The following is a 72,089-nucleotide window of genomic DNA, read 5'->3' on the forward strand; positions in this document are numbered from 1 at the left end:
TGTATAAATATGTTTTATATTATGAGACTTTTTCCCATAGCGGGTGCCGTGCTCCCCTCCCACCTGCCTGCAAGTTCCTGATGCTACACATCCCCCATCACTGAGCAATGAAAATATTTTCAGCTTTCATAGAGAAGTATTGCCCGATTGAAGGGTGTGATACAATGAAAAGAGAACAACGCTTTAATGGAGGTGCTGGACAAATCATCCTTTCCACTAAAACAGGCCAATCTCATTTCAAACCTTTCCCTGCAACAGATAAACCTTTTGAGAAGGTGCCCCGTGGATATAAAGGGTCTGTATATACAGGGCTTTTATTTTAGTGGGAACTTGGGGGAACGCAGTTCCGGCACCTCTAGTACTGAATATATGTAATGTCAATTCTCTCAAAGGGACACATTCACACAAAAAAGATGGAGTTTCAGCAATTCCTTACTTCATTATCCTTTTGGCATTGGCCGCATGCAAATATGCGGCCTCTCGGCAGGTGGGCCTTGGCACCAAACGGCTGCATACTTGCGTGCAGTATCGCAAAAACAGAAAGCTCCCTATCGCTGCTTGCGATCTGGAGCTTTCCGATCATGTGACAGTCAATCACTTCGGTCATGCAATTATTAACCCTGCCCCGCCTCCCGGCATACACAACTGCTTAAAGGACCGGGAGGCTCCAAGGGGTTAAAAACTGAAAAGAAAGAATATACTTTAAGGCCCGGTTCACATTGGTGTGACATACGCTCCGACTTTGGGAGCATGACGTGTATAAATCAATGGCTTCCTATAAGAGCTGTCTTAACTGGTCCGACACAAGTCGGGCCGACGTTGAAAAAGGTTCCTGCACTACTTTGGTCTGACTTAGGCAGGATTTTAGTCCATTGATTTGAATGTAAGTCGCATCCAAGTCGGATCATCGTCTTAACTGATCCGACTTGTGACATTCGATTTGTACTCTGAGGATCTTAAAGGGGAACCCCACATCAAAATGTAAAAAAAGAAACCCAGTGCCCCCCCCCCCCTAACCATACCAGACCCTTCGGATATGGAAGGGGAACCCCCACACCAAAATAAAAATAAAACAGCGTGGAGTCCCCCCCAAAGATCCATCCCACACCCTTATCCAAGCACGCAGCCCGGCAGGTCAGAAAAAAGGGGGTTGAGCGAGCGCCCCCCTCCTGAACCATACCAGGCCACATGACCTCAACATGGGGGAGTGGGTACTTTGGGGCAGGGGGGGCTTTGCGCTCCCCCACCCTAGAGCACCTTGTCCCCATGTTGATATTACTTTTGGTAATATAGTGTATATGTAAAGCACTGCATTACATATAGTTATATAAGTACCTGTATCAAAAAATTAAAATCTATCTCAGCCATTCATTTGTCCTCCAAGCAGGATAAAGGCTACAGACATATAACCATTCTTTAACCTAGCCCATAAATTTTGGTATAGGGTGAATGTTTTTTATGTCTATACTGCACCCTAAATGTTTGTGTCAGAAAGGATAATGAAACCCCCTTAAATCTAATTAGTTGCTCTCAACAGCACAGACACAGCTTATTATCCCCGAGTGTGTACAGAATTGCCTTTCCATAAGCAGCAATGGGAAGGAGGGACGTCCGGGCATGTCCCGGGATCGCAAAGCGTACTAAATTGCTGGCTGCTCCTGTGAACAGTGCCCGCTTGTTCTCATCCATGAGGTGTCTAGGATGTACTGCATCAACTGTACTAATTGATTGTTTGACACCTCTGTGAAAAAGCAACAGCAGGAAACGTGACAAGTCAATCAATGAAATGTGAGGCATTGCAGATGTGTGCAACTTCAGAAAATCCACTTCATTGTGTGCGGGTGCACGGTCATGCATCCCAATTGACAGAAGTAGAACTGCATGCATGTGGATGTACTAAACACCTGTGCCACCGCATGTGGATGTACTAAACACCTGTGCCACCGCATGTGGATGTACTAAACACCTGTGCCACCGCATATGGATGTACTAAACACCTGTGCCACCGCATGTGGATGTACTAAACACCTGTGCCACCCCTATGAGGGTAAAAATGGCCCTCCACTGGGGTACGCTTTTCTATGCCCCATGTGAACGAGGCCTGAAATTGAGCTGTTTTATCATCCATTGCAGTCCAATTCAGTAAACATTTCACAGTGTTTTTCTCTTCTATAGTGAAATCCCCATCTCATATTCATATGTGTGTTGGTTATCAGGGGCGTAGCTACCGCAAGACAAACAAGGCGTTTGCCTCAGGCGCCATTTTTCTGGGGCATGGCACTGCCCCCAGGCAGAGGGACACTACAAGGACTGCAGCGAAGCAGTGGCAACGCTACGGGGGTGTGTGGGGGTATGGACTGCACCCGTGTGACACCCTCCAGAGGGGTGACACCAGGACAGGCCCCTGGACTGACTGTTCGGTAACAGGGGAACAAAGCAGAATGACAGGGGTTATTTAGGGGGAAGGAGCAGAGTCCTTCAGCAGCATAGAGCATTTCAGGAGATGATGAGGGTTATGTAGTGGAAGGAGAAGTTTGCTCCAGCAACATAGAGCATTTCAGGAGATGAGGGTTATTTAGGGGGAAGGAGCAGAGTCCTTCAGCAGCATAGAGCATTTCAGGAGATGATGAGGGTTATGTAGTGGAAGGAGAAGTTTGCTCCAGCAACATAGAGCATTTCAGGAGATGAGGGTTATATAGTGGAAGAAGAAGAGTCCTCCAGCAGCACAGAGCATTTCAGGAGATGAGGGTTATATAGTGGAAAGAGAAGAGTCCCCCAGCAGCATAGAGCATTTCAGGAGATGAGGGTTATATAGTGGAAAGAGAAGAGTCCCCCAGCAGCATAGAGCATTTCAGGAGATGAGGGTTATATAGGGGAAGGAGTAGAGTCCTCCAGCAGCATAGAGCATTTCAGGAGATGAGGGTTATATAGGGGAAAGAGAAGAGTCCCCCAGCAGCATAGAGCATTTCAGGAGATGAGGGTTATATAGGGGAAGGAGTAGAGTCCTCCAGCAGCATAGAGCATTTCAGGAGATGAGGGTTATATAGGGGAAAGAGAAGAGTCCCCCAGCAGCATAGAGCATTTCAGGAGATGATGAGGGTTATATAGGGGAAGGAGTAGAGTCCTCCAGCAACATAGAGCATTTCAGGAGATGAGGGTTATATAGGGGAAGGAGTAGAGTCCTCCAGCAGCATAGAGCATTTCAGGAGATTAGGGTTACAGTATCTCACAAAAGTGAGTACACCCCTCACATTTTTTATTACCGTATTTATCGGGGTATTGCGCGCTCCAGCGTATAGCGCGCACCCCTAAAGTGGACCGGCATTCCTGTAAAAAAAAAGATTTTAGTACTTACAGTTTTGTTGTCTTGCGCGGCGTCCATCGTCGGCCTCGTCGGGTCCGACGTCCGTCTGCTGCTTCGATGGTGTCCTCCTCGTCGGGTCCGGCGTCCTTCTGCGGTGTCCTCCCCGCTTGATCCCCGCTTCCCGCGCTGAGTTTGAACTACTGCGCCGGCATATACCGGCATATACCGAGCGCAGTACACTTGTGTATAGTCGGGCAGGCTCGGCTTCTCTCGCGGTCTTGTCCTGTACGTCCAGGAAGTGACTGCGAGAGAACCCTGCGCGGGAAGCGGGTATCGGCGTATATCGCGCACCCACGATTTTGCCCTGAATTTCAGGGCAAAAAAGTGTGCGGTATACGCCGATAAATATCTTTTCATGCGACAACACTGAAGAAATTAAACTTTGCTACAATGTAGAGTAGTGAGTGTAAAGCTTGTATAACAGTGTAAATTTGCTGTCCCCACAAAATAACTCAACACAAAGTCATAAATGTGTAAACCGCTGGCACATGAAAAGATATAATAAAATATTTTCAAAAATGTGAGGGGTGTACTTAGTTTTGTGAGATACTGAAGATCAGCCCAAAATGAGGGACAAATGAGGAGGAAAGCGGGACAGAGGGACTAAATCATGGACAGTCCCTTGAAATCAGGGGCAGTTGGAAGCACAGTCCTCCAACAACATAGAGAATTTCAGATGATGAAACACACATATTGCAGGTGTTGGCTGGGAAAACTGCTGTTTTTTGCTACAGGCAGGTTATACGGTGGGAAATGGATGCCCCTGGGTTGCTCCCTGCTCCTGAGTACAGAGGAGGGGCCCCATCTTTCATCTCTGTTCCAGGTGCTGTAAAGTGGATGTAGAAATGAGGTGTTTGCAGATCGTGTCACTGCGTGTAGCAGGACAGTGGCATGTGAAGAGCCTGACGTGACCTGCGATTGGTGCACCTGCCAGCGATACCGTCGCAGCTGACAGCAGGGTGTAAATGATGGCGCTGTCAATGAGAAGCAGAGAAAGGTTACACTAGACAAGAACATACATGTCCACCGTCATAGGTTCACTGAAGAGCAATTAAAGCAAAGTCAAAATACCCTTTTCAGCATTTCCTGGATAAACTGTCTACTTGTTCCTGTGGCCCAACTGTTGGCATACCATTAGTTCCAGCACTGCTGTTTTTGCCCTCTTCTACTGTTTGCAGCCATTTCTGCTGTTTGCAGCCATTTCTGCTGTTTGCAGCCATTTCTGCTGTTTGCAGCTATTTCTGCTGCTACAAATTACATTTAAAACAATGGGCCGGATTCAGAAAGAAGATACGACGGCGTATCTCCTGATACGCCGTCGTATCTCTGAGTCCGGCTGTCGTATCTATGCGCCTGATTCATAAAATCAGGTTACGCATAGATATGCCTAAGATCCGACAGGTGTAAGTGACTTACACCGTCGGATCTTAGGCTGCAATTCCAGGCCGGCCGCTAGGTGGCGCTTCCATATCTTTTACGCGTCGGATATGCAAATGAGCATTTACGCCGATTCAGAAACGAACGACCGCCCGGCGCTTTTTTTTACGTTTGTTTGCGTTTGGCTTTTTCCGGCGGAAAGTTACCCCTGCTATAGCAGGGGTAAGTGCGGCGTATCCTATGTTAAGTATGGCCGTCGTTCCCGTGCCGAGTTTTGAATTTTTTACGTTGTTTGCGTAAGTCATTTGTGAATACGGCCGGACGTAATTTACGTTAACGTCGAAACCAATGACGTCCTTGCAATGTCATTTGGAGCAATGCACGCTGGGTAAATTTGCGGATGGCGCATGCGCTGTTCGATCGGCGCGGGGACGCGCCTGATTTAAATAGTACATGCCCCCTAGCCACGGAATTTGAATTCCGCCGGGGGATTTATGATACGCCGCCGCAAATTTAGAGGCAAGTGCTTTCTGAATAAAGCACTTGCTTAAAAAAATAGCGGCGGCGTAACGTAAATCAGATAGGTTACGCGGATCTAAAGATCCGCTAACCTATCTGAATCTAGCCCGATATGTTTAAAATATGTATTCATGATTTTTTATTTTTTTTTGCAGCTTCAAGAAAATATTGACCACGTCTTTTATTTTTGGGAAAGGTATGAGCGGCCTGCTCTTAGTCTATTACTGAAATCTACACATAGATTTACTAAAATTGGTGCGTAGACTAGTAACCAATCGGCTTCTAATTTAATCTTGTTCAATTAAAGCGGGGTTCCGGGCATATTTTTTTTTTTTTTTGCAAGCTAAAATGAATCACATTAAATAGTCCCTAAAACATATTAATAGCTCCCCAATCGTTCCAGAAATCATTGCAAACACTTGCCTTTTATCCTCCAGCTCATGTAGTGGCCGTATCCATCATATGTGTGGGCATGTGAAGCACAGTTCCTTTTTCTTCCTGGTTTTCAGGGAGATGGGCGATATTTAGGCACAGTAATTCCCAGAGACTCCTGGGAATTGAGTGTCATCATTTCCCAGGAGGCAATGGGGTCTTAGGACAGGAAGTTGAACCACCTAGGACCAGGAACTAGGCAGATTACGAAATCTGCTTAGTAACAGCCATATAGAAGCGAGTAAAAACATTTTTTTTTAAACTATTTTTTTTTACATTAAAGGCAAGCTGTTAATAGTTAGTTCATTTTTAGGGTGGAACTCCGCTTTTAGTTTTGACGATAAAACCTGGAAGCTGATTGGTTGGTATGCATTCTGTGTGTACCAGTTTTAGTAAATCTCCCTCCAGTAGACCTTCTCATTTTAAGTATGCTAGGTGTAATTGTCAGTATCCTTCCTATTCTGTATGCATGGATACTGCACAGCGGCACTTTTCCTTTAATATAATTCTCAGTATTGGATTTCATCAGTAAAAGTTGTTGGGTTCACAGACTTCAAGAGGAACTGGATACAAGTATGTCAATGATTAGAGACCGGTCTTCTCTAGTCTTGAGTGATCACTGTGTACATATAAACACACAAACTGTTAAAATAGTTTAGCTTGTCCTCATGATTGTTTTGTGATTAAATACAAGCTCAACAACTTTCTCTTCATAAATGGAACAAAGGGAGTGTTTAGACTTGCGGCTGGGGGGAGCTGTACACACGATCGGTTCATCCGATGAAAACGGTCTGATGGATTTTTTCATCAGATATCCGATGAAGCTGACTTTCATCAGTCTTGCCTAGACACCATCGGTTAAAAAACCGATCGCTTCAGAACGCAGTGATGTAAAACACAACGACGTGCTGAGAAAAAGTGCTTCCGAGCATGCGTCGACTTGATTCTGAGCATGCGTGGATTTTTAACTGATGGACGTGCCCACAGACGATCGTTTTTTTTGGTTAGTTAACCATCAGATAATTTTAAAACAAGTTCCTAGTTTTTTAACCGATGGATAGAAAAAACGATGGGGCCCACACACGATCGGTTAGTCTGATGAAAACGGTCCATCAGACCGTTTTCATCAGACAAACCGATCGTGTGTACGCGGCATTAGCCACCCAATCCTTATAATAACGAATCTGCACTTTGACTGTTAGTATGGAAATAAATAGACACATTAACACTTTGCCAGGGTTATAATTATAAATACATACACTGACTGGATGCTCACACTGTAAAGAATCCACCATATTACTACTCTCACAGTAAATAATCCACCATATTACTACTCTCACAGTAAAGAATCCACCACATTACTACTCTCACAGTAAAGAATCCACCACATGACTACTCTCAGGCCTCGTACACACGACCAGTTTCCTCGGCAGAATTCAGCTTCCGACCGAGTTTCTGGCTGAATTCTGCCGAGAAACCCGGCCGTGTGTACACTTTCGGCCGAGGAAGCCGACGAGGACCTCGGCGAGGAAATAGTGAACATGTTCTCTATTTCCTCGTTGTTCTATGGGAGCTCTCGTCCCGCCGAGCTCCTCGGCGGCTTCAGGGCTGAACTGGCCGAGGAACTCGATGTGTTTGGCACGTCGAGTTCCTCGGCCGTGTGTACGAGGCCTTACAGTAAAGAATCCACCATATTACTAGTCCCATAGTAAAGAATCCACCATATTACTACTCTCACAGTAAAGAATCCACCACAGTTCTACTCTCACAGTAAAGAATCCACCATATTACTACTCTCACAGTAAAGAATCCACCACATGACTACTCTCACAGTAAAGAATCCACCATATTACCCAGATAGCAAGGATAACTTGCCACACAATTGTGGTAGTGTTGAACTGAATGTCTGTTAACTTGCTGCACAATTTCACTGACAAGTTATACACTTGCAGAGCACTTGAAGCACAAGTTCTAGTTGACACTTCCAATTTGAAGCAAATTTGCGTGCCAAGTCTCTAGAAAGAGCAAAGTTGCAGTGGTGAGTCCACGGGAAGAGCTCTGCAAGTCTACAGCATGACCCCTGTGGTGGGATGACTATTGCACAACATAACTGAACCCGAACTTGCAGCAGACTCGCAGAATGTTTGCAAAGAAAGGTGATCTGGAGTCATGCAATGCAGACTTGCTGCAATGGTGTAACAAACTTGTGAAGCCTGGCAAGTCTAGCAATAGCTTAGCAAGTCATTTTCAAACTTGCTCGCTATCTGAGGACTACTCTCACAGTAAAGAATCCATTTTGTAGTTTCACCTGGCTTGTCCTAATAAAACTGAGATCAAAGAAATATGGTATCTGAAGTTTATGGGATAAGAAGGTTTAGCTGTCTGCCCTAGAGACAGAACAGTAACTTCTCTAAACTTTTAACAATTTTCCAAAAATTGACAACCTTTGGAGGAAACAATCCATTCTCTGACTACCGTACTTCTACAACTTTCAAGCAATATGTCCACGCTTAGCCCACTTTCTGATCCTCCTTACAATAAAGGTAAATTGTCTGACAGTGTAAAGAGTTCCCAGTGTGTCGTACAGTAAAGAACCAATAATTTATCTACTCCACAGTCTGATAGCAACCAGCCACATTTCATCATTATTCTTGTGGGAAAACAAATTACTCTGACAAATAGAGTTGATGTTTCAATCTATGGGACCCAGTTTAATGTCTTAATGAATTTACATTTAAATGTTCCTGTTGACTGTACACTTACAATAGAGAATCCACAGTCTTCCCATCAGGGATCTGAGGTCTGATTGCCTTTACAGTAACAAATATCCAAATGATCTGTTCTCTTTTTTTTGTAAAGTGTTTTGTTATTTCATACTGATAGAGTCCACTATGTGACCAAACCGCCCCCAGATACCACCCTTATCGCGCTGCCCAGTAACTGACCCACACTATCTCCGGATTTTTGCTGAATATAAAACCACTTGACCAGTGAAGAGGATGCTGAAGTCACACAACGAATCTAATTATATTCTCAGCCTGACCTTACGTTCATTCCTCTAAAAACGCAGCCCCCCCCCCCTTTTTTTCCGTGGGAAAAATCACAGAGCTAGAGAAAAACTTCAGCACTTTTCCAGTTTTCTACATCTTAAAACAAGTTATGAAGAAGCTGTCAGCGTGTTTGGTGCGCTCAGTATAGCCTTAGCAGCATATTTTAGGAAAGTACGGCCTATAAACATGAGCACATTTCTGACATTTATCTCCCAGTGACAGGTTGGATTCCAATGCAGGTCGGCGCGGTGAGATGAAGATTCGTGAGTCCTCGGGGCGCTCTCACCAAACCGACGAGCTGTGTGATTATAAAATGATCAACTTTCCCAGCAAAGTGGAGATAATTATCAGTGTTTGTTGAAGTAGAACTCCAGCCAAAAAAAGGTTGCTTTTTTCTTTCTTTTATTTTTTTATTTTTTAAGTTTTGGATGGATCAGGGAAGGGACAGATTTTCTCTCAGGTTTACATTGCTACAGTATATGTTCACCCATTAAAGAGATTTATTGTCCCTTTCTGTGTGGTCACCTGGACAAGCACAGAAGAAATAGAGGGCAGCAAGCAAAAACCTGACAGCCGTTCTAACCCTTTCCTACAAAATTTTAAATAACAAATAAAACATTTGGGCCACTTTAGTTCAGCTGACATGTTCTGTACATAGCGCTTACACTCTAATGTCTCTAACACAGTTACATGCTGCTATTTTTATTATTATTACTTCATAATACATTTATATAGCCTGAAATATTTCACTGTGTTTACAGAGAACACTGAGACATATACACCAGCCTCTGAACCAGGGGAGCTTACACTCTAATATCCCTACCATAGTTACTATTATTATGATGATTTTGAGGATGATGAGGATTATTATACATTTATATAGCCGGACAGATTTCCCTGTGCTGTACAGAGAACACTTATGCCGCGTACACACCATCACTTTATGTGATGAAAAAAAATGACGTTTTTAAAAACGTCACTTTAATTGACTGTGTGTGGGGGATGTCGTTTTTCAAAAGTGCACTTTTTACTTCACAGAAATTGACCGTGTGTAGCAAAAAACATCGTTTTGTAAGACGTTTTTTCATCCACGCATGCCCAGAAGCTACTTCAATGGAAAAACGTGGTGAACGTAACCTCACTTTGCAAGAACATTGTGAGAAAAACGATGGTGTGTAGGCAACTTCGTCTTTGAAAATTGAAGTTTCAAAAACGTCATTTTTTACTTCACAGAAAGTGTCGTTTTTTTTCATCACATAAAGTGATGGTGTGTACGGGGCATTAGGCCTCGTACACACGAGAAACTTGCTGGGTTTTTTTTTGCTGAGGAAACCGGTCGTGTGTACATTTTTCGTTGAGGAAACTGTCGAGGATCCCGTCGAGCCAAAAAGAGAGCATGTCTTCTTTTTCCTCAACGGGAATGGAGAAACTTGCCTTGTCGAGTTCCTCGACAGCCTAACAAGGAACTCAATGAGGAAAACGATGTGTTTCGCCCGTCGAGTTCCTCGGTCGTGTGTACGAGGCTTCAGTCTCTGAACCAGAGGGGCTTACACTCTAATATCCCTACCACAGTTACGCACTACACCCTTTTTCCCATAATAACTCTTATGCCCTTTACACACGATTGGAATTTCCGATGAGATAAAATCCGATGGAATTTTGCGTCGGAATTCCATCCAAGCTGTCTTACATACACACTGTTAGACCAAATTCTGACCCTCCAAAACGTGGTGACGTAAAACGCTACGGCGAGCCGAGAAAACATGCGTCGACTTGATTCTGTACATGCGTGTTTTTTTCTTCGTCAGAGTTCCACACAGACGTTCAGAATTTCCCATAGGAGTTTTTTCCATCGGAAAAAAAATAAAACATGTTCTATTTCTAAACTCCGACGAAAAAAGTCAGATGGGGGCCCACACACAGTCGGAATATCCGGTGAAAAAATTCCGTCTGCCTATTTACATTGGAAATTCCGATTGTGCGTACAAGGCATTATAGGAGTGAATTTCCCTTCCTAGGGGTAGATTTCCTCTCACTTCCTGTTGTCTCCCTCCGTTTGTAAGTAGGAATCGTTTGTAAGTCGGATGTTTGTAACCCGGGGAGCGCCTGTATTATCATTATGAGCATTCATGGATAAAACATGTTTACATATTACCTTTGTGTGTTACTGATAATGTCTTTGGCTAAAAATGTTATTCTCAAAAAGTTGAATCACTGGGTCCTTGTGTAGGGTCATATTTGACCTTTTTCCATACCTAGAAACAATTTAGCCTAAGTTCCCACCTGTGCGTGTGCATTTGAGATATATATATATATATATATATATATATATATATATATATATATATATATATATATATATATACCATATATAGATATATCTATACATAGAGAGAGATATATATATATATTGGTTTTTTTTTTTTCATTTTTCATGCATTTTCATTCGCATTTTTGATGCGTTTTCATGCACTTTTCTTTGTAGGAGGAGGCTGGTTGTTAATCACAAAACCCTGCCAAAAACACTCTTTCAATTTTCAAACAATTACATGAAAGTGCATTTTTGATGTGCTTCCATTAAATTCTATGGTCCCAAAAAATGCACTGTCCTGCATGTAAAGTCCCTGCACCTTTCTTCAGTTCAGCAAATGCACAAAAAAAAAAAAAAAAAATATATGACATTCGCCTAACGTCCACTAAATTACATAATTACATCAAAAAATTTCTGTAAATTTTCCCAAGGCTGGCCAAATTAAACTCTCACCCAGATAAGAGATAAAAATCATACTAAAGAGAACGCCTTGATCTCATCTCAAACAGCAGGGGCTTGAAATGAAACCCCACACACCAAAAAAAAAAAAGATATTGATTATTCTTTTCACATACGACTAGAAAAAAAAAAAAACAATTACATTAAGCGATTTGCTGTGAATGAGATACAGGCAAATACCAAAAATATTTGACAGTCACAATGAAGAGATCTTCTGGACTGTCAGAAAGAAAAGAAAAATGTGCGGTATGATATAGAAGTTGTATCTAAAGTCTAAACAAAAATTGCAATTATTATAATTTTGCAAAACTATCATAATATTTGTTTGCCCCCCTCCATGCTAAAGACTTCATTAATATTATTGATTCTAAACTATACCACATGTTTTGTCTTTATCTTTAAAAGTATATATAAATAATTTAAAATATAGAAGAAAAAAAGTGCAATTATTACAGAAAAAAACATTTGATAGGTGTATATATATATAGATAGATAGATAGATAGATAGATAGATAGATAGATAGATAGATAGATAGATAGATAGATATATTTATCTATTTATTTATATATATATATATATATATATATATATATATATATATATATATATATATATATATATATATATATATATATATATATATTTATGGAGTAACTATATATATAAATATATATATAAAAAAATATATATTGGAGAAAAAAAGTAATTATATATATATATATATATATATATATATATATATATATATATATATATATATATATATATATATATATATATATATATATATATATAGAAGTTGTATCTAAAGTCTAAACAAAAATTGCAACTATTATAATTTTGCAAAACTATTATAATATTTGTTTGCCCCCCCCCCCCCATGCTAAAGACTTCATTAATATTATTGATTCCAAACTATACCACATGTTTTGTCTTTATCTTTAAAAGTATATATAAATAATTAAAAATATAGGAGAAAAAAAAGTGCAAATACTACAGAAAAAAAACATTTGATAGGTATATATATATATATATATATATATATATATATATATATAGAGATAGATAGATAGATATCATAAATATATATATATATATATATATAATTATGGAGCAACTATATATATATATATATATATATATATATATATATATATATATGAGAAAAAAGTAATTATATATATATATATATATATATATAGATATATGAATACTGCAGAAAAAAAAATGTTCTTTGAAGAAAATCAACCTTTTATACTCAAGATGGCTAGAATCCCAAACGTTCTTTGTTCTTCCCTATTGAATGATGAGATAAAGCAGTCCATTAAGTGCAAAAAGTCATAAACAAACAAAACAGTAAGAAAAAAGTTTAAATAAAAAAGAAATGAGAAAAAAAATGGTTGAAATGAATATCAATTAAAATAGTTAAAATGAGTAATTCCAAAATAGGCAAACAAAGCAGTAAAAAAAAGTTTAGCTTGTGGAGCCCCGGCTGTATTCTGTGTGGAGTTGGTAAAATAAATCCAGCAAGGTAGAGAAGTCTTCATGGTAAGAGATCCCAGGTCCCTGTCCTCAGGAGCTGCAGAGGATAACATGATATTCAGTGAGAAGTTGCTGATGGTACTGTGTCTGTCTGTGGCTGTCCTAGGGCATGCAGAGGTGTCCCAGGGATCAGGCTGTACCTGTACAGCTGGTTATAACAATGACAAATCATCCTTTGCAGACTCTCAAACTCCATCCTAAAGGTGATACAACCCACAAGTGTGTGGGCAAGTGACATGTCACTATATAGCATCTGTCAATTTTATTTACACTCCACTGGGACTTGCTAATAAACCGTTTATGATTACGCCTACCATCAAAATGTTTATGGGCCGGAGTAATAAAAAGAGTACAGTATGTATGTAGTAGGACATGAATGCACTAAAACTTTCAGTATTTTTTATCTATAAAATAGCTAATGGTGTTAGTACTGTGACATAAAAAATATGTGAACAGATAGATACAGTAAAACCTTGGATTGCGAGCATAATTTGTTCCAGAAACATGCTTGTAATCCAAAGCACTTGTATATCAAAGCATTTTTTTTTAACAAGGTATAAAAGAGAAGAGAGGCACCTCTAAGTGTAGCAATAAGTTGCTAAATGAAGACATCGCTTGTATATCAAGGCAAAATTTATTAAAACATTTTGCTTGTCTTGCAAAACGCTCTCAAACCAAGTTACTCTCAAACCAAGGTTTTACTGTATAACATATTACTAGTGAGTGCTTATTTTGAGTTTGTTTACAGTTGTTACACTAAGCTAGCCATACACTTTTAGAATTCTAACAGTTGGTTGCCCTGCCGGCTCGACAAAAGTCAATTCGAGCTGACTGTTGACCAAACTGTGCTTGCAGCCAATCAGATTCAGGCACTGTTCAGGTATTCTGACAGCTGGCACTGTAAGTACATGTAAGTACAGAGCACATAAGTGTTGATTTACTATAACTGGAGAGTGCTGAATCTACTAAAACTGGAGAGTGCAATATCACCTTCCAGATTTTAGACCCCTTTCACACTAAGGCGCTATAGCTCTAAAAATAGCGCCTGCAAAGCGCCCTCAAAGAGCCCCTGCTGTCTCTCCAGTGTGAAAGCCCTGAGGTCTTTCACACTGTAGTGGTGCGTTTGCAGGATGGTTAAAAAAGTCCTGCTAGCAGTATCTTTGGAGCGGTGTGCACATCGCTCCTGCCCATTGAAAGGAATGGGCACCGCGGCTATACCGCCGGCAAATCGCTGCTGCAGCGACGCTTTGCTGGTGGTTATAACCCTTGTTCGGCCGCTAGTGGGGGTTAAAAGCGACCCGCTAGCGGCCGAATAGTGCTGCGAAATTGACGGTAAAGCACTGCTAAAAATAGCAACGCTTTACCGCCGACGCACCCACCGCCCCAGTGTGAAAGGGGCCTTATTGTCAAAGCTTAATTGAACAAGCTGTTAGAAGTTAGAAGCTGATTGGCTACCATGCACAGGTGCACCAGATTCTAAATGCTCCACTTTTAGTAAGAGCCGATTCACACTGGGGCGGCACGACTTCGGGGGCGACTCGGCAAGGCGTCCTGAAGACGACTTCAGAGGCGACTTGCAAAATGACTTCTGTATAGAAGTCAATGCAAGTCGCCCCGAGTCGCCTCCGAAGTCGTACAAGAACCTTTTTCTAAGTTCTACTTTGGTGCAATGCACACTATTCACGGACGACTTACGCAAACGACGTAACATTTTTAAAGTTCGATGCGGGAACGACGGCCATACTTAACATTGACCAGTCCAGCTATTTGATGGAATAACTTAACGCCTGAAAACGCCTTACGTAAACGGCGTATCTTTACTGCGACGGGCGCACGTACGTTCGTGAATAGGCGTATCTAGTCATTTACATATTCTACGCCGAAATCAACGGAAGCGCCACCTAGCGGCCAGCCTAAATATTGCACCCTGCCAATGTCCGATTATAATTATTGTGTTATTCTTTGTGGAAGCGCAGTTTGGGATCTATCCCCGTATTTTCCAAACAAGAGATTGTACAGATGTATGTAGTATTTCACAGTGACCCCAACTGAAGTCAGGTTTCTACTGCTTTAGCTGCGGTAAAGGGATATCATTGGCTCTTATGGCTCCCTGAACTTGCACTGCTTTAGGTATTGGCCATAAAAAAACCCTACATAGTATGCAAGAGGGCGATAAGAACAGGCAGTTTAGCCGGTGGTTTTATCACCCCTCGGCTGCCTACCTAAACATAGAAATGTAGTCGTTTAGGACTCTATACATCCTATGGCAAATATTAAATGGCATGTCACATTCAGTAGGCACGGCAGTATTGCTGCTGAATCAGACCAATGTGACTGGAGCCACACCACAACTGCCCTGCAACAAGCAAGTCACTGGGCTAAATCTACAATCAGAATGTCATCTCCCTCTGTTACTTTCCTCCCACAATTTCTGCACTCTTCCAGCACTTTGCAGGGGTTATGGGATAACCCTCGAGGTGGCAAATTTTACCACTGCTGCTGCTTGTGTGGGCAGAATGTGTACTGCACTGATCACATGGAATGAATAGCAGAGGAGGGTCGGCAGAGATCAGAGCAGCAGACATCCCATCCACACAAGCAGCAGCATTAGTAATATGCTCCTCCTTGGGGGTTCTTCCTTAAAGCGGATTTCCACCAATATAAATGTCAGCAGCTACAAAAAGTGTAGCTGTTGACGAAAGCGAAGCCCCCCTCCTCTCCACAGCGCCGGCATTCTGACTGTGGGCGATCACTGCCCATGTGATTGGCCGGGCAATCTTCTGGGACCTGTGACGTGTCCCAGAAGATTACAGGGAGAGAGGAAAGGGAGAGGTGAACTTCCTTCCGATGCCGCAGAACCCAGGGAGGAAGTGGGTATCCGCTCCTCCCCCCAAAAAATGACATGCCAAATGTGGCATGTCAGGGGGTCACCTTCACTTAAAGCAGAAGTTCCATTTTTGGGTGGAACTCCGCTTTAACTTCTGCAAAGCTCCTGGAAGAACGTCAGAGGCTGCGGGTGGGAAGGTAGAAAGGGGAGAAATGTCATTCCGATTGTAGATTTAGCCAAGTAACAACCTGCCAGAACAGATAAGATTTGTGACCGCAGCTTCCCTGCACTGCTCTGCTTGAGGAGACCATATCTCTATTCAGGGGTGGACTGACAACTCATGGGGCCCCCGGGCAATAGAAGATTATGGGGCCCCCGGGCTTACAGATGGCCACCACGCCAGGAGGCAGTGCAGAGGCGGGGCAGATAAAATCTCTGGATTTTTACATCAAAAGCTTGTCAGTTCCGGACATATCAGGGACAGATGTAAAAAAACACAGATTTTTACATACTGTCCCTGTTTTTTTCTGAGCCTGGCAACTCTGATGGGGCCCCCTAGTGGCATGGGGATGTGCCTTCCTTCTCCCTTGTACTTTGCCCCCTGTGTACTGTGTAGGGTGACCACATTTCCGAACTACCATTCAGGGACACACTCCCCCCCCCCCCCTTCCCAAAAATCAGCTTGTGCTGTAACAAATCACAGCACAGTGATTGGACACAAGAGGAGGGATTTATGATTTCTCCAATCACAAGCAGGGGGCGGGATTGTGCTCCCCCAGGCATTCCCAGCCAGGACAAGTACTGTCAGTGAGTAAAGTGGTGATGTGGCGGCCTTTTTTGGGGGCTTAAGGTTGGCCGGGGGGTGGCTGTGTCAGTTTCATTCCGGGACACTGTATTGTCCTGGAATGAAGGTGCCCGGGACAGACCTTCAAAATGCGGGACTGTCCCGGGCAATCCGGGACACGTGGTCACCCTAGTACTGTGCCCTGCTCCCCCCCTGTACTTTTCACTCCCCGTATTGTGTCTTCCTTTCCCTCTGTACTGTGCCCTCCTTCCACACCTGTACTGTGCCCTCCCTGTACTATGCCCATCTTCTACCTTTTGCTGCGCCCTCCTGCCACCCATGTGCATCCCTGCCCCCTGTAGTGTGCCCCCCTCCGTACTGTGCCATCCTGGTCCCCCTGTACTGTGCCTCCCTTCTCCCCTGTACTTTGCCCTCTGTGTACTGTGCCCTCCTTCCTCCTAGATTGTGCCCTCCCCCCCCCCCCCCCCATACTGTGCCCTCATGCCCCCTCTGTACTGTGCCCTCCTGACCCCCCCCTACTGTGCTCTCTTGACTCAAGAATTATGCCCTCCTGACCCCCCCCCCCCCGTACTGCACTCTCCTGACTCCAGTATTGTGCCCTGCTGCCCCCTTTGTACTGTGCCCTCCTGACCCCCCATACCCTCTTGACTCAAGTATTGTGCCCTCCTGACCCCCCCCCCCCCCGTACTGTGCTCTCCTGACTCCAGTATTGTGCCCTGCTGCCCCCTCAGTACAGGGCCCACCTGACCCCACTGAAATCATTTATGGCATGTTTTCTTATTGTTTAAAATTGTATTGAAAGTAAAACTATTTATCTTTTAATTCTTGAGAGTAGGTGCTTAAATTGGGACAGGCTAGTAGGGGCCCCAGAGCATTACTTTGCCCAGGGGCCCATGAAGCTATTATGACATCCCTGTGTATGATTAGCTTTGACTAAGTTTGACAAGATGCTGCTGTGTGTTTGACAATCATTTACAGAACAGGCCAATATTCTCCGCTGAAAGATGTTCGGGGTAGGGCCAGAGAATGCCTGCGAGCGTTACTCAGTCATTTTCAACTTGGCTGAAGGACTGAACGAGACAAAAGGACTACAGAAAATAAATTCCCTCTTTTTCTTGCACTTTGCAGAACAGGTGCCGATTGTTACTAATACACGAAACCTAAAAGGCTGTGAATCACCTCGACGTGTCTCAGCATTTTCTGTTTACATGCAGATTTTTTATTTTTTTTTATGTACACGGGACCCGTGGGAACGCTCTTTCTAAAAATCATGTGCAGGTTAAAACCTGACGGAGCCTTAATCTGGTTTCTGGTGATGCAATGAAAAGTAATTACACGGGGCTTATTTACTCTTTATCGCTGACACCATTTCATCATGATAGAGCAGAAAAAGCATGAAAGGAGCTGTGACTAAGTGTTTCGCCAGCTTTCCACACCAGGTTCACCAGCAGCCAGTTTTGGTAATAGTCACCAAGAGTTTTATAAATACTAAAACCAAATCACCTAGGTGGTGATGATGGCAGTCAGACGCAATTGTTTATTTATTTGGAATATGCCCCTGAGCTTGCTAGAAAATCTGACAACTCCAGGAAGAGTCAATTCGCTAGTACTGCCCCCTCCTCCTTGCACATCATAGCCCTCTCCTCTTCTGGGAATGTCTAATTACTCTCTGTGCTGGCCCAGCTCCTCCACTCATCCCTTTACATCCATATACACTATATTGCCAAAAGTATTAGGACGCCTGCCTTTACACGCACATAAACTGGGCATCCCAGTCTTAGTCTCTAGGGTTTAATATTGAGTTTGCCCCGCCCAGGGGCGGACTGACAACTCATGGGGCCCCCGGGCAATAGAAGATTATGGGGCCCCCTGGGCTTACAAATGGCCACCATGCCAGGAGGCAGTGCAGAGGCGGGGCAGATAAAATTTCTGGATTTTCACATCAAAAGCATGTCAGTTTCGGACATATCAGGGACAGATGTAAAAAAAACACAGATTTTTACATACTGTCCCTGGTTCTACTGAGCCTGGCAACCCTGATGGGTCCCCCTAGTGGCATGGGGCCCTCGGGCAGTGCCCGAGTGACTCAATGGTCAGTCCGCCCCTGGCCCCGCCCTTTGCAGCTATAACAGCTTCAACTCTTCTGGGAAGGCTGTCCACAAGGTTTAGCCTGGCTTGCAGTCTCTGCTCTAATTCATCCCAAAGGTGATCTATCGGGTGGAGGTCAGGACTCTGTGTAGGCCAGTTAAGTTCCTCCACCCCAAACTCACTCATACATGTCTTTATGGACCTTGCTTTGTGCGCTGGTCATGTTGGAACTGGAAGGGGACATCCCCAAACTGTTCCCACAAAGTTGGAAGCATGAAATTGTTCAAAATATCTTGGTATGCTGACGTCCTAAGTGTGTCCTTCACTGGAACAGAGGGGTCAAGCCCAACTCCTGAAAAAACAACACCACACCATAATCCTTCCTCCACCAAATGATTTTGACCAGTGCAAAACATGGTCCATAAAGACATGGATGAGCGAGCTTGACGTGGAGGAGCTTGATTGGCCTCAACCCCATAGAACACCTTTGGAATGAATTAGGGCCCTTTCACACTGGTGCGTTTTTGCCGCAAAAATAGCACTATTAAAACGCTCTTAAAACGCTCCCCATGCCCCCTCCATTGAAATGAATTAAAAACCGCTGTAAAAACGCGGTAAAAACGCCTTAAAAAATGGAGCGTTAAAATCGCGGTAAAACACTGCGATTTTACAGCGTTTTTACTGCGATTTTACCGCGTTTTTAATTCATTTCAATGGAGAGGGGCACGTTTTAATAACGCTATTTTTACTGCGAAAACGCGGCAAAAACGCACCAGTGTGAAAGGGCCCTTAGAGTGGAGACTGAGCCAGGCCTTTTCATCCACATCAGTGCCTGACCTCACAAATGCGCTTCTGGAAGAATGGTCAAACACTCCCATAGACACACTCCTAAACCTTGGAGTTTGTACGTTTGTTTGTGATTGGAGAGATTTTCCCTCACCCCCTGTCCCCATGACTCCCAAATAATGAATAGGGGTAACAGTTGTCACTGGGATAGAAAGGGACAATTTTCTTAGAGAGGTTCCCCATCACTTCTACCGACAGGAAATGAGGAAAATGTCCCTAATAGAGATGCAGGCAGCAGTAAATACCTGGCAGAGGCTCAAATCCTCTAAAATAGCAATCCCTTCCCCTCCAAGGAGCTCTCAGACAGGAAGAAAGATAAATAACATGCTACTATCGAGGCTGTCAGTGATATTAAAGTGGGACTCTAGCCAACTTTTTTTTTCGGACAGAGTAGGGAAGTTATAGCGCCACCAGGAGTTCTTCATTCCTGGTCTGGCCTGCGACCACCACCTAGGTATAGGATAAGGAGATCTTTGCAACAGGTTTAATTTGAGATTGCACTTTAAATTTTGAATATGTAAGACGGGTGCAGGCTGGTGTCTGTTGTGTAGCCGCAGTGAGCGGTGGTACCAATGTCACAAAAGAAAGACATTTCATTCATTTCTATGCACTGTAGCTAAGATGCAGTGTGGTGACCAGTGGTGACATGAGGGTGAAGCATGGTGCATTGCAAACAAAATTCAGCATGCCCGCATCTTTACACCCCACATTGTACCCACCTCAAAGGCAAGTTGTGGTCTGATTAGGGTATGAACAGGGCACATACAAAATAGTTTTCTACGTGCCCTAGAATTGAGCCACGTTAATCTATACAGATCAGTGCAGCTCAGCTGTAATGGCGTGAACCAGCCATAAATCATAAAATGACAAAGGTGGATTCATTTTGCCGGTACAGGTCCACTTTAAAGGGGTTGTAAAGGTTTGTTTTTTATTTTCTAAATAGGTTCCTTTAAGCCAGGGCTTGACAAATTTGCTTGGAATCTAGGAGCTAAAAAAGTTAGGAGCCAGTAACGTGCCCTGTCCCGCCGATGTCGCACGCAGAAGCAAACGCATAGCGCCCGCATATAAAAGCGGTGTTCAAACCACACATGTGAGGTATCGCCACGATTGGTAGAGTGGGAGCAATAATTCTAGCCCTAGACCTCCTCTGTAACTCAAAACATGCAACCTGTAGAATGTTTTAAACGTCGCCAATGGAGATTTTAAAGGGTAAAAGTTTGTCACCATTCCACAAGCGGACGCAATTTTGAAGCGTAACATGTTTAGGCTAACTTTACTGGTGTCTTATTTTTTAATTTAAAAAAAAAAATCCCCAAATATTCCCAAAAAAGTGCGCTTGTAAGATCGCTGCGCAAATACGGTGTGACAGAAAGTATTGCAACGACCGCCATTTTATTCTCTAGGGTGTTAGAATAAAAAATATATATAATGTTTGGGGGTTCTAATTAGAGGGAAGGAGAAAACAGACAGGGGGAGCTCAATTAGCATTGCTGGTTGTCTTGTCCTACCAACAGCCACCACAAGATGGCGCCAGTTCACAGCAGGAAGCATAGGCCTGCAGAAGGCTGCAAAGCCGCAGCCTCAATTACCGGCGGTGCGGCCCGATGCGATCGCGCAACGGGGGTGGTGGGGGCGCACGGAGACACTGGATACCCCAGCTGTGTCACCCCAGGTTCCTAATTCTAGTCGCAATTGCGACCTGGCGCCCGGGGTTTGTCAAACCCTGCTTTAAGCTAGTGCATTGTTGGTTCACTTACCTTTTCCTTCGATTTCCCTTCTAAATGATTTTTTTTCTTTGTCTGAATTTCTCACTTCCTGTTTTTCCTCAGTAAGCTTGCCCCCATCATCCGAGCCGTTCTGGCTGGGGGTTAGTCAGCCAGAATAGCTTAATGAGGAGGAACAGGAAGTGAGAAATTCAGACAAAGAAAACAAAGAAAAAAAAAACATTTAGAAGGGAAATCAAAGGAAAAGGTAAGTGAACCAACAATGCACTAGCTGAAAGGAACCTATTTAGAAATAAAAAAAACGAACCTTATGAAGACATCAATAGTACAGCAGGATTCAGGCATTTTTCATAGTTCATGATAAGCAGCCTATCTAGAGCAAACACTGATAAGACACAGACGGCAAACAGGAGTTTTTGTTTTGTTTTTTGCATCAGGAGGCGATAGAGGAAATAGTACAATTCAGCTCATTCAGAAGATTTATGTACGTATTAAGCTTGGGAACAGAGCCTCTGCTGGATTATCGCTACTGATTGCTGGCGACATTTGGTGGAATTTAAACAAATACACTCAAACTGGGAGGTGCAAGAAACAGACACAGGGGATAGAGTCTAACTACTGTTTTTGTTACTCATCCCTACAATGATGAATACACCAAGACCTCCTCGTTTAAACTTATAAATGCACACCACTCTACAGCACCATGTGCATTACATACGGTTGCAGGGCGGTTGCGGCAGAGCCCAGTGTATGGCCCTGCTTGTGAATGACCCCCTACGCTTTTGTCCTGGTGAGCAATTTTAGTTTGTGATATAATTTTATTTGTTGACTAAAGTTGTTAGCATAGGCATGCACAGGGGGTGTGCCGGATGTGCCTGGGCACACCCTAATAACCCTGTGGGCCGCAGATACCCCCTGCTGATAATTCACTATGGTTCCCCAATGGGCATCCTAATAAAAATGTTTAAAAAAAATTGCAAAGAAATAAAACAAAAATAAAATAATAAAAATAAAAAAACTACAGGCACGTCCACTGCCCTACTAACATGTTTAAAAAAATATATGTTTTTTTTTTACATGTATTTATAAGGGTGTGTGTATATATATATATATATATATATATATATATATATATACACACACACACACTTTGGGGTGCACACCCTAACGCAATGGGCCGCGCATACCTATGGTTGTTAGTAGAAATATACTGTACATACTGCCATTGACAAATTTCTTTTGAAGACTACACATCATCTTCCCCATCCTTGCTTCAGTACTTGACAGGTCCCAAACCCAGAGTATATTAGCAGACAGTAAGCTGGAAATTGCACTCAGCGTTCCTGGTGACATGGGGATCAGGATGACCTTTAATTTCTGATGCTTTCCTGTATGAATCTTTTATATGCGATTGAGATTGGAAAATAAAAATATTATTCCCCATGAATTGCGGCGACAAATTGCGGCGTTTTGTACCGCGATTTGCGGCGACAAAACGCCGCGATTGTGAATGCAGCTTACCCCCAGGTCCACATCTCCTATGCCGAACGCCGCTTGAAAAAAAGGTCCGGGAGTTGTTTTCAGGCGGCAGGCGTTTGGCGTGGAGATGTGAACCATCTCCATAGAGGGCAATGTAAAATCATCCCTCCAGCGTCTTAGGGGCTGCTGCGGCGTCGCGCTTCAGGCGTATATACGCCTAGGTGTGAACAGAGCCTTAAACTTACAACGGCGCAGATTCCGAGTTACGTTGGTGTATCTACTGATACGCCGGCGTAACTCTTTGTGAATCCAACCCTCTGTGTCTAATTGATAACAGCAAAAAATATATGTATTGCCAGTTGATTTGATGTCTCGGGGATGATAGAGTAGAAAGTTGTGCACTGTTTTCCTCCTGATAAAAGGCAGATTCCCAGCAATACAGAAGGGGTGAGAAGGGTGATACCAGCGCCAGATTCCCATGAAATAGAAATGTTTTGGAGAAACTTGACATTCCAAGGTTTGGGTCTCCAGAGCGGGGTGACTGAGCTAAGAATAGCCCCCCATCGCTGTTTAATTTAGCCAAGGTCGAAGCCCGGATTGGGCGCATGGCTAAGAGACGGCAGAAGGAGAACAGCTGTCATCTTAGAACCTCTTCTGAAACCTTGTCTTTATACAAACTGTCTCGGCTGTGTTTATTTAAAGGGTAAATCAATATACTATTTATAAGTGGGGTTTATTTTCAAGGCATTGTTTTATAAATATTTATAAAAACACAAGAAAAAAAAATCACTGCCTATTATGGGGATGTTACTACAAAAAAAAAAAGTTTATTATAAAAGAGAGACAGCAATTACAGACAATGAAGATTGATAACTTCAGGCTTGTGTGTATAACCAGATTTCAGTGGAGATGATCAGGTCGTGGGCTAAATATGGGCATGTGTCCATATAAGGGCACTGATGTCACCAGCATCCCCTTTCTTTACACGTGCTGCACTTTATTGGGTTAGAAAACAGTGGGGTAGATTCAGTAAGCAATTGCGTCTGCGTAACCATAGTTACGCAGCGCAATTGCTTAGTTGCGCCGGCGCATCGACTGCTCCTGATTCAGGAAGCTCGATACGCCGACTGCAGCCTAAGATATGACTAGCATAAGGCTCTTATGCCGTCGTATCGTAGGCTGCATTCTTATGATGGCCGCTAGGTGGCGTTCCCGTAGTGGTCAGCGTAGAGTATGCAAATTGCATACTAACGCTGATTCACAACCCTACGCGCGCCCTGCGTACGCATTTTATGTCGTTTGCGTTCGTCGGGTTCCGCGTAAAGCTGCTATTAGCAGGGGCAGCCAATGCTAAGTATACCCGTCGTTCCCGCGTCGCGATTTTAAAAAATTACGTTGTTTGCATAAGTGAATCGTGAATGGCGGTGGACGCCATTTACGTTCACGTTAAAGCAAATGACGTCCTTGCAACGTCATTTGCCACAATGCACGTCGGGAAAGTTTCCCGACGGAGCATGCGCACTACGTTCGGCGTGGGAACACACCTAATTTAAATGACCCACGCCCCCTACGGGATCATTTAAATTACGCGCCCTTACGCCGGGCAGTTTTAAGGAGCGCCCGCGCAAATTACGTAGCTACTGCTTCATGAATGAAGCGTAGCGCAGGTAATTTACGGAGGCGCAGTGTTAAAACGGTACGCTGCGCCTCCGTAAGAGGGCGCAATTTGTAGCTGAATCTACCCCAGTGGGAAGCCCAAGTTCTGATCCCTAACTGGCAGTTCCTCAAAGTGATCAGAACAGAAAGTGATGGTAAATAGGGACACAGACCAAAACACATAATTGGCAGGGCAAGGGTTACAACTTCTGACAATATTTTTATTGCTGTTCCTTTCCAACCACACTTCTTGTTTGGGCATCACAGAGACAGAAAGCAGGGACAAATCTTCACAATAGGACAGAAATTAGATCCCCACAGAGCAGTTCTTTACAATTCTTGCAAAATTCTGGGTAGGTTCACATCTACGCAGTTGATGGGTTCTTCATAGTGTGATGTGTTTTTCTTAGTTTTATAGTAGGAAAGGTTGAATAAAGACATTAGTCTATCCAGTCCAAGTGTTTGTTCATGTCGATAATTACTTCCCATATCCCTGTATACTGGGCTCGCTAAAATGCATGTCCAAGAGTCTTTTAAAACTATCAATACTTCCCGCTGATACTACCAATTGTGGAAGAGAGTTCCACATCCTTATCGCCTGACAGTCAAATACCTCCTACGCAGGCCCGGATTTACTCCCTTTGCCGCCCCAAGGCCGGGTCCTTCAAAGCCGCCCCCCCCCCCCCCCCCCCATGTGATAGAAATGAGGTAAAAAAAATAATAATTATATTAAACCCCCTCCCACCAAAAAAAAAAAAATTACTTGTGATTTGCAGTAGTGGTGGTTGGGTGGGGATAAGATCAGTGGCAGCGGTGAGGGAAAGATGGGATGAGTGGCAGCGGTGGTGGGGGGATGGGATGAGTGGCAAGGGTGGTGGGGGGATGGGATCAGTGGCAAGGGTGGTGGTTGGGGGGCATTGGATGAAATGAGTGGCAGCAATGGTGGGAAGATGGGATCAGTGGTGAGGGTGGTGGTTGGGGAAGATGGGATGGGATCAGTGGTAGTGGTGGGGGGTGGGATCAGTGGCAGGGATGGTGGTTGCTGGATGGGATCAGTGGTGGTGGTGTTGGGGTATCAGTGGTGGTGGTGTGGGGGGTATCAGTGGTAAGGGGGGTATCAGTGGTGGGGGTGTTATCAGTGGTACTAGTGGTGGTGTGGGGGGTGTATCAGTCTCTCTAGTGGTGATGGTGGTGGTTTGGGGGGAATCAGTGGTAGTAATGGTGGTGTGGGGGGTATCAGTGACAGTAATGGTAGTGGGGGGTATCAGTGGCAGTAATGGTGGTGGGGGGTATCAGTGGCAGTAATGGTGGTGGGGGTATCAGTGGCAGTAATGGTGGTGGGGGGGTATCAGTGGCAGTAATTGTGGTGGGGGTATCAGTGGCAGTAATGGTGGTGGTGGGGGTATCAGTGGCAGTAATGGTGGTGGTGGGAGCAAGCGGAGATGATAGGTGGAGCCGCCCCTTCACCCACTGCCGCCCCGAGGCCTGGCCTCGGTGGCCTTGTCTGAAATCCGGCCCTGCTCCTACGTAGCTTAAAGTTAAACCGCTTCTCCAATCTCATTGTGAGGTCCCGTGTCTTCTCAGACTCTCTGAGATTGAAAAGATTCCTACCAACGCTGATAGGTAGGAAGCATATCTTTTCCAGGGAAGAATACATTTAGTGCTTGTAGTCGTTCCTTGTAATTGAGGGACTCCAGTCCCCTTATTCATTTTGTTGCCCTTTTTGCATTCGTTTTTTTCAATGGAAAGGCTGCTTAACAAACTGTGAATGGACAGGTTGTTAAGGAGTAGGCTGCCACTGAGTCCTTAACGACCAATGACTCATCAGCTGTCAGCAGGATTCCCTGTTGACAGCTGAATGTAAACAAAAACTGCATGCCCCCCCAATCCATGCCAGACCCTTATTGGAACATAAAGCCTGGCACACCATGAAAGGGGGGCGAGCGAACAAGACTCCCTCCTCTTGAACTATACCAGGCTACATGCCTCAACATGGGGGGATCCCCGCAAAGCACCTTGTCTCCATGTTGGAGAGAACGAGGGTCTCTTCCTAACAACCCTGGCCCGGTGGTTGTGGAGGTGCGGGGATGACTTATCGGAATCCGGAAGCTTCTTTTAACAAGGAGCCCCAGATCATGCCCCCCCCCCCCCCCCATGTGAATGAGTATGGGGTACATAGTATGTGACTAAAAACACAACAGTTTTTGACAAGTACTTTATTAAAAATAAATGAATGTCCCCCCGAAGTAGGTCCAACATCAATCACGCTGAACGCCGGCCGCCGACCTGAAGCAAAAAAGAAAAAACCTGACCCATGCAGACGCTTGGTTCCCCCACATTGACAGCTCCGCTGTCTGACAGTTCTTAAATAACTAAAGGGCAGGACCACCGGATGACATAATCAGGTGACCCTGCTCCCTTGTGACATCAGTGACCCAGCATGCCCCTGGTCAGTGATGTCACAAGGGGCGTGGTCACCTGTTTATGCCATCCAGTGGCCCTGCCCCTTAGTTATTTAAGAACTGTCAGATGACGGGAGCCTTCGTCGGGTGCAGACTTTTTTTTCAGGTTGGCGGCGGCAGGGATGTTTAGTGTGATTGACGTTGCATGTACTTCACGGAATATTGTTTTTTTTTTTACACTTTTTTAGGTGAATGCGTAGGGGTACAATGTACCCCATACTCATTCCCATGGGGGCGGGATCTGGGGACCCTCTTGTTTAAGAGGGATTCCAGACTCCAATAGGACCGCCCACAGACCCCCACAACCACTGGCTAGGGTTGTGGGAAAGAGGTCTTTGTCCCCATCAACAAAGCACCCCCAACCCCGTGTTGATGGCTTGTGGCCTGGTATGGTTCAGAAGCATTCGCTCGTCGTCGTCCCCCTCCCTTCCTGACCTGCCAGGCTTCATGCTCGGATAATGGTCTAGTATAGATTTGGGGGGCTTACACCATTTTCTTTTTATTTTGGCGTGAGGTTCCATATTAAAATTCGTATCACACCTGAAAGGCCTGGTATGGATTGGGGGACCCCACTCAGTTATGTTTTAAGTTTTTTAAAGCCTGCATTCTTTGGTTTACATTCAGCTGTCAGTGGGGAATCCTGCTGACAGCTGATAAATCATCGATAATGCAACACTTGCATTTTTTGTGCAGGTCCATTGAAGTCTATTACATGCAAAATACAATCTACTAAATTAAAAAAGTTCCTGACCTTTTCCAAAAACACAGCAGCTGAAAAAACAGATGCAAACGTATGGCATAGGAAACCATGTTACATGGACGGCAGTGCGTTTCTGCAAAACGCACAAAAAAACGCATAGGTGTGAATCTACCCGCAGAGATATAAATTAATGATGCTGATTTTCCATAATGATGCGGATTTTCCACTGCTGCTTACTCCACCATGTCAGTGGGAATGTAATAAGTCGAAGCCCTGTCCACAGTTTTTCAATATATACTACAACACTGAAGTCTTGCTCTCAAAAAACTGTCAAGCCTCATTCATACGGGCTGCTGTGGGAAGTTAAAAACATGAGGTTAATCCATGGTTTTACTGCCCGTCCCCCAATCACCCAGCTAAAAGATAGCTGAGGGTTGTAGACATTGGTGTGCGCAGCCTATAGCATTAGGGCGTGCACCCCAAAGCTCAAACACATATGCGTGTGTGTGTGCATGTGTATGTATACTAACAGTGTTAGTAGAGCAATGGACAGTGTCAGTAGGGCATAGATTGGTGTCTGTAGGGCAGTGGACAGTGTAAGTAGGTTTTATTTGTATTATTAAATTTTTTATAATTTTGTATATTTTTTTATATATTTTTTTTTATATATTTTTTATTATTATTATTAGTATTATAATTTTTTTTAGGAGACCCTTTGGGGGCTTTGTTGAAATATCAGGGGTCCAAACCGAGGCAATCTTCCCCATATGGGGTGATTAGGGTGTGCCCAGCCACACCTGGCACACCCTGTGCGCACGCCTATGGTTGTAGACATGCCTCAGGCTTGATGCTTTGTATAGGGCCACAGTGCGAGACAAATGCTTGGCCTGTGGTTTCAGCAGGGCCATCTTAATAGCATCATGGGCCCCTGGGCAAAGTAATGCTCTGGGGTCCCTACAATGATGACATTGCAGGTAAACAGACATTAAGGCCCCTTTCACACGTGCGGACCGTATGTCCGCTTTTTCATCCATCCGTTTGCGGATGAAAAAGGGACATACATTGGTCCCTATGTGATTTCTGACACCCGTAATCGTCCGCCTCCGCAAACATCCGATTTTGCAGACGGAAGAAGATCCTATTTTTTCTTCCGTCTGCGGACCGGATGAACACGGACATACGGTCCGTGTTCATCCCCTCCCCCCCCCCCATAGGGGAGAGCGGAGAAAAGACAGGGCGGTCCCTGCACAGTGTGCGGAGACCGTCCTGTCTTCCGCCGGCTTATCGGGGATCAACGGAGCGATCCCCGCTGAGCTTACGGACATACGGAGGCGGATCATTACTGATCCGCCCCGTGTGAAAGGGGCCTAAGTAGGTAGGAGGCAGACTGCCTCCCCTTGGCATCTATCACTCTCAGTGCCATCATGGGGCCCCCAATTTTGGGGCAGCGTGGGTTTAAGGACCAGCTGCTTTGAGGAAAGTGCAGGCCCCCCCCCCATGCAGCTGGGGCCCCTGGGCAGTGCCCAGGTGTGCCCTCTCATTAAGACAGCCCTGGGTTTCAGCATTATTTCACCTACAAAATTCTTATTTAGCTGTCAAGACAATGACATTCTGGAGGTGGCAGCATTTCCTCCTGAATTCCTGCTGCTCTACTTCTGAAAAGAGATCCAATGCCTGAGAACGAGGACTAACAGAGTTAGATGTAATAATAATTTGTTTTAACTTGAGCCAAACCAAGAATGCATGGGAATAAAGTCCTGTAAGATATTAAAAAAAAAAAAAAAGTTTAAAGCTAGTTGTCGCAAAACAGCAAAGCCCAAAGGTTTTTGTATACAGAGAAAAGATTTCTCATTATCCTATTAATTAGTTGCCCTTGGGTGAGGGCGAATCCTCTCCCTCCCAGGATAATTATCAGTCTGTGCGCTTCACTATCCATTGTTGCAGGTTACACAAGGAACACAACAATGCTTATTGTTCCAGCGGAGGCTGCGGTGTTGCGCTGTGTAAAAGTACAGCCGGCAGATATTAGTTCTGTTATCTGCACACAAGCACTGCTGGAAACCGCGCTATATTATATATAACAAGGGCTGGAGGCAGTAGAAATAACAATGAACACGGTTATAATCAAAGCTATCTAGACACTTGTTTTCTCACAAACAGGTTCATAGAGTTCTATCTTTGGATGCGTGTTTTTTTTAGATGTGGGTTTGTCCGCAAAATGTTGGCGAAAGTCGGGAATCTTTTGGGCTCGTGCACACGGGACGTTTTTACAGCTCATTTTGTCAAGGGGAATCGGGTAGTTTTTTTAAAAACGAAGCAGTACTTACCGTTATAGAGAGCGATCTTCTCCGCCGCTTCCGGGTATGGGCTGCGGGACTGGGCGTTCCTATTTGATTGACAGGCTTCCGACAGGCTTCCGACGGTCGCATCTATCGCGTCACGAGTAGCCGAAAGAAGCCGAACGGCGCCTGCGCACAGACGTTGGGCTACTTTCGGAAAATCGTGACGCGATAGATGCGACCGTCGGAAGCCTGTCGGAAGCCTGTCAATCAAATAGGAACGCCCAGTCCCGCAGCCCATACCCGGAAGCGGCGGAGAAGATCGCTCTCTATAACGGTAAGTACTGCTTCGTTTTTAAAAAAACTACCCGATTCCCCTAGACAAAATGAGCATCAATCTAATGTTAAAAATTTTCATTTCCGGGTGAACCTCCACTTTAATTCCTTGATCACATGTTTCATCAAAAATGTGGTCTATATGCTACAATGTAAATGTGGGAAACAATAAACCCCAAATAAATCCGCGATGGATGATGGAACAGCACTCTGACTCACGGCTCTGCTCCAACTTCCCTTCCAAAAATCGGGGACATATAAAATACAAATTCTCATAGTGAAGTAGATCCTTATATAAAATGTATTAAAAATTTAGAAATAGTACTCACATTTTGAGTAAGATAAACAGGCATCACAATCCAATAAGCTGCAGCAATCCTAAAGTGTAAGTAAACCCACCTATCATTTTCAGGCAAGCAAGCTGCCATCTTGGCCTATGTTTAATCTTCAACTGCCATGATGCTGCACATGTGATCAGTTATAACACCAGCCATTGGATGGTTTGACAGTTTGGTTGAGAGCACAACCAATGTGACAGTTAGCAATCCCGGCATGCCGGAAACCCACCTATCATTTTCAGGCAAGGAAGCTGCCATCTTGGCCTATGTTTAATCTTCAACTGCCATGATGCTGCACATGTGATCAGTTACAACACCAGCCATTGGATGGTTTGACAGTTTGGTTGAGAGCACAACCAATGTGACAATTAGCAATCCCGGCATGCCGGAAATATAACTGCTTTTTGAAACTGTTAAATCGGTGGGTTTACTTCCGCTTAATGAAAGTCATTTTGTAGCAAAAGAATACTCATTCAAACTTGTAAACAAAAAGTGCCAGAAAAAGCCTGGTCTTTTGGTGGTTAACCTGTACCAGCAGTTGTCCTCTTTCTTTTTCACGTTTTATTCAAAAAAGATTTACACAACAAAAGAATACACAATTCCATTAACAATTTCAATGCCAAGGATGTAATTCTTATGCCTGAATAGGACAGCTTTCATATGGCCAGTTCAGTACGTCTTATGTCCTCTGTATTCCCTTATACTATAATCATTATCGCTGAAACCTTTAACAGAAAGGTTGTCCTAGAGTCTTCGGAATAAATGATTCAGTGACTGACAACCCATTCTGCTGCCACCACTGTGTCCTGTTTGTCACTAATCCTCCCCACTGTGCACCATAGACAGCTCTCTCCAAGTACCGCTTTGAGGGGGTCACAATTTAAATCTGGGGGGCACAGCCCACCTCAGCACTCCGTTAGATGCAGCCATGTCTGGCCACCTGAAGGTTAAGGGTCTATTTAAACCAGCCAGTGCTTTTTAATGCAGTGCAGTTCGGTAGGAATCACCGCTCTGTACTGCACCATTTTTTTTTAAGAAACTTTATTGACATGCCACAGACATTTTATAAATTTCATTGGTAGCCACAAAAAAAAAGTAGTCCATGCATTACTTTTTTTCAGCGCACTGTGCCCGCACACCACCACCTTGTCATATGGGGAGACTGCACTGGAAGTCCCACTGAATCTGGTGTGAATGGAGCCTAAGGCTGGGTTCACGCCACGGCACACAGAAGGGGTCCGGTGCGTGCTGGTTCACCGGTTCAGATCTGATTTCAGCCCGAATTTTAGGCTGAAATCGAACATAAAACGCACCAAAAAAGGAATGCGTTTTTCTGGCACACCGCACCGGACCTGCTGCAGAGATATGTGAACCGGCTCCATAGGGAGCCAGTCACATTCTCCTGCTATGCAAATTGAATGCGGGGAAACACGCATTCAATTTGCATAGGTGTGAACTCGGCCTTAAAGTTTAGCGCAGGGCCTAAATAACATACTCAGAGGATGCTTTAAACCTGCACATGTACTAAGTGGTGCCAACAGTTTACACAGCGCTTTACAACATATGGGCAGACTGTACAATTACAATACAATTTAAAACAGTAGAAATCAAAGGGCCCTGCTCGTTAAAGCTTACAATCTAAGAGGGACATGAGCATGAAGTGGTGAACCTGTACTAAAGCAAAAGTGACATTTACAAAGAAAAAAAAAATACCATTGAGCCTAGGTCACACTGCTGCGAATTCAAAATCGCGGTAAAATGCGCGATTTTACCGCGATTTCGTGGCCGCGATTTTGCCGCGATTTTGGCCGCAATTTAATGTAACAAAATCGCAAAAAGTTGTACAGGAACTACTTTTTGAAATCGCAGATGCGGCGTCGCACTGATTAGGACAGTGCCATTGCCGACAATTGCCGCAGATTTGACATGTCAAATCGCATCTCAAATCGTTCCAAATCGTACCCAGTGTGAACCAGGGCTTAATTTGTCGCTGAGTGACATTTGCCCGTTGTTTTAATTTGTTTGTTAACTAAGTAGCCAGGGCTTCCCTTTAACATCTATTCCAGAACCTTATCATAGATTAGGGTCTGGTACAGATTGTAAGGGGGACCCAACAAAATGTAAAAAAAGAAAGTGGGGTTCCCCCTAGAGATCCATATGCCTGGCTGGCCAGGAAACGAGGACAGCAGTGATAATGTGTCGTCCTCCCCTGTGGGGGCAAAGGACCTCTTTCCCACATCCTTGGCCAGCTGGATGTGGGAGTCTTCAGGAGGGTCTTATCACAATTTGGAACCCCTCTTTAAAACAAGGGACCCCTCTGTGTATGAGAAAGGGGTACATAGCACCATGGTTACCCATTCACAAAAAACAGTAAAGCAGTAATTACACCACCTCATGACAATGTCTATTATATAAAAAAAAGTCACATTGTCCAGCCATGTAGATTAACCAGTCATAATAAATGTCGCTCGCTGAGCAACGCCGTCATGACCTTATTTATTTTTTTTAATTTGTTTTACCTTTTTTTTACCAGAGAAAGTTCCTGAGTTCCTTGAGGTAAAAGATGTCAGTATTTTTCATCCCAGTTAGTTGACCATCTGAATAGAGAGAGCCACGTCAGGGGCATTGAGGCTACATTCACCATGTGCCTGTTGCAGCAGGCGTTTCATAAGTGTTTTCATGTGGGTTTTCATGTGGGTTCACCTAGGCTACCATATTAAATCGGGGATACACATTAAGGTGTAAGGTGCCATTCATGGCATTTTTTAATGGCACTCTATTGTGCATAAATGGACACCCTGCTCCTCATCCTGACAGGGTAGTTAGCTTCTGGTGAAACAAGGTTGCCAACTTTTCCAGGTTCAATTTTTCAGAGCTGTGACATTCTGATGAGCAAGGGTAGTCACACGCTCTGATAAAATTGAATTCTTCCACTTGTATTTGTGGCGGCCCGTCCATAGGGGGCGCCCGGGCGCCGCCCCCCCCCCCCCCTGTAGTCATAAAAAAAAATAAGAAAAAAAAAACGGGCCCTTTAAGGCTTTTAAAAATGTGTTTTGCAGCGCCGCACAAATAACATACACTCATGCATTGTATGAGTGTATGTTATTGTGGCCAGCCTATTCAGATAACCGGACATTGGGCGCCCATTATCTGAATAAGGACAGCTGGTTGGCTGTGCGGAAGTGCCTATCAGAGCCAGCGGCTCTAATAGGCTTTCCCAGTACAGCCCTTCAGCTCCCGGATGTCTTATCATCGGAACGTAGTGGGCTACGTCCCTTGGATAAGACTGACGGCCGTCTCAGTCAATCAGGTTCACTGATTCTGGTTATCAGTAACCTGATTGGTGTGGGGACAATTGATGTGGGGACAGTTGATGTGGGCACAGTGGGGGACAATTGATGTGGGCACAGTGGGGACAATTGATGTGGGCACAGTGGGGGACAATTGATGTGGGCACAGTGGGGACAATTGATGTGGGTACAGTGGCGACAATTGATGTGGGCACAGTGGGGACAATTGATGTGGGCACAGTGGGGACAATTGATGTGGGCACAGTGGGGACAATTGATGTGGGCACAGTGGGGACAATTGATGTGGGCATAGTGGTAACAATTGATGGCATGGCACAGTGGCTGCATTTGATGGCACAGTGGCTGCGTTTGGCATGGCACAGTGGTGACAATTGATGGGCACAGTGGTGACAATTGATGGCACAGTGGTGACAATTGATGGCATGGCACAGTGTCTGCATTTGATGGGCACAGTGGCTGCCTTTGATGGGCACAGTGGCTGCCTTTGATGGGCACAGTGAGGCTGCAATTTTTTTCTTTTTTGTTTGCGCCCCCCTAAAAATTTTGAGCACCAGCCGCCACTGCTGTTGGCTGAACAGTAATAAGAAATGACACACAGCTACATGGCATACAGTGAAGGCAAACACAACACTGGTCCCTGGATGCAAGGATGGCTCCACAAGACACTACAAGAGAAAGGAGCCACCCTGGGGCAGCGGTCATGGCACCAGCCTAGCAGGAACATAGGCAAGGATTAAAATATAAAGAAGCTGCATACTCAGTAAATAATTAAATCAGCTGCTGAAGGTGCTTTAAAAAACTGAGGGCTTAATATCACTTTAACTTTTCCATTTGCAGCACCTGCTGTGGGAAGGTTTTGGCCAGCAGGTAAGGCTGGGTTCACACTACGGTTTTCCCGTCCGTCAGCCGCATACGATTTATATGAAAAAACGTATGCGGCTGAAACGGACGGGAACGTATGGCACCGCACATATGTGCGTTTTCCATTAACATTAATGTTAAAGGAAAACGTATGCGGTTGCCATACTGTTTTAAAAACGACCGCAAAACCGTGGTTGAACACGGTTTTGCGTACGTTTAAAAAACGTTTTGCCAGCAAATCGTACGCACCCGGATGCATCCGAGTGCATACGATTTGCAATGCATTGTCTATCTCTACGTTTTCCCGTCCGGGCCCGTACGTTTTCAATACTGAAATCGTATGCGGCTGACGGACGGGAAAACCGTAGTGTGAACCCAGCCTAACTGACTGGTTCCAGATTCCCAGGTGGTATCTGCAGATAAGTCAGCAAAACACAGAATGAGGCTGGGTTCACACTACTACACTACTTTGATCCTACTTTGCTCGGTGTTCAATGTTTCCCTATGAGAGCGTCTTGTAGCGTCCTACACAAGTCGGCCCGACTTTGAAAATTCTCCCTGTACTACTTTTGGTCCTACATTGATCCTACTTCAGGCCCATTGAATATCATTGAAGTCGGACGAAAGTAGTATCCTGTTCATGAAAGTAGGATGGATGTAGGACCAATGTAGGATAAATGTAGGACCAATGTAGCAGAGCAAAGTAGGATGAAAGTAGTGTAGTAGTGTGAACCCAGCCTTAATGACAGCGGGAGCTCCACCCACACCACAGGCTTCGCAAAAAGATTTCCCCACTGCAGACGCCGCTGAAATGAAATGATTTGAAACAAGATATAGGAAACCTGCAGAATGAGATCTCAACACGTGACAATTCAGCATCCCCCCCATCATCCTCCTACAAAGTGAACAAAGCAAAGGCAGCAAAAGTACACATTTCATGGTAAAAAATAATACACAACGTGATACAAATAAAATGTTCTTGCATTCAATGTCCCCAACAGAAGGTAGGTGAAGAAGAAAGGCGATTGGGAATGAGCAGAGTTTTTTGCAGAATAATCATTAGCCACTTTACTAGTTTCTGCCATTGATTAGTCCCATTTAGACCCCTTTAACACTGAGGAGTTTTTCAGGCGGTACAGCGCTAAAAATAGCGCTGCTATACCGCCTGAAAAACTCCTGCCCAGCAACCTCAATGTAAAAGCTGGAGGGCTTCCACACTGAGGCGATGCGCTGGCGGGAGAGAAAAAAATCTCCTGCAAGCAGCATCTTTGGAGCGGTGAGAGGAGCGGTATGTATACCGCTCCTTTACCGCTCCTTCCTATTTAAAACAATGGAACACCGCGGTAATACAGACCGCAATGCGCGGGATTAACCCTTTATCGGCCACTAGCGGGGGTTATTATCGCACCGCTATCGGCCGAATCCTGCGTCAAATCCGACGGTATATCGCCGCTATTTTTAGCGGCGCTATACCGCCACCGTGCCTCCCGCCCAAGTGTGAAAGGGGCCTAAGAAAGTATATTTGCTAAGTTGAGCCTGCTAAATTTGGCTGCAATGGATTTATATAAAACTCTTTCTGATGTTAGCACAGATGCTACATTTCTAAAATAAGAATCAGATCAATTTCATTCAATCAATATATTTAGGCATTCAAACAGGGAGTGCCCAGTCAAATATGAAAAGTGCCAAATCTTCGTTTTAGAATAGTAGTTACAAAATAAGTTCAAAGTCTAGACCAACCTACGGAAGCCAGGGGCCTACGCACTGTGTGACTTTGCCTCAGTGTGTGGGAATGCAGAATGAGGTCAGCAGGTAATCATAAAGCTATGGGGGTGTTTATTCGTGAAATCACGCCTTTTGTGTCTCTCCCACACCTGCTACAAGGAAGTAGCTATGTACCATCTGGCTTTCAGCTGCTGCAGGCTCAGTAAACATTATAATGAGTATTGTGATGGTGATTAGATTGGGGCAAGGAAGGTGTGACCCAATGCTTGTACAAGGCCAAGGATGAAGATTCACACATCCCAAGTCTCCCGTAAGTTGCGGGAGTCTCCCACATTTGGTTGCGGGCTCCCGGACACCCGCGAGTGCCCTACGATCTCCTGGCTGCAGGGCTGATCCTGGGCGGCAGTGGTGTCATCCATGCAGGTGGCTTAACGGACCTAGGCTTCCTACTTCGGGGTCGCTGTAGCTTCGAAGCTTGATTTTTTTTTGTTCTCCCCTGACTGCAAGTCCCTGATCCGTTCTCCTCCGGCCCGCCCCCTCATCCTCCGCCTCCCCTCTGTTCTCCTCTGCCCCCCCTCATCCCTCGCAGCTGGCTTACCTCCTCTCCTGTGGGCTTCTGGGGGGGGGGGGGATTATCAGGATGGAGAGCGGAGAAAGGAGCCAGTAAATATGTCATTTACTGGCCCTTCCTTTTCTGAATTGGACACAGTGAGCTATTGCTCCTGTGTCCTGTAACAACTGAGCAGAGTAACCTGTAATTACTCTACTTCAGTATATGAATGGACGGGAGACTGTGTTTCCTGTCCATTCATCTTCAGTGCTGAGACAGAGACTGAGGCAACTGTGTCCTCAGTCCTTTTCTCTGTCTCAAAGGGGAGATGTCAGGGGTCTGTTTAGACCCCTGATATCTCATCAAAGCCCCCCCAACAGAGCTGATAAGAAAAAAGAAAAAAAATATGAAAAAATATAATTGCAATTTTTTTTATAAAAAATTAAATTGTAAAAAATATATATAAAATAAAAAATTACTGACACCACTTCCCCCTGCCCTATCAAAACACTGTCTACTACACCAACAACCTTCCCCAAAAAAGCATTGTGTTTTTTTTTTAAACAAATTAAAACAAATTAAATTGTAAAAAAATCAATACGTAAAAATAAAAAACTACTGATACCATCCACTGCCTTACTGACACCACCCACTGCCACATACCCCCCAGCCCCTTCCCCAGAAGCACTGTATAAAAAAATATTTAAAAATTATTAAAAAATAAACAACAAAACTGTAAAAAATAACCACTGACACTGCTCCCCTCCCCCACACCCAATCATTGTAAAAAAAAAAACTGACACCATCCACTGCTCTACTGACAACATCCACTGGCCCCCAAAAAACATTTTGAAAAAAAAAATATTAAAAATGTAATTGTAAAAAATGTAAATAAAGAACTACTGACACCGTCCACTGTCCTAATGACACCATCCTGCACATACTACCCACCGCTGTACACTCCTCACTTCTCACCTGCACATTATACCCACCTACATACAATCTGCATTCCTCTCCTGCACATAATACCCACTGCCAGACACTCTGCACCGTACATTCCCTATGTAAATAATCTCAGACTTTTAAGCCCATTAGGCCACGCCCAATATGTAGTGCAATTTAAGCCACGGACACATTTTGCCATGAGGTGGGGGGGGGGGTGCAGAGGGACACCTTCCCTGAAATGAGTTTGCCACCTCCCTGAAATGGTTGGGATGTCTGAAGATGCCAAACTGCACCCCCTACCCCCTGATGTGCATGCTCAGTCATCTTCAGCAGTTGGGATCCCACTCCCAGCTGAGCCAAAGAGACGAACATGAAGGTATCGGTTTCAGGTATCTTTGCATTTCCACGAGTACCAATACTCATGGAAATGCTTAGTAATGCTTAGTATAGGCACAGATACCAATTTTACACAACCAATGGTTAGGTATGGCTCCCTGACTCATTAAGCTACATGTTGTAGCTACCATGATACAAACCCTGACACTCTAGCTACCTTTGGTAGGTTTTTGGCCAAATTCAAACTCACGACCTGGCGTTTGTAGAGCCGCCTCCTTACTGTGCCACCAGCTGAGTTGGTGTGTGACCCAGCCAAAAAACTGGCCTGATGAGTTTTGCACAATTTTATGGATGTTTTTAATATCATTCTGAATCAAACAATGTGTATTTTTTCCTTGATATATGGTTTTTGTTGGTACTGTAGCGCCTTGCTCCCATAGAGTGGGCGCTATGTGTTAAATTATAGTTGTCTGAGCAGTAGTTTGACTCAGAAGGATTATGCTAAATTGATAGTTCTGTTTTAGTTCAGCTGGGTTGCATGATTTTCCCCTTGACGGTGGGTGTCGCTGTCACAGCAGGTCAAGGTTGGAAAGGCAGCAGGCTGGATGCATTGGGTATCTCTTTCCCAGAGGCAGCCCAGGGGGCGTGGTCAACCCGCTGGGCATTCTGGGAGAAGGTACTTAACCACTTAAGGACCGCCTCCTGCACATATACGTCGGCAGAATGGCACGTCTGGGCACATTCACATACAGGTACATCCTGTACTAGTACCCAGCCGTGGGTCGCGGGCGAGCGCCCGCGGCACGCTCCTGCGACCCGGTCTAAAGCTCCGTGACCGGGACCGCGGGACTCGATCGCTGCCGCAGTCCCGCGATCGGTCTCCGGAGCTGAAGAACGGGGAGAGCCATGTGTAAACACGGCTTCCCCGTTCTTCACTGTGGCGGCAGCATCGATCGTGTCATCCCTTTTTTAGGGGGACACAATCGATGACGTCACACCTACAGCCACACCCCCCTACAGTTGTAAACACACTTCAGGTCACACATAACCCCATCAGCGCCCCCTGTGGTTAACTCCCAAACTGCAATTGTCATTTTCACAATAAACAATGCATTTTAAATGCATTTTTTGCTGTGAAAATGACAATGGTCCCAAAAATGTGTCAAAATTGTCCAAAGTGTCCGCCATAATGTCGCAGTCATGAAAAAAATCGCTGATCGCCGCCATTAGTATTAAAAAAAAAAAAATAATAAAAATGCAATAAAACTATCCCCTATTTTGTAAACGCTATAAATGTTGCGCAAACCAATCGATAAACGCTTATTGCGATTTTTTTTACCAATAATAGGTAGAAGAATACCTATCGGCCTAAACTGAGGAAAAAAAATTTTTTTTATATATTTTTGGGGGATATTTATTATAGCAAAAAGTAAAAAATATTGAATTTTTTTCAAAATTGTCGCTCTATTTTTGTTTATAGTGCAAAAAATAAAAACCACAGAGGTGATCAAATATGACCAAAAGAAAGCTCTATTTGTGGGAAAAAAAGGACGCCAATTTTGTTTGGACGCCACGTCGCACGACCGCGCAATTGTCAGTTAAAGCGACGCAGTCCCGATTTGCAAAAAGGGGCCTGGTCCTTTAGCTGCATTTTGGTCCGGGGCTTAATTGGTTAAGGAACGGACGCCGTTTTGACTAAGCCATGACTAAGCACTGATCGCAGTGCGAAACGCGTAGGCTGTATTCCACCCTTTGCTGTTATTTGTAGTGCATTTTCCATCCAATTTTTTTAAATAAATACAACCTAAGGGTTTTTTTTGGAGGTGCGGCTGTCCATCCTTTCAGCTTCTACATTTTGTCTCGTGCATTGCCGGCACTCCTGGCCTCCTGAGCAGCTACTGATTGTCCAGCAGACCCACCTGGAGTGGTAATTTCTCTTTCCCTTCTTCCGATCCTGAACTGATGGCCCTCCTGGCCTCAGGTGATGTGTGAGCTGTTTTATTGTCTCAGGGCCGGCTGGCCCGAGGCTTCTTAACTGAGAGTAGGCCCGGAGGTTGCTGGGGCCTACTAGTCCGGGAATGGTCCTTCACTATCTTGCCTATGCCAAGGGAGCTGAACCACTGGGATTCAATTGAAGGACTTATCCGGTCAGTTTTACCTCACTGTGCTGCCGGGTTGGCCGAAAGATTCTTAGCACCGTGAGTCGGGTACTCTATTGAAACTTCTACAAAGTGCGTGAGTAGTCGCATGATCTTGTGGCAGAAGATCGTGGGACGAACTTGTCAAGTCTATGGCAGAGACTTTAACGAGCCTATTCTCACCATGAGAATAGGTCTATCTGGTGGTTGCTGGAATCCAGCATGGAAACAAATTATCCTCTGGATCTAAGTTTGTACCCGTGATCCGCAAAGCAAAGGTACCTGCATCTCCCCATCCCTCTACCCCTCTATTGGAGAACTTTGTTCAATAAAAACCTTGAAACAGACTTTGTGTTGGTGCAGACATTTCTTATGGACAACTCTTTAAGGAGAACCCCTGAGACGAGCGTATGGAACAGTAAGGTAACGGCATGCCCAAATCTAAACCAGCAGTTCCTTTGGGGGTAGTGCTACAGTACCTTTTAAATCCCTTTTCATCCAGTAATTTTTTTGTATAAGTCTCTGAGAGTAGCAACCAGGTGGAGCAACAGCTCCGTCTCCACCTGCCCTGAGCTATGCCCAGATATAATGACCCTGCACACCTGTGCACTCACACAGGCTGGATGAGTCAAGCAAAGTTTGGACACCATATTGAACGTTTTACCCAATACCTTTGGAAGCTCCTGGCCCCAACTACCAAACCTGGAGAAAACATAGAACAACATTTTCTACATTCACAATGAACTTGCCAGAGCTTCTCAAACTGCAGCTGTCATTTTTATGCCCATTTACACACATCTTTTTTATACAGGTTAGTCTGGATCGGTAGGAGAACAGGAAGGGAATATGTGTAAGAATAGTTGTAGCTAGGCTTTGCTTACACTTTCTCTCCACTTTAAGTTCACCAGGGTTGGGATGATTTTTCTTCCGTCCAATGAAGATTTTATGTGAAAATGTGAAAATTCCAAGGATGCAGAAAATCTATATTCCTCAATGTTATTTTCTTAATTGTTGGTCGTTCTGATCGTGTCATGTACCTAATTTGATACAGAGTTTACACCACCCACGACATTTTGTGACTGTTCTTGTACAAAACACAAACTGATTATTCTTGGGAGTTTGTCCTTGGGCCTAAGACACCAGAAAATAGTATTGTCTATTTTCCCAGCTTAAAATGTAGATGTCTGGAAAGATTTTCTCATCGCTTAGACTGGGAGGAAGAATAGGAAAAAATATATATTAACACTTGAGATGCAAACATCCTCTCTCTATAGAGGAACTGATGAAAAGCTTTAATTTGCAGGAGACAACGTGGCAATGAAGGTTTCCTGTCGGCTAATAGGTGGTGTACAAGTCTCTGATGGTTTAATTAGCCATGAGAACCCCAGCAGGACAAATGCCTTTTAAACCACCAGATTCCTGCCTGGTAACAGAGCCTTACTTATTGTGTCTGGACATAAAAGTATGTTGATCCAGAAATGTAAGTGGAACTAAACTTACCTCCTCTCTAATGGTCTGGGTCCCGACTCCAGGGCCAGCATCTTCTCCTCGGGTACCGGTCTTTGGGCATCTCCAATGCCCAGCGCGAGATGGCGTAACTTCTGCACATGCATGGGAGGTAGTCAACCGGGCACCCATGCACAGCTCAGTTTACATGCCACAGACGACTGCAAGCAGGCAGATAAGTGTACTGTATTTTATTGCATGTCTCTTTAGCAATAATAGACTGCCTGCTCGCAGTCTTTTGTTAAATGCCTTCAGTTCCACTTTAAGATGTCAGTTTACCTTACAATACAAAAACAAAGATCATGTGTTAATGGATGGGCACTCATAGGCTACACTAATGGACACTGATGAGGCGCCACTGATGGGCTGCACCACTGGCGGGTGGTGTTTTTTTTGGGGGGGGGCAGCAAACAACCACCCCCCTGCCCGCCGGTCGGTCCTGCACATACCCCATCTGCTTTCGCACGGTGGACATGATCTAGGTGTCGGCTGGCGGGCTGCGGGAAGTGTCTCCGGTGTCTCCAGCACGGTGGCTTTCGCTGTGTGTCTCCTCTCTCCTCCTCCTAGGCGATAGGCATCCAATACGATCGCCTGACGTTTTGGCCAATCGGGAAACTGGTCTCGCGACTCGCTTCCTGAATGGCGGGGAAGAGATTTAGTGTGAAAAAAGCAAATTTTCGATCGCTATTGTCACACAACTTGGTCACACAACTTGCCCACCCTTTTTTGAAGCCTATTAGAGCGTCTGGTTCTAATCACATGCTTCAAAAAACACTAATAGGTGGCAAGTGTGGGCACTGATATATGGCACTGATGGGCACTGAAGGGCACTTAAAGGTGGCACTATTGGACACTGGTGAGCACTGGTAGATGGCACTGATTGGCAACACTGGTGGGCACTGATTGGCAGCACTGATGGGCACTGATAGGCAGCACTGGTGGGCACCATTAGGACTGTACTGATTATCAGGACACTAATAAGCAGTGCCCTGATTAACCCGTGTGGATGTCCCTTTAATTCAAGCCGCTGTCAGCATGAGAAAAGGAATGCCGATAATCGGCTTGTGTTTACATTGTGATCAGTTGTCATTGGACACAGCTGATCACGTGATAAAGGGTCACTGTGATTGGCCCTTTACTCCGATCCGTGATCAGCTGTGTCCTAAGGACTCAGCGATCACAGAGAGTGCCACCCAGGCAGCGTGATCACGGGAGGACATCCATGAACGCCCTCCCGGCGAAGTAAGCCCACGCTGTGGCCATCTTTCGGGTATGGCGCGGGTGAGAACTGGTTAATCAGTACAGCTGTCATTTGAAAATACAATACAAATTACATCACTTCTAAATTTTTATTCTGTCATACGAGAATTTTCTTAACTTTAGTAACCTTTTTATTTTCGATATGAGACTAGCATGCAAAAAAAAAAAAAATGGACAATTATTCGTCCAATAATCTCATTGTGTGTACTAGACATTAGGCCCTGTTCACATTTCACATAGCAGGAATGCACGTTATTCACAATTTTTTTGCAATAAATTTTGGTCCTGAGCCAGATGCATTTTTTCACAGGCATTTTGCCGTGATTTTCATGTGTTTTGTCATACAACAATAACAGCAAAATGTCACCACATTTGGGATGCCTTTAAAGAGGAAGTAAACCCTCTTGAAAAAAATCTGAAAAAAAACCCTGCAAGAAAAAAGCATAATGAACTAGTATGCATAGCATACTAGCTCATTATGTATTACTCGCAGTCCTGCCCAGTCCCGCCTCTTGGCCAGACTCCTATGATGGACATAACACAGGTCCAATGGCGGGACTGGGCAGGTGATCAAATACCACCAAAAGAAAGCTCTATTTGTGGGGGAAAAAAGGACGTCAATTTTGTTTGGGAGCCATGTCACATGACAGCGCAATTGTCAGTTAAAGCAACGCAGTGCCGAATCGCAAAAAGTGGCCTGGTCTTTGACCAACAAAATGGTCCTTGGCTGAAGTGGTTAAGATACCAGTTAGAGCCGACCCACACTTGCCTGAGGGAGATCAAGGAAGGCATACGTCAACCACAGTTCCCAGACTTTAAGGACCTTTGTTCATTGACCATCATGGCCGTCATGCGGTCACTCCCTGGAAAAGGGACTGTACTGTAGGTCTCTTCCATACCTGGGCTTCCTTTTAGCCGCTATAAACAAGTATGCTGCCAATTTTTGGTGACGAGCAAGTAAGCCCAGGATGGGGCAATGTAGCAAGGCAAATTTAGCCGCCTTTCGGAAAAAAAACACCAATCGCGGTCAGGTCCACCAGGCATGAAAAACATCCCCACAATGGACACACCCCCGGAAACAGTGAACACAAGAAGCCAGGTTGGTACAGCCTATACATACTGGAAAAAGGAGACATCTTCAAGTAAAATTAGATTGGATTGTCAAAAATAACTGTTTTTTGTATTGTTTTTACAGTGCTGATGTTCTAAAAGAAAGTTTGTGCTGTGAATATAGATTTACTTAAATTCCATATCATGAACACTAAATAAACAGAATTAAGAGTAGAAATATAATTATAAAATTAATTTGACAGTGTTGCTCTAGGAATTTAGCAACATATGTAAAATAACAAAATAATACTTCAGGAAAGCCCAGTGACCTCACAAAGGTGTGACTGTGAAACATTACTCTTTTCCTTAATAGACTCCACCCAGAAGATGGCTGCTTCCGATCAGAGTAGGGAACACACATTCAGAGGGACCTGTAGGGGGATGGTCACATTCCTTTATCATGTACGCCAAGGTTCTGTGTCACCACAAGGAAAAACACAACAATAGGAAGCACAAATAGCTTCACCAACCGACTACTTAAAGTGCCAGAGATTCCTGGCTAGACAGAGGTGACGAATGAGAACACTGCAGACAGTGCCCAAGGGTACATGCATCTCACAAACGCCACAGCGTACGCGGCCGATGACATTAGCCTGTCAGATAAAATGAGGGATCTGTTTCACTCACTTTTCATAAGACGTCTCAAAGAAGAAAAGCACTTTGCTTGCACGGCGTCTGTTTTTAGTTCACACTTTATGAGCCGTGACAGATACGCTGTGTAATTGGCTACACAAAGGGCAACCATCAGTGCCATCCTACTTACTACTGGCTAGGAATTTCAGGTTGTGTCTGATACAGAACCAATGCGTGTGTCCTTTGCCCTATGGATAATCCAAGCAATAAAATAAGACATTTAATATACACTATATTACCAAAAGTATTGGGACACTTGCCTTTACAAACAAATGAACTTTAATGGCGTCTCAGTCTTGGTCCGTATGGTTCAATATTGAGTTGGCCCACCCTTTGCAGCTATGACAGCTTTACCTTCTCTAGGAAGGCTGTCCACAAGGTTTAGGAGTGTTTCTATGGGAATGTTTATCCATTCTTCCAGAAGCACATTTGTGCGGTCTGTCACTGTTGTTAATGAGAAGGCCTGGCTCGCAGTCTCTGCTCTAATTTATCCCAAAGGTGTTCTATCAGGTTGAGGTCGGGACTCTGTGCAGGCCAATCAAGTTTCTCCACCCCAAACTCGCTCATCCATGTCTTTATGGACCTGATATTTATTTCCCACAAGATAGGACTACAAACATAAAATTACGGCACATTAAAAATGAATGCAATGAAATCAAAATGAATGTATAAAACAGATATAAATGCTGTATTTTTTTTTTCACAAGAAAATAAATGCTGTATTTAAATAAATATCAGACACACACAGCTGACCTCGAACACAGCAAGATGCTAAGAAAATAAATAAAAATACAGTGAAAATAGATCTGAATGTGCTGAATTTTCATTTTTTTTCCTGGAAGCCCTCTGACAACAACAACAGGAAGTTATAAAAGGCTTAATTGTATGAAAGGGTTGGATTTAAAGTGATGCTATAGGTTCACGTTTAAAAAAATAAAAATAACAAACATGTCATACTTCTAATAACAACACAGAGCACATAGTGGCCCTGAATATTCTCTTCTGGGGTCCCACGGCGGCTCTCATGGCTCCTCCCTGCAATAGCTAACCACCTCTGGGAAGCTCTCTCCCGAGGGGGTTACCTTGCGGGCGCGCTCCTGTGTCATACAATCGGCGTACATAGCCGCCGAGTGTATGACTCGACCAGCCCCCCAGCAGCCGCATCATTGGATTTGATTTACAGCAGCAGGAGTCAATGGCTGCGCTGCTATCAATCTATCCAATGAAGAGCCGAGAAGCAATCGGGAAAGCGACGCGGGATCGTGCCCACGGAAGTTCGGGGCTCAGGTAAGTAAAACGGGGGCTCCGGGGGGGCAGACAGTGTAAGGTGTTTTTTCACCTTAATACACAGGATGCATTAGGGTGAAAAAACACAAGGTTTTACAACCCCTTTAATTTATTCAGATGTAGATTCCTGGCTCCAAGATCACAGGCCTGCAACAGGCTTTAATAAAACAGAATAATTAAGGTGTAAATCTTATACTAGCCCTAGTACAGCTGTGTCTCTGGTGATCAGATTTGTCCCTCAAGGGAAACCGTCAGAATTTTCATAACTGACAAAAGAGTGTCTGTTGTGAAGCTTTAAACTTAATTGCAGAGATTTGCCATTAAAATGTCTTAAAGGGGCTTTCCACTGTTATCAAGGATTTCAGATCTCTGCCTCCTGGTCAACCATTATTTTGGCCATCCTTGATTGCTGAGGGCATCTAAGGCCTGATTCACACCTATGGCATTTTTAGTGCTTTTTGCATTTTGCAGATTTGCACTACAGAACGTGTTCCATAGGAAACCATGGTATATGGACTGTAGTGCAAATCTTCAAAATGAAAAAAGCACTAAAACTGCATAGGTGCGAATCCAACCTAGGAGGCTTTGCACCATTGCCTTCACATCACACTCCAGTTCCCATGCAGTTGTTTACATTGCTTAACACATTAGGTTAAAGCCTGATCATTCATCGATTTGATTGCCTGGATGTTGTCCATTTGGCACTTTTGGTGAACAAATGACATTTATGTCTTAGATGCTTAACTTACCCTTACACTTTGATGTTCCGTAAGTCTTGCCTTATCCACGTCCTTTTACGGTATAAAGATGTTGCTGCTCTCCATTGGCATTTGGGGAGCAATATTTGTACAAAGTGTATTGATACTTTCTGTTTACACTTCATTTTTGTACCGCTTTTACTTCTCTTTTTATATTGAAAATTTTCAATAAAATTCCAGTAAATTAAAAATAGAAACTCAAAGCGCAGTGTGACCACAGCTATACTATAATGACATAAAAAAAAAAATTTAAACCAATCTTCTTGTGAAAAGTAAATAAATAAATTGAAACCAATAAATAGTAAACACATTTTTTATACATACTGTATATGTATGGTCTATTTGCAGTTTATAGTTTGTAAAAGCACACACACATGTACTTTACATTGTTTTATTATTTTTAGGAGTACTATTTTTTGGTTTCAATTCATTATAGTATAGCTGTGGTCGTGCTGCACTTTATTTGAATTTTTACTGACCCTAATTTTGTTAGCGACCTACAAATTCTGTGGAAATTTAAGATGGCACAATGTTCAGTATGATTCCCCCATCCTCTCCACACAATTGAGTCTGTCAGACTGCATTATCGTCACAGAGCCCACAGAGCCCGACTCCATGAAACTGGGCCAGATCCACATAGCGGATGGTAATTTTCGGCAGGCGTAGCGTATCGTATTACGATTCGGCAGGCAAGTGCTGTATTCACAAAGCACTTGCCTCTAAAGTTACGGCGGCGTAGCATAAATCTGCCGGCGTAAGGGCGCGGAATTCAAATGTTAAAGATGTGGGCGTGTTTTATGTTAATTTTACTTGACCCGACGTAAATGACGTTTTTTCTGAACGGCGCATGCGCCGTCCGTGGGGGTATCCCAGTGCGCATGCTAGAAATTAACCCGCAACAAGCCAACGCTTACGACGTGAACGTCATTCTACGCAAAGCCCTATTCGCGAATGACTTACGCAAACAACGTAAAAATGTTAAAATTCGACGCGGGAACGACGTCCATACTTAACATAGGATACGCCTCATATAGCAGGGGTAACTATACGCTGAAAAAAGCCTTACGGAAACGACGTAAAAAAATGCGCCGGACGTACGTTAGTGGATCGCCGTATCTAGCTAATTTGCATACTCAACACGGAAATCGACGGAAACGCCACCTAGCGGCCAGCGTAAATATGCACCTTAGATACGACGGCGTACTAAGACGTACGCCAGTCGGATCTAGCACAGCTTCAGGCGTATCTTGTTTTGTGGATACAAAACAGAGATACGCCGGAGCAAACTAGAAGTTACGCGGCGTATCAATAGATACGCCAGCGTAACTTCTTTGTGGATCTGGCCCACTTTCTGTTTTAAGGGCAGATCACATAATCTGCTACAAGCAGCCTACAGCTAGGAGATTCTGCTACAAACCAGAGAGATTCTCTGAAAGGAAAATATTTGGAAACAACTGCGCTAAGGTAAGAGATTGGGATTAATAAGCAGCAATTAGGTTGTGTATAAACAAAGAAATAACGAATGAAAAAGAATAATTGCGCTAAACCCAAATGTGCACTTGTATTAAACTTGTGAGCAAGTGCATGTGTAAACCATTGGATCTATATGATATATGATTCAATGGAATCAGGGGGCCGTGATTGCCTACCCTGCTAACAATGGTGTATATGAACCCAGTGATCAATAACACAAATAGTAATAAACCATAACTCCAAAGATTGTTGAAATGGAAAATAACAAGATTAGTGATATAAAGTCCATAAAGTCCAAAAATAATTTTTGGAAATAAGTAGTAAGTCCATATGGCAAATGAAGACACCCGTGAAGATTCCAGGAATATTGTAATTTATGCACCAAACGTGAATCCTCCACCGATCATGCAGCTGCTTACCAGAAATCTGGGTCCTGCCGGACCACTATCAACATATCTCTCAACCAGAGATTTTGTAAGGCAGTAGTAACTCCTCCACTTGCACTAGAACCAATCCGTACTCAACGATGGATATAGAAGACAACAAGACAGAGCTCCACATGGCATAAAATCCGGGTGATTTATTTAAAACAGCAGTAAACATATGTACATACAACTCACATTTAAGTTGAATAAACCAGCATTTGGCCTGTAACGCCGGCCGGACGTATCCAGGAACAAAAAAGGGCCACTCGTTTGGAGAAATGAAGGGGATGGCGTCCACACGTCACTCACTCCACCCATTCTCCATTCTCTGAAAGGCTATATCACAGACGTGCAGCCATTTGATAGGATGTAGAAATAGCTACCAAGGAGCCGGGGATCAGACACAATAAACTCCTCAATGCCGCTAGCTAGGAATACAGTCAGGATAGAAGTGACACCTGCTCTGTGTAAAAGGAAATGAATTTCTCCAACCCCTGGAGGTGAGACCACCCTGGAGCCTGATAAACCAGCCTGAAATCAATGAAGCTTTGTTAGCCTTCTAATGTTTTGAATTTAGAGGAAACATCATGTATAATACAATGTTATGTATCTCTGTTATTCACTATTGAAAACTTTTTTTTTATCGTAGATAAAAAAGTGTATTTTTCATAACGTTTGCAGGTGCAAACAATACATTGGGGTTGATTTACTAAAACTGTAGAGTGAAAAAACTAGTACAGTTGTGCTGTGCATGGTAACCAATTAGCTTAAGGCCCATTTCACACTGGTGGGACTACAAAGCCGTGCGATTTTGTAAAGGGACTACTTTGAAGTCGTGCGACTTGAAGTTGCACAGATATGAATGGTTATTATTGGGAATCATGGGGTACGACTTGTCATACGACTCTGATGTCCAAAGTTGCAGGAAAAGTCACACAAGTGTGAAAGGGGCCTCAAACTTCAGCTTGTTCTGTTAAAAGGGTTGTGAAACCTATTTTTTTAAAATAAAAATAACAAACATGCCTATACTTACCTGCTCTGTGCAATAGTTTTGCACAGATCAGCCCCTATCCTCCTCTTCTGGGGTGCCCCACCAGCGCACCAAGGCCCTCTTTATCCGGTGCCCCCACGGAGAGCTGCTTTTCCATGGGGCACCTGTGTGTGCTCAAATCCTGTGATACGGGAGCGGGGGGCTGGTGTCTGTAGTAATGGATGCAGTAATGGGACTCGGTCCCGACCCCGTGTCACAGGATTTGTTTTTTTATTTTCCTTGCATGTCCCTTTTTCCTTTGCATGTAGTGCCAAGTGGATTTGCATTTAGTAAATAACCCCTATGGTGTATTATACAAATAAAAGAGATTAGTATATGGATTTTCCTGGAAATTGTTGGTCATTTCAATTTTTTTTAAAGATGTCACAGCTGTTACTCCTCTCACCACTTTTTGTGATTATTCACAATGATAACATCCAATGTTGATGACTTTTTGGCACAAATTATTTAGATTTTTCTACTGTTTGCCATTGTATTGGTTGAGTATATAAAATGAACATATTATTATGCGAGGTGTCAGTTCTTCATTGGATTGGATGGGAAATCATAGTGGCCCAGATTCAGTAAGCAATTTCGCCTGCGTAACCATAGTTACGCAGCGCAATTGCTGACTTGCGCCGGCATAACGAGTTCTCCTGATTCAGAGAACTCGTTACACCGACTGCAGCCTAAAATCTGCGTGGCATAAGGCTCTTATGCCACGCAGATTTTAGGCTGCATTCTTGCGTTGACCGCTAGGGGGCGCTCCCATTGTGGTCAGCGTATAGTATGCAAATTGCAAACTTACAATTCACAATGTTGCGCGGGCCCTGCGTACGCAAGTTACGGAGTTTCCGTACGGCGTCTTTAGCGTAAGGCTGCCCCTTCTAATAGTAGGGGCAGCCAATGCTAAAGTATACCCTCCGTTCCCGCGTCGTGAAATTTTAATTTCACGCCGTTTGCGTAAGTGATACGTGAATGGCACTGGACGCCATTCACGGTCACTTTGAAGCGACGTCATTTGCCGCAATGCACGTCGGGAAAGTTTCCTGACGGCGCATGCGCTTTACGATCGGCGCGGGAATGCGCCTAATTTAAATGATTCCCGCCCCCGGCGGGATCATTTACATTGCGCGCGCTTACGCCGGGCAATTTTGCCGGCGCGCCCTCGCAATTTACGGAGCTACTGCTCCGTGAATCGAGGGCAGCGCAAAATATTTGCGGGGGCGCAGGGCAAAATCGTTGCCCTGCGCCTCCGCAAATAGAGCACAGATCTCTTTGAATCCGGGCCACTGTCTATGGCAGACTCTTGGGTGAAGATTCAATGTCTTTGTGGTACAGCTGACCAGATAATCTAGAATACTTGCACCAATCACCACTGTTCCCTCAATACTGCAGTCAAACTATGACTGTTCAATCCTCGCTTGCTTTTGTGCAGCATTTAGTGGGATGACGAGAAAAGTGTTGCAGAATATGTCACGTCAAAACAATAAAAAGGATTAAAATAAATTAACCACTTGCCCTCCGGAAAGGTTTTACCCCCTTCATTACCAGGCTATTTTGCTATTCAACAATGTGCTATTTTAACTGATAATTGGGCGATCATGCAACACTGTACACAAATTACCATTATATCTTCTTTTTTTCACACAAAACAATATTTTTTTTACCTACTGCTATTAAATACATCCAATAAAAAATAAAAAAAATCTAATTTCTTTGTGAATTTAGGCCAAAATGTATTCTGCTACATGTCTTTGTAGTGTATATTATTTGGTTTGCATGAAAGTTATAGCGTTTACAAACTATGGTGTATGGTGGAGTTTTTATTAAAAAAAATGTTGTACTAGTAATGGCGGACATTTGCCAGGAATAACAATAAGAAAAGCAGGTGAAAATTTTCATTCTGCAAACAATCGGCCGACTCGTTGATGCCCAGCAAGTAATAACCAATATCAATATTGTGACCAAAAAAAAATGATTGAAAAATGTAAAAATGGTGTCGTATAATTTGCAAATGAACGATATTCTATTTGTTGGTATGAAGGTCACCTGTAAAACATCTCTTGAACATTATCACGCATGAGTGGAACTAGTAGATGACCCCAATTGTACGTGAGACGTCAACACTATGTATGAAATCGATTGCTCTTTTAAAGATTTTTTTGATTGGTTAATGTTGGCAACGATTTCGACCAACGAATGCTGTTTCGTTGGTCGGCGGTCGATTTTCTAACCGCGTATTCATGCTATTATAGTGGGATTGTGATAGTGTGGCGGGCAATCTGACACTAGCTGACGCTGTCTGGGGGGTACACTGACTAACTTATACATACATACTTCATATTTCCATCGCACACATTCCTGCATGAGCTCTCGAAATTTGGGTGCTGTAGCAACAACCAGCTGGATACTGGTACATGAGGATTTGAGGATATTTGCCAGCACACCATGGAACAACGTAAATAGCGTCCAAACGGATGATTTAGTGCATGATCACAGCACAAAGAGAGTGCAACATTTCGGAGCCACGCAGAACCCCTTCGTAAGGCATGTGATGACATCCCTGACGATCATCCCATGATGATCACATGCCTGACGAAGGGGTGCTGCGTGGCTCCGAAACATACACTCTCCTTGTGTTGTGATCATGCAATAAATCATCCGTTTGGATGCTATTTACGTCGTTCCATGGTGTGCTGGCAAATATCCTCATTCTAACTGACTAACTGACACTGACATCACCAGTGACACTTAATACAGTGGTCAGTGCTAATACTATACACTGTCACTGTACTAATGACAATGGCTGGGAAGGGGTTAACATCTAGGGGTGATCAATGAGTTTACTGTGTTCCTAACAATGGGTAATATGTGGTGGTTTTACTAAGCAATCTTGTTATTTTTCCCTGATTTGCAGGGAATAAAAAAACTGTAAGATTGCTAGTCAGTGTACAGAACTCTGTGTTGTTTACCAACACAGAGCTCTCTTCCAGGAATGACGGCGCCAATCAGTGGGTCCTTGTGATCAGTCATTGGCCAGGACCCGCTGATTGGCTTGTGCTGTAACAAATCACAGCACAGTCAGGGTGCACCTTACCCGGAAGTACCAGATACGTGATCCAGCACACAGCAGCCACCCTCCCACAGTAGATCTACGTGGGGCAGTCTGCAAGCGGTTAAATATTACTTTCCCATCAACCCCTACACATGAGCTGACATTTATTATTAGGCTGATTATAAGGATGCTTTCATTATGAGAAGTATATTTTTTCAGATAGAAAGATGTGCTGAGGGGGAGAAGCCAAACAACCAGAGTTAAAGCGGAACAAAACCCATCGATTTAACAGTTTCAAAACACAGTTACATTGCTGGCAAATGGTGGCAATGTAACTGTCACATTGGCTGTGCTCTCTACCAAACTGTCAAACCATCCAATGGCTGGTGTCATAACTGATCACATGTGCAGCATCATGGCAGGTGAAGATCAAACAGAGACCAAGGTGGCAGTAGACGTGCAATTCGTTTAATTCCGAATTCGTGTTTTAACAAATTTTGACAAATTCTTTAATTTGGAAATATCCAAATAAACGAAACCCCCTTTAACAAATGTTTCAGAATCTTTTGAAATTCAAATATATTTTTAAATTTGTAGATTCAAAATTTTGTAAATTCGAAAATTCGCTAATTAGAAATTTGTAAATCCGAAAAATCTGAAATAATAACTAACCAATAATAACTTAGGGCCAGATTCACAAACAGCGGCGCAAATTAAGTTACTCAAAACGTATGTCATTTAAGTTACGGCGACTTAATTTTGTGTCGTAAGTGCCGTATCCACAGCGCATTTGCTCCCCAAATTGCGCAAGCGTAACTTTAATCCCGAGGCGTAAGGCGGGGTTATTGCAAGTGGGAAGGAAGTGGGCATGCTCCATTGTAATGAGCCGTGACCCCATGCAAATGAAGGGCTGGCCGTACTGCGCATGCGCGCACAAATCAGCACCTCACTGGGCATGTGCAGAACTTGGCTCGGCGCAATCAGTGAGATAGGAAAAAGGCCAAGCGTACTTAGTTTGAGAATCACCCTGTGTATAAATAGCCCCAGACAAACACACTTCCCTTGCAAATGTACATCCCTGTGTTCCCCTTCCTAGAGCAAGTTGCTTCTGCTCTTTCGTCTGTTGGTGTGTGTTGGTGAGTTTAGTGTTAGTTAAAAGATTTGGAGGAGTAGTAGAGTGTAGTAGTTGTGTGTTTTTTCTGGATTGTATTTTCGGAGTTTGTTTTTGAATTTGTAGTAGCTGTCTGCTTGTGTGGTTTGATTTTTGTGTTTGTTTGTTGTGTGAGTATTTTTGTTTGTTTGTTGTGTGAGTATTTGTGTTTGTTTGTTGTGTTTGTTTTTTGTTGGCGCTGAGTGGTGGGTGTTATGGCACCGAAGCGCAGGAAGCCGAATTTTTCGAGCATAGAGAAGCAGATTCTTGCTAGGGGCATCGCCCAATATGGGCGTTATTTACATGGCCCTGAGAGCCGGAACACCTCCCCGGCCAAGAGGAAGGAGATCATCCAGAAATGCGGCGGGGGGGGGGAGACGAGGACCCCCGGTGGGATACAAAAGAAGATCAACGATCTTAAGAGCCTGATCCAAGAGAAGATGGCCAAGATCAATGCCCATGCCAGGGGCACTGGAGGAGGCGCACCCTGCCCCATCAGGCTGAGTGAGGAGGAATGGGCAGTGGCCCGGTGTTTCCACCCACAGCAGGTGGTGGGCCTGCCTGGCTATCAATCTGATGCTCCTGTGAGGACAGGTAAGTTTTGGCTTTTTCTATCTGGTGATTAGCATGTGTGGGTGGGGGAAGGGAAGATGTGCCAAGTGTGTGGATCCTCCAACCTGTGATTGTTTTGTGTCCTCCACAGATGGCCAGGAGGTTGCTGGGCCATCAGGCCAGGCTGCACCATCCCCTGGACAACAGGCTGCAGAAGAGTCCCAAGAAGGGCAGGAGTCCCCAGGGGAGGGGAGTGGCCACACCTCCCTCATGGGGAGGTTGAGGGGGAGGAGGATGAGGGGGTGGAGGCTGAGGATGAAGATATGGACATTGCCAGGGAAGACAGGATTCGGGGCCACTCTGTGCAAAACGAGCTGCACAGTGGAGGTAAGTATAACATGTTTGTTATTTTTTTTTTAAAATATTTCTGCCTTTAGTGTTCCTTTAAAAGTAAAAGTACATTTGTTCCAACAGTTTTTATTCTGAACCAATAACAGTAAAGGGGCATTTTGCATACAATTGGTGGTTAATGAATGTTCAGCTTCTGTGCACTAAATGCTATCATATGAAAATGAAAATGAAATGCCCTCCACAGGCGGGTGGCTAGGCACAGGGCAGTCAGGAATTAGTTTGCAGTCTTTAGAAAATAGTTGGGGAATCTTTAAAACAACTGCTCCTCCTGTCATGTGTCTTAAAGAAGCTTGGGCTCCGTGCTATGTACAATATGTGATACTGGATACCGCCGGAGAACAACTGCGCCCGTCCGAAGGGTCACCTTTGTCCTTTTGTTTTATTTGGCCTCACTTAGAGAAGAATTTTGGACCCTGAAAAAAATATTAATTACATGTCTAGAGTTACAGTAAAACAAAATGTAAAAATAAATACCTCCTTTTATAAAGTCAGATGTTTTCTTAGTATGTTATGAAATCATTTTTCAGTTCAGTCTGTACAGTTAGTGAAAATCTGTCCAACTGAAGACAGAAAGCAGACATACAGAGGGTGACTGCTTTGCTAGCTGAAGATTTGAAAAGGAGGATTAGGCCAGCAATACACGGGTTACAGGAAAGAAATTTGCTTGATTACCCAATCAACACAGACAGTGACAACAAATGTTCGATGTCAGCTGGTTGTCGGAAAATCCGACCATGTGTAATCTCAATAGGGCATTTGCTGTCGGAATTTTGAGAGCTGGTTCTCATTTTTTTCCGACAACAAAAGTTCTTGTCGGAAATCACGATCGTCTGTAGCCAATACCTATGCATGCTCGGAATCACCCTATAGAAGGACATGCTTTGTTCATATTTCATGTCTGAGGTTTAAAACCACTTGCCGACCAGCCGTCGTCATTATACTGCACCGGGTCAGCATGTTCCCGCAAATCGCCGTAGCTGTACATCGGCCCTTTAAACAGCACTAGCAGGCGCTGCACGTGTGATCGCGGGCACGAGAGCCAGAACGGGGATGTGTGTGTGTGTAAACACACAAATCCCCATTCTGTCAGGAGAGGAGAGACAGATTGTCTGTTCCTACTAGCTGAGAACAGCAATCTGGATCCTCCAATCCCCATACAGTTAGAAACACACAGGAGGGAACACATTTAAACCCTTGATCGCCCCCTAGTGTTAACCCCATCCCTATCAGTGACATTTACACAGTAATCTGTGCATTTTTATAGCACTGATCACTGTATAAATGTCAACGGTCCCAAAACTGTGACAAAAGTGCCTGATCTGTCCGCCGCAGTGTCGCAGCCCCGCCAAAAATCGCAGATCGACGCCATTACTAGTAAAAAAAAAAAATAATAATCAAAATGCCATAACTCGATTCCCTATTTTGTAGATGCTATAACTTTTGTGCAAACCAATCAATATTTGCTTTTTTTGTTTTTTTTTAACAAAAATATGTAGAAGAATATATATCGGCCTAAACTGATGAATAAATGTATTTTTTTTAAAAAAATTTGGGGGGAATATTTATTATAGCAAAAATGTATAAAAAAAATATATTTTTTTTTAAATTGTCGTTCTTTTAATGTTTATAGTGCAAAGAAAAAATCGCAGAGGTGATCAAATACCACCAAAAGAAATCTCTTGACCGCCTCAGACAACGTCTTGTGACGAAACGCGCAAGGCAGAACCACGCATACTACGTCATTCCGGTCTTGAGAGCAGTGGGTGGAACGCAAGCTGGAACGCACGCCGTGAAACCCATGCTCCGACCATAGAGACTGCAATTAACTACCTGCTGTGGTTTACACAGCACCGCTTGGGTGCCTTTTTACCTTTTATTTTTAACAACAATTTTTTAAATAAATATACTGTTTTGGAATTATACTATGGGAGCATTTTCATCTCTGTCCATTTGAGGAATACCCAATTGCCACCTGCCATTGGATCTCTATGTTGGATACCATGTGAGCTGAGGATCGATTGATGTCCCTCTGAATCCTAGGACCCACTGTGTAGAGATACCGGAGCTGGGCCGTACATGCTTAATACCCCTGTAGGTTATAGGATCTGGTAAGTGGGGACACATGAGGGGATCAACGAAGTCACCCATTTTCTGACGAGAGCACCACTTCACCTTGGAATTATTTGAAGGTACATCTTGTTCATTGCCTATACAATTGATTCAACTCCCCAGATGGAGAAATAGCTTGAACTTTATTTATGGGCAGTCGCGAGCCACACTAACCATATGTGTATGTGACTGCTGAAGCATACAAGCAATTACTGCACTGGTCACCGTCACTGCTATACACAATTCAGCACTGTCTTGTGATTTCTTTGCTTATTTATGGATTGTGTTTATGTTTGTATACAATATTGCTAATCTGCACAGCTTTTATTTATTATTTCCACTTTATTTAGGCATTATTCACTCCTAAACACATCACAGGTTTAGGCTGGGTTCACACTACTACACTACTTTCATCCTACTTTGCTCTGTGTTCAATGTTTCCCTATGAGAGCGTCTTGTAGCGTCCTACACAAGTCGGTCCGACTTTGAAAATGCTCCCTGTACTACTTTTGGTCCTACATTGATCCTACTTCAGGCCCATTGAATATCATTGAAGTCGGACCAAAGTAGTATCCTGTTCATGAAAGTAGGATGGATGTAGGACCAATGTAGGGTAAATGTAGGACCAATGTAGCAGAGCAAAGTAGGATGAAAGTAGTGTAGTAGTGTGAACCCAGGTACATACCTACATTGGTATCGCAAAAAAATGGCCTGGTCATTAAGGGGGAAATTCTTCTGGTCCTTAAGTAGTTAAGTATTACTTTTCATTTTAGAAGAGGTACTAGGGCTTAATTCCAATGTATTTCAATACAAATCAGGTAGAGAAGCAAAACATGAAATCTGCAGAACAGCAGACTCTTAAAAAAGGTGTTGTCCTTATAATATGTGGCTTCCCCATACTATGTAGCCCTAGAGCACAGCACGGGGGGGTCACAAGATAAGCAGCAATGAATGCATTGTTGCTTTGAGACATATTTGGTTGCTGTATGTATAGAGAAGGCAAAGAGCAAGAGTCACCCAAACTCAAACCTCTCTACAGTTGCGCCTGGTCAGCTCTTTTTTGTGAAGGTGATAATGTTACTTCCATACATGATAACCTTTCACCTTTCTCAGACTGCAGTCTGTGATATGATAAGGCAGCACAATGCAGCATGTGAGAGGGGTAAAAAGACTTGTAGTCACAAGTTTATCAGCTTGTGTGATGCTCCATACAGGATTGTTCACTACCAGTGATAGGTAAACCTTCATGTAGAGGAAGACGGCCCTTGAGAAAGGAAATGAATCCTGAATTTTCTTGAAATCCCAGTTCCAATACCCGGTGGAAAATAATACCTCACCCGCATTATTGACAGCCTTCCTGAGTGGCTATCTCAGCTGCCGAGATAAACTCACTCGATCACTTTTTCCAGTCGTCAGTTAGACTGCAGCCATTCTTCCCTTGTGTGCTAAATAGCCAACAGAATGCAGGAAAAATTTGGCAAATAATTTCTTTTTATCTCTCCCCCTCTGTCAGGCTCTGTCTCTTCTATTCATCTCATCTCATTCTCCCATTCATTCTCTCTTTCTTCCATTCTCCTAAAATCGTTCTCTCTTTTTCACTCACTCACTCGCCCTCCCTCTCTTGTCTTCTGTCTCCCTTCCTCCCTCCATCTTTTTTCTTGTTCTCTTTTTTCTCTCTCTCTCCATCTTCCATCTACTCTTTTCCTTTATCATCAATCTGTCTCTTTCCCTCTCTCTTCGATGTCAGTTCACTGTTTGAGTTATTTTATTGCTGTGCATCATGGGCACAAGGCCGCTGATAAGGCAATACTGCCAGCTCTCCTGTACTGGGCTCAGGCCCCAACAGATCAAAAGGGGGGGGCCAGGAAGGAGGGCCGGCTGTACTGCCTTATTGCCGACTCTTGTGCCTCCCTCTGAAGTGCTGCTGGCTTCTCCTTTTTTTTCCTCCAGCTGCATTGCAGAGGGTTCTGCTGTCTGGGATCCGCTATGTGCCACCCCCCATCCTCTGCAACACTGCCGGTGACTTGTCAGTATGGTTCTCCTATCGAGATGGTTCCTGTAAGGCCTGCACAGGCGCAATCCTTGCCGAAGGAAATCTCTGAACCTCGGCCGGCATCCAGGCTCATTCCTTTACATCCCTGTGGATTGGAGGATGTTAAAAAAAGAGCCAGGAGGCCGAGCAAGCCGTCCGAGCGAAGCGAGGACATGAGGCCCGACTGGCCACTTACCTCAAATTCCACATCGCCCTGGAGGTTCGGTTATTTCCGTTGGCAAGGATTGCGCCTGCGCAGTCCTTACAGGAATCATATCGTCAGATCACGGGCTTCCCTCCTCTCCCAGCGGGAGCTTTGGGATTATTTCAGGATGGAGAGTGGGGTTCCGGTAAATGTCCTATATACAGGCCCCTTCCTTTCCGGGAATGAATGCAGTAAACAATCGTTACGATTAAGCCTGTATCCATTCATTACTGAAGCATAGTAAGCTTTGTTTACTATGCTTCAGTTTGTGAATGGACAGGAAGCTGCTCAGCACAGAGCACTTCCCATTCATTCGCTGTCCAGTGCAGCTGAGGCTGCAAAGAACAGGACTGGGGAGTCTCTGTCCTCAGTCCCTTTCTCTGTCTCAAATGTGAGAAATCAGGAGCCTGTTTAGACCCCTGATATTCCAGCAAAGCCCCTCCCCAAAAGGACAGTTAATTTAAATAAAAATAAATAAATTAAAAAAATTAAGGGCTCATTCAAATGTGCTTTGCATTATAAAGAGCAGTCAGCATTTGGATCGCTCTGCAGAGAGTATTTGACAGGCGGTGAGGAGGCATATTGGGGGAGGGGGGCCTGTCAGGTAGGCTGAATGGGGCCCCATGATTTCAAACAGCAAACCTGCATGGGCATGATCACTTGCCCATAAAAATGCTCCTTGGCCAAAACTTTGTTGAATCCTACCACACCTATATGAACTTGTTGGACATCCCATTCCAAAACATGGCAATTAAGATAGAGCTGGGCCTCTCTTTGCAGCTATAGCAGCATGTGTCTGTAGGAATTTGCATCCATTCTGCCGAAAGAGCATTTGTGAGACCAGATACCAATGTTAGATGTGAAAACCTGGCTCAAAATTGGCTCACAATTGGCTTTCCAATTTATGCCAAAGGTGTCCATAGGGTTAAGGTTCGGGCTCTGTGGAGGCTACTAGAGGTTCATACCTCCCAACTTTCTGAGATGGGAACGAGGGACACCTATGTAGGCATAGGACACATCCCACTTAAAGGAGAGTTATACAAAAATATATATATTGCTTAAACCTACAAATGCTTTTTACCCACTACTATTCTTTTATATTGGTTTTGGAAATTTACAAATACAGCAGTTTATGAATTGGATGGAAAGTTTATCACTGTACACTTTTTGATAGATAAATAGTAGGGGTGTTGAATATAATCGTTGCATCGATGCATCGAGATTCGGGGGCCCCCGATTCTGCATCGATGCATGTGACCCCAATAATCGATGTCGGTGACGTCATCCCGACTTGCCCCGCCCCTCCCGGGAGAGCGCTCAGAGCGTGTGTTTTAAAATGCTCGTTTTGCAATACATGCTGCTATAATCCATTCAGGGGACACTGCTGCGTGTGCTTTTTAAAATATACTGTGTTTCATTCCTATATTTCTGTCTGTATATTCCCCTTATGTGACTGCACGCTCTGGCCCGCCTCTCACCTCCCACGTGTCTCCTGAAGTCAGCCCCGCCAGCCTCTCTTCTCATCTGATGGCTACAGTACAGACGGTGGGCGGGGCTGAGAACTCCCACTGATGTCGGGAAAGAGGAGAACGAGAGGCAAGAGGCGGGCTGTACAGGACAGAGTCACGTGCGGAATATAGAGCATACACAGACAGAAATGCAGGTATGAGAAGCTTTATATATTTTAAAAAGCACATGCAGCAGTGGACATTTAATGGTTTAGAACGGCATGTATTTCAAAACGGGTACTCTTAGTTACAGCTGTATTCTTTTTCCTACATGTGCTCTGTGTTGACATTACCCTGATCTCCTAAATTTGCACATTCCATTGTGTTAACTCCTAGTGTGCTGGAATGTGTGAACTTGGGAATCCAGGGTAATTTCAACACAGACACAGTACAGGGAACTTCACAGGGCTGTTTGCTGTGGATTATAATCTCTCCTGACCTCCCAGCACCACATGTGTATATGTCTGTACCCTGTAGTGCACCGGATTAGTGCACTACTTATAGCGGAGTTCCACCGTTTTTTAGTTTAGTAAAAGTCACCAGCTACAAAAAGTGTAGCTGGTGACTTTAATTAAACTGACACTTACCTGTCCCTCAGTCCAGCGATGCGGCCGCACAGAGTCCCATACCTTTCCCCGCTCCTCTCAACCCCGCCATATCTACTGTGGGCACCCGGCCATGATAGCTTACGGCTTCATGGCCAGGCGCGCACTGTTATCTGCCATTGGCCAGCCAATCTTCTGGGACCTGTGTCCCAGAAGATTGCTGGCAAGGAGGAGCCACCTAGGGCGACAGGAGGAGTCACCTAGGCAGCTGTGACAAAAAGTCCCATTAAAAATGGCAGGGGGCGAGGAGTGCTTAAAGCAGAAGTTCCACTTTTGGGTGGAACTCCACTTTAAGGGAATGAGTTTATTTTTATTTAAAAGCAGAGTTCAGTAAAAAAAAAAAGTTATTAAAAGTCAGCAGCTTCAAAAAACAGTGTATCTTCTGACTTTTAATAAAAAGACACTCATCTGTCCCACAATCCAGCGACGTGGCCACCCGAACCCTCCATTCTGTCCATGGCGCTGGCAATACTACTGTATGCATCCGGCTGTGACAGCTTGCAGCTTCACAGCCAGGTGCACATGTCTCACTGCGCTGTCCTGCATAGCTGGACAATCTTCTGGGACCTGTGATGTGTCTCAGAAGATTACGGGGATGAAGGGCCACCTAGGCGGCCCAAGCGGAAGTGAGAGCTCGTTGGTAATCTTGATGCATCGTGATGCATCGCGGAATCGAATCGAATCGAATCGTTGACCAGATAATCGTAATCGAATCGAATCGTGAGACCGGTGAAGATGCGCACCCCTAATAAATAGTGCATTTTATATACAACTATATAGAGCAGACTAAAATGAGGGACACATGAGGACAAAGAAGGGACACAGGGACTTTATTTCAAATAAGGGACAATCCCTTGAAATCGGGGACAGTTAGGAGCTATGAAGTTCCTCCACACCAAACTCATTAAACCATGCTTTTCTGGAGGTGGCCATACTGGGAGAGAAAATGGCCTTCCCTAACCTCCCTGTCAGGTCACCTGTGGCCAGGTGACAATTGCACCCTGTTGGGGTCAGGGGTGCACCACAGGGTAGTGAACCTTATAGCCGACTGCTGCGGACGGACCAAAGAACAGATATGGAGGAGAGGTTCGCTGGGGCACAAACAGGGATCCTACAGGCAGCTTGAGCCCAAGATTCCCCAGGGCGCGGAGTCTAAGACCCAGCTTGGTGTTCACCAGAGCCTCTAGTGGTGAGGATGGCCTTCGCTGCAGCTGGATCCAGGTCGCGGCCCCTGGAGTCCCCCAGGTCACGCTCCGTAGGGAGAGAGAGGAAGCAGCCAATCAGGAAAGAAGGGATCGTGAAGGGCAAGCCGAGGTCGGGGCAACAGGCAGACGAAGATAACCAAAGGACAGGCCAAGGGTCAGGGTTACAGGCAAACAGGGGTAGTCGAGGACAAGCCAAAATCGGTACACGGAGAGATTAACGTAGCACACGGCAAGCAGGAAAACAAAGCTAACAAACAACGTTGAACAGCAAAGCAGACCTGCAGTGCACTAAATAATATAGAGTTCCTGGGATGGCCTGGGGTGGAGCCATACAGAGAGGAGAGATGATAAAAGGCAGCCAGATAAGTCAGTCAGGCCTCTAATGAACACATGGAGGAGAAGGTAAGCTGCCAGACATTATTATCCATGACACTCCCTAAACTGTTGGCACAAGGATGGAGGAGCATGTTTTACTATTTTACCTAAAAAGCCACCTCTTTGTTCACCAAAAGATCCCTAAACTTGACTATGTAATAACAATTGTCTATTAAAAACAAATGAAATCATACATTTCACAAATAACGCATGGAATGGGAAGGACTGTATGTGTTACTGGTTGTGAACTGACCCTCTTCCATGCCTTCTCCTGTACTGCTGTCACCATTCATCATTGTGTGCAAAAAAAGTAAAGATATATTATATAGCACTTTATATTTTAGGTCCTCCACCCCAAACTCTAAATGTTATTGTGTCATCAGGACCAGGATATGTGTACATTATTGCCACAAATAACTTAATAATGTGTAGCACATTGTCTTACTCAGGCTCAGATCACATGGAACATTCCTCATGGCCTATAATCCATACTCTTAACATTCCGGGCATTTTCTGGGCAGGTGCAAGCTGATGTATCAATAGCTCAATTATCGAAGCCTGTGCCCCTCCACAGATGACTGGCCATTCATTCAGCACTAGGTGCTATCTCTGTACAAAATGGTAGTTTTAGCAAATGTAAAACTTTTTTGGCTAAATTAATGTATTTGTATGGTACTTTGTATACCTCTAACATACATGAAAGTGTTTGAATTTCTTGTGTATGGCTGTACCACCTCATACCACAATAAGTCTGAATGTGGAACAAACTTAGTAAGAGTGTTCTCTTTTCTGCCCTTGTAATGCTGGGCTAAAAACAAGACAAATATTGCAGTTATGTATTCATTAAAAATAATTACACATATTCTTAAATGCAACAGGTATAAGTAAATGAATTTGTTGTTATATCAGCTTCCAGTATTATCCTGCATGGCAGCAATGAGAATGAGAGCGCGGAAGGGGCAGAAAGTGCAGTTGCTCTGAGAGCTTAGTAAATGAAGGGAAGTTCTGCTGACTTTTACCATTTAACCATGTGCCTGCAAAAATGCATTTTTTTCCCTTTTCCTTGCACGTGTTTGAGTAATTTGCAAAGTAAAGGTTCTTTTTATTTACTAATCTCTGAAGAAACTGCACTTCCAACGTGCAAAGTCTCCCTAGTCATTTTCGTGTATGGCTTCCATCTGAAGTACCTGGTTCATGCCACCAACTTTATTCCTGGTTGTGAACTGACCACACAAAGCAAAAAAATCGGATCTGTCTTAGTGTGGTCAGTTTGCATCCTTTGTCTAGGTGTACAGGAGACAAAATGCCTCTATTGGATAGTTTATTCAGCCACCACACCTCCTGACTATTCATAGTCTGCCTCTGGCACACATCCCCTCCCAATCACTTGTGAACCCCTTAATTTAAATAGGTCCCACCCCTTATTGCCAAGGCCACACCCCTTTCTGTTTAAGACCCGCCCTGACATTTTCGAGTGGGATTTCCTCTCACTTCCTGTTTGGCTATGTGACAGGAAGTGAAGGGAAATCTCTGCAATGGGACAGGGATGCTAAAAAATAAACTGACAGGCGCTATAACCCTCCCTTACTATACTATTAAAAAGAAAAAAGTGTTGCCTATAGTTATACTCACATATTTTTGATAATTTTATGGAGAGGACTAAGAAGATATAACCATGCCAATAGTGCAGCAGAAAATATATAGCACAGTGAGAAAGGTTTGTGGTCCAGGATGATGGGACAGTCAAAATTAGAAGCAGTGTAGCACAAGCCGTCGGGGACTCTTTCCGTGCTGCCCCCCTGCAAAGTGCTGCCCTAGGCCTGGGCAGTATCAGAACAAGTGTGCAGGGGGTAGTGCCACAGTAGGGACAGGTGTACAGAGGGCAGTGCCACAGTAGGAATGGTTGTACAGAGGGTAGTGCCGCAGTAGGAACAGGTGTACACAGGGTAGTGCCGCAGTAGAAACGGGTATACAGAGGGCAGTGCCGCAGTAGGAACAGGTGTGCAGAGGGCAGTGCAACAGTAGGAACAGGTGTACAGAGGGCAGTGTCGCAGTAGGAACAGGTCTGCAGAGGGCAGTTCCACAGTAGAAAGAAAAATTACCACTCTCCAAGCTTCTGATCCCTCACATTGCTCCCGCCCCCAACCAAAACCGACAGGTTCTGGCTCTGCACAGGTCCATGAAGAAAGAACACATCCTGGACTGCCGCACTCCATTGAATGGCGTCTTTATTGTATAAAAACAATGTAATCCAATTTAGAGTCAAATGAAAAGTGGACAAAACAAGGACAAAACTTGCAGCTGATGAAAGTTATGACGAAAATATTTTGAAAATGAACACTGCCACCATATAGTGCACAGGTAAAAGGTCTGTGGTGTCCATGAAAAACACGTTGGTGTCAGGAATGATGGTGATAAAAATAAAGAAAAATGGTGATAAAAATAAAGTCAAGCTACCTAAAGTCAAGCTAAAGTCACTGCCTGAGCTAAGGTCTCTGCCTCGCCAGCTATGCACAGGATGCACCAAGAAGAAGTATCTCCTGCTTGCAGCTATCGGTGAAGATTAATAGGCCCCATCTCAAGTTTCTTCTTTGCTTGGATATGGATCGTGTCGCTATTCCAAGCTGCATATATATTTATGTAGGTGCGTACAGTGAAAACACGTGGTCGTGTGCCACTCTTCATAAAACTCCCAAAAAAGGCTCTGGAATCCACATAGACACTTACTAGCTGCCGCAGATTCTTTGGCTTGTGGGGACTTGTGGATCCTCCAAAGCTGGAGCCAGGCAGCTATCTTATAGAGGAACACCACTGGCCAAAAAGCACTATTGATCTGGTGTTTATCCACTACTGATTTACAGACTGCCAGTGGTCTGCAAGTGGGGAATCAATCTGATTCGATCTTTGGCTGTTCTAAAATGACATGTGTAGCGCCCTGCTCCTGTTGAGTAGGCGCGATTTGTAAATTTAGTTATCTGGGCTGTAGTTTAGCTCAGAATTGTTTGCTAAATTATGGGTTTCTGTTCCAGTTCAGCTGCGTTGCGCATCTTCCACCTGACTGTGGGTGTCGCTGTCACCAGGAGTCAAGGTTGGAAATGCAATGGGCTGAGTGTATTGGGTGCCTTTTTCCCAGAAGCAGCCCAGTGGCGTGGTCCCCGCTGTTGTGCACTCTAGGAAGGGGTACTTAAGGGACAGACACTGTTCTGGTGGGGCCTTTCGATCCCGACCTGATGGCCCTCCTGGCCTCATGGATGTGTTAGCAGCTGTTTGGTCTCTGGGCCTGCTGGCCCAAGGCTCCGTTGCTGAGAGTAGGCCCAGGAGTTTCTGGGGCCTACTGGTCCAGGGGTGGTCCTGTGCTGAGGGAAGAAGCCGAACAATTTGGGATCCAACTGGAGGACGCATCCTGGTCAATTTACCTCACCGTGCGGCTGGCATGGCTGAAAGATCCTTTGGAACTTTGCAAAGCGGCACTCATCAAGTCTGTGGCAGAGACTTTTGAACAAGCTTCGCACCGGCTGCTAGGTCAGTGAAAGAGGCCGATCCTGTGGTTGCTGAATCCAGTGTGGAAACGATTTGTTCTCTGGATCCAAGATGATACCCATGACCGCAAAGCAAGGTACCTGAATCTTCCCTACCCCTCCATCCCTCTGACGGAACTTGTTTAATAAAAACCCTTGAAGAAAAAGAATCAAAGTGTTGGTGTGGACATTTTTAACTCTTAAAGAAGGACCCCTAGGACAAGCATGGTGAACAGTAAGATAACAGAAGGCCCAAATCTAAACCAGCAGCTCCTACTGGGGTAGTTCTACACATGTATAAGTCACTTAGAAGCAGACATTTTATTTTGCTTCATAAACTTTATATCATTACATGACGCCATCAATATAATTTGCATAAAATAAAAATAATTGATCTGTGCTCTTTACTACACTTACTATTACATACAATATTCGTTTGTGATATTTTTGCCTTTCATTTTAATTGCTAAATCCCTTTTTATAAGCCAATTTGTATTTTTTTTGTTGTTTTTATTTTGCCGTTGCACCAACCCTCTATCTCTGAATGCCAGTCTGTTCTTTTACCTCTCACATCTTTTGACCAAATAATCTAATAGTTCACATTTTCCAATGGTTAAGATTAATACTCGTTCTCAGGAGATAACTTGACCATGATAACTTAAGTTTAACTTTCTGAAACCACAGCCATAGCATTATCAGTCAGATATGTTCAACGCTGATGAATTGATAAAAGTGAATTAGGGTTTCCCAGTTGGTGTGAAGCTCAGGACTTTCTTTTTTTTATAAAAAGTTTTAAAGCGGGACATTTTACACTGCTCAGTTTTCATTATTAACGGTAGAATTCAAATATTTCTACATTATTTCATATTATTCTACAAGACTGTGGTATTATGTGATTTGTTTGTATGATTTACAAAGTTAATATATCAGTAATGAATGGTCACTAACTTTCATCCTAAAATGATTTAGGCACTGGGAGCTGGAAAGACAAATGGTTAACGGGATTACAGTGAAATGCTCATCAATGGGGTGTTTCCAGATATTAGCTCAGTACAACTGGATGAGGGGAATTTACATAGGATAATGCAGAGCTGCTGGTTCCACATAGTAGTATCATCCTATTGACTCTACAGCACGAATTTTAGGACTGGCTGAACAGAATTCTACATTTTATTGGCAATTAAAACAAGTAGTCTTGCTGTTTGGTTGGAGTTCCACTTTAAAAAAAGATTTAATGTATGTTGTGTTTTATTCAGCTCTTTCCTTGAAGAAAAAGAAGGCCTAAAGAATAGAATCTGAATTGAAGGATATGGAGAATGACAGCTCATCCTCCTGTAAACTTGACTGTATTTCGGGAAGGAGTGGGCACTTGATCCAGGGGGCAGCTGTGTTTTCGGAATTTTCAAAATGTAAGCCCTACACATATATCAGCTGTATGGTTATTGCAATGCCAAGGGCGTCATTGCTTTCATCTAGACCTCGTCTTAAACCCCCTGAAGGAGCGCCATGCAGCTGATGAGATTAATTTCCACTTGATTTGTTTGTGTATACATTTGTTGGTTCACTGATCATATGAAGACACAGCAACAAACTTATGAGTAGAGGTCAAGAAGATGCCCACAGGCATATTACTTTACTAGCTAATAATGCAGACCTCTTTAAGAAGACCCCACTTAGAACTCAATGTACTTACTGCCACTTATCACTTGAAGCCCACTTTCTCACTTTAAGAAAACTCCAGTCTAATGCCTTGTACACACGAACTGTTTTCCCGACGAGAAAACTGCCATTTTTTAGATTGGTCGGAAAAAACGGTCGTGTGTAAGCTCTATAGCAGCCAGAAAACTGGCTGCAAAAAAATTTGAACCTGCTCTATTTTTTCCCGTCATGTGTTCCATCAGTCTTTTTCTCGTAGCGAAAACCGCTCGTGTGTATGCTTTCCGAGGGGAAAAAAACGTGCATGCTCAGAATCAAGTATGAGACAGGAGCGCTCGTTCTGGTAAAACTATGCACATTCACGTCACGCTGTAACGAACTGAAAAGCACGAAAACTGAAAAGCGCAAATCGTTTCTCACCAAACTTTTACTAACACGAGGATCAGCAAAAGCAGCCCAAAGTGTGGCGCCGTTTTAATGGAACTTCCCCTTTATAGTCCCGTCGTACGTGTTGGAAGCCACCGCACTTTGCTCAAGCGTTTTTTTTTTTTGACTGAACGTGTGTATGCAAGGCAGGCTTGAGAGGAATCACTTCGGGAAAAACATCGGGTTTTGGCATGTCAGGAAAACTGGTCGTGTGTACAGGGCATTACTGTGGACAAAACTGTGGAGTACTTACTGTTGAGTTTTCATTTCCACAACATTTTTGGAATTCGTAGATTTTTATGACATTTTGCCATCCTGGTAAAATGCATTGGAGTCAAAGGGAAAGGCAAATAAATGTGTTTTGGTTGTTTATACGGATACGATGGGCTGTAAATGGGTCCTGAGGGTTATGAAAGCTCTTTTTAACTGTTCCAGACCTTTTTTTTCCCAACAATTGACACGCCTTGTTTTAAAATATAGGGAAAAAAATAAATATAAAAATGAAAAGTGACTCTGAAGGAATGAGCACAGGGGAGTTGAAGCCAAACTCCAGCTAATACTTTATAATCAGTTACAGCAACAATTTTTCTTTTGGGAAAAAGATTTTATTTAAATAAAATTATTAGTATTATGAGTACCCCTGCTAGTGTTAAATGGTTTGTCTCATCTCTGTAAATGATACATTCTGCTTGAGAATTTGTTAAAGCGGAGTTCCGGCCACAATTTCACTTTTTAAATATAAATACCCCTGTAATACACAAGCTTAATGTATTCTAGTAAAGTTAGTCTGTAAACTAAGGTCCGTTTTGTTAGGTTGTTACAGCATTTAGACACTTTATAAAATAGAAATTGACTGGGGCCATCTTAAGTGTGGGAATCATGAAGCCAGACTGTATGACTTCCTGGATTTCAGCCTTGCAGATCTCGTACATGCTCAGTGCTGCACAAGCAATGTAATAGTTTTCAGATCAGGTTTCAGCACCTGTACTGTCCAAGTCACATGATTCTTTGAGACTGGGGAGTGCACAGACTCCTGGAAAGTTACACCCACTACATTCCCAGGAATGAAGCTTAAGCACCTAGGTGCAGGAAGTGGGAAGATTAATTATTCTGCCTAGCAACAACACTTTGAAGGCATCTAAAAAAAAAAAAAAATTCTTAAAGGACTAATGACATTTTTTTAAAACTACTGATGTAATGTTATATTTATGGGTGGAACTCCACTTTAAGTTGAGTAACAACAAACAGTGGCTGGATCACCAGATGAAAATAGAAGAAAGAAAACATAAAAACAAAACTAACAGCCGTCACATATAAGAAATGGTAAGCTGCAATATAATAAATATTTGCTTTTCGGTTTATTACTGTTTTACTTCTCTTTTTATATTCAACGCAACCTCATCCATATTTCCACACTTTATTTTTCTGAGAAATCACTTTGAAACCCCCCCCCCCCCCCCAGCATTTCCTGCCGTGGCCATCTTGAGTAAGGACAGATGATTTTTGTAGCAACAAATATGATATACTGTCCTATCTATTTACTAATGCTGGCAGCATAAGGTTTTAAAGTAGTCAATGTTGATAGAGATAGTGAAGTTCCACTTTAAATGACATGCCCTCATCATTTTAGCTTTCACTATATTAAAATAATGTGATTAGGGAACATGATCACAGCCAACATCTATGACTACATCCATGACTCAAGTGACCACATGACCTCCTCACTGCCAGCTGGCTATAAATCATTACATTCTGCGATAATTATACAATACGGTATACAGTTGTATTCACCCAACTTTAAACATTTGTTTTTTGGTCTATTTAATTGTGGTTTACTATGATAGTGTATTTTATATATAATCGAGACAACTATGCCTGTGCAAAATAATTAAAATCCATTAACTTTTTTTCTTACTTGTGGCTCAAGTAGAGTTTGGTTAGAACCCCCATCAGGTATTTTGCTGCCTGTGTACTATTAGAGTAATTTCCTTCACTTAAAGTAGTTGTAAACCCTAGGGAAAAAAAAACCTGTAAGACAAAGGCATAATGAGCTAGTATGCATCTGGAAAAATGTGTGTTTGCTTTTGCGTTTGGGGTGCCATAAATAATAATGGCACAGAAAGCGTAACTAGTTCATTTTGGGGTGTATAAACATGGCCATGCGCTTTACAATCTGATTGTACAATGATCTCTTTTAGATTTACCAACACTATATAATAGGAAGACACAACTATCTATCCAATCACTCTGTATCCAATCAGGCAGGCTTTTTCACTACATAGTTGATGGTAGATCTAAAGGAGATTGTACAACCAGATTGTATAGTGTATGGTGGGCTTTACAGACTTCCAGGGACACACTTCTCCTGTTTTCAATCATAAGCCCCGTACACACGATCCGAAAATCGTACGAAAAAGGCCGCTTTCGAAACGATCGTACGATAATCAGATCGTTAGTACAGAGCTTCCGAGAGCCGATCAGGACAGTTCATCCGATTTTATTCTATCGGATATGCACAGAATTTTTTTTCGTACGATGCCAGATCGGACGATTTTCGTTTAATCAGTATAGCTGTCGTTCGAAAATGCAATACAAATGCATTACAACACATGACATCACTTCCGATTTTTTATTCTGCCGTACGAGAATTTTCGTGACTTTAGTAAACTCATCAGATTCGACGTGAGATTAGCATACAAAAAAAAACGGACGATCATTCGTCCGATAATCGGATCGTGTGTATCGGGCATTACAGCTCTGCTCTACATAAGATCTTATGTGATTGCTCAGCTCCTCCACTCTCTGCCAAATGAATGATCTATACAAGATAACATACAAAATGATAGACAACTTGTTGTGTATTTACTGAGAACAGATAATGATATATAGACCAGTGTTTCCCAGCCTTTTCTCAGTCAAGGCACCCTTTAAAATCACGGACAATCTCGGGGCACCCCATTTTAAAATGTAAAAACTTTACCAATTATAAGTTTTAGGGACTGGTTACTGACTGGAGTGGTACAACTGGATTTGCGTAGGGTCAATGTGGTGCCTATATTTAAAAAGGGATCAAAGTCTTTACCAAGTAACTATAGACCTGTTAGTTTAGTCGGAAAGATACTGGAGAGTTTTATAAAAGACCACATAGATCCTTGCTGGAAAAAAAAAAATTACGCAACAGAAAGCATGGATTCACGAAAGACAGAAGTCGTCAAACAAACCTGATTTCTTTTTATGAGGAGGTAAGTAAAACCTTGGACAGAGGTGTACATAATATAACTGGGTACTAACATTTATAGGTAAAGTGGATCCAGGAAATATCCGATTGACTCTCGG

Source organism: Rana temporaria, chromosome 9, assembly GCF_905171775.1.
Source record: "Rana temporaria chromosome 9, aRanTem1.1, whole genome shotgun sequence".
Classification (NCBI taxonomy): Eukaryota; Metazoa; Chordata; class Amphibia; order Anura; family Ranidae; genus Rana; species Rana temporaria.